At 52.3% G+C, this 70,231-nt stretch overlaps 2 protein-coding genes across 2 annotated transcripts; both read right to left on the reverse strand.

Annotated features, from left to right (window-relative positions):
• Positions 1-21,230: 21,230 nt before the first annotated feature.
• On the reverse strand, positions 21,231-36,490 carry Ift27 (intraflagellar transport 27). Its single transcript, XM_021217100.1, has 7 exons — positions 36,149-36,490; positions 30,520-30,599; positions 29,661-29,720; positions 28,578-28,637; positions 27,100-27,217; positions 26,132-26,241; positions 21,231-21,487 (listed from the first exon to the last, which is right to left on the reverse strand). The coding sequence occupies exons 1-7, from the start codon at positions 36,180-36,182 to the stop codon at positions 21,389-21,391; spliced, it is 561 nt and encodes a 186-aa protein (XP_021072759.1). The 5' UTR covers positions 36,183-36,490; the 3' UTR covers positions 21,231-21,388.
• A 17,688-nt stretch (positions 36,491-54,178) lies between these two features.
• On the reverse strand, positions 54,179-67,249 carry Pvalb (parvalbumin). Its single transcript, XM_021217202.1, has 4 exons — positions 67,100-67,249; positions 65,551-65,683; positions 64,235-64,344; positions 54,179-54,766 (listed from the first exon to the last, which is right to left on the reverse strand). Exons 1-4 carry the CDS (start codon positions 67,158-67,160, stop codon positions 54,738-54,740), a joined length of 333 nt encoding a protein of 110 aa, XP_021072861.1. The 5' UTR covers positions 67,161-67,249; the 3' UTR covers positions 54,179-54,737.
• Between the last annotated feature and the right edge of the window lie 2,982 nt (positions 67,250-70,231).

Genomic DNA, 70,231 nt, shown 5'->3' on the forward strand with positions numbered 1-70,231 from the left:
GCTTCCTCATATGGTGCTCTGAGATTAGGACTTGCCTTGGGCACTCTTGGCCTTGCCATATCTACTAAACTACTGCCTGTTACTTGTGAGCTTCCTCTCCATACAGTGTTGACCTCTGTAGTGGGCAAAGGGACTGCATCAGCACCACTATCATGTTTACCTGCTTAGTCAGACCACTGGGTTTATAAGAAGTGAGTGTCTGTCTTCCTATGACACAGGAATAACAATGGTGGCCCTCATGGTACCACTGTGGGGAGGAAGCAGTTCCTCTCTCTGCGACTTACAGGGGAGGAAACAGGGTCAGGGAATGGCTCAGCTCAGAGCCTGCTTGACAGGGGCATGGGAGATGGGTTCACCCTTGAAGTCTCAGCTTCCTGCTCTGCACAATGGGATCAGATGCTTCTCCATTGTGGGCTTGGGCTGCCCTCGGTCTGAAGCTGTGTGGACCCAGGAGCCAAGTCAAGCATGGAGCCAACGAGGCTTGCACTCAATTCATAGATCTGGGCCTGAGACTCACCAAGTGCCCCCAAGCCAGAGTGGGCAGAATCCTGGAGACATAGACCAGTCCTCTGAATCATTCTTGTCCAATGGGTCCCAGAGAAGGCCAGGGATCACCCAAGAGTTCACAGAGAGGAGGCCCTGGTACCTATTAGGTGAAGTTCTAGGTTTTCCAACTCTCCAGCCGAGAACATGCAGCTCCTGAGCCGAGTCCTTGGACATCCTGGTTGGCTTGGAAAGACTGAGCCGACTGTCAAAGTCCACACACAGATGTCAAGTCTGGATGCCCCCCTGTGTATGATGACATGAATAAGCTCTGCTTTTCAACTGCCAAGTAATTCCCTTGTCAATGAACTATTAGGTGAATGTTTTAATTAGAAGGAAAGGGGGTTGAGGTCCAGCAAGATGGCTCGGTGGCTAAAGGAGCTTGCTGCCAAGTCTAATGACCTGAGTTTGATTCCCAGAACTCATATAGTTAAAGGATAAATTCAGACTACCCACTGGCAGGAAGGACTGCAGGCATTTTTCTTAACTCACAAAGGGGTATTAGTTACAGGTATTAGTTACAAGGATGGCATTTTTCCCCTTCATTTTAATTGCCAAGTAATTACTTCTATTGGAACACACCAGGTGTCTTGACACCATATTTTTGCCTGTGGTTGAAGGTGTGAAGGACACTGGCCTCTAGCTGCAGGTGTCTGTGGGGCTCACCCTGGCTGACTCTACAGTGGAGACTTGTTGGATCCCCGAGCCTGCTCCGTGTGGCCCCATGTGGTGAGGGAGAGTGAAGAGAAGCTGAGCTCTCGGAACCTCTATGGGCTGCACCCCATGGTCCATGCTGCCCACATCCCAGCTAGAGCTCGGAAGGGTCCCTCAGAGACCGGAGATGGCATCCATGCACTCCTTAGCTGTGTGGCCTTGGGAGGGTCACCTTGGCGCCTGGGTCTCTAGTGTTCATCTGTCTAGTAGAGGAGACAATGGTGTTTTCACTGGGGAGGGTTGACTAGGAGGGGATGAGATAAAACTTCCAAGGAGCAATGGGATGGGGACTGCTAGCATCATCATTGTCCCCATTAATAGCAGCCCCTAAAATGGGGGTTTCAACAGAGCCTACTTTCATCCCTTAATGCCTGTGACTACCAACGGAGGAGGTTCACACTGTGTGTTTCTCAGCAGGGGTCCAGTGGCACAGTTCTATTCATGAGCCTTCTCTTGGTTCCAAGAAAGATGACTTAGGCTTGTCGGTCTTCACAGAAGGGCCCTTGCTGCCAGCATATGTCAGCTTACAGTGCCCTCTGTGTGCCCAGGTCATTCTGCCCTCTTATGCTGCACCCGTGTTCCAAGTTTCCTGTCACATCCCTGTTGTGGTTTAGAAACACAGACCCATGGCTTAGAGAGGTTGCACTGGGGGGGAGAGGGACCCTGTTGGGCCCAAGGCCCTGCCCATGGGTGACCATGAGGAAGGTGCTAGCCCAAAGCCACTCAGGCCCCCTGGCCCCACCCCCAGCTCCTTGCTGTCCTGCAGCAGAATGAGATTCCTGAATGGGGTTGGGAGCGTTGCCACTGCTCAATGAGCTCACAGTGAAATCGGAGACTCATGGGCAGGAGACTCGGTGAATGATGACCACAGAAAATGCTGAGAGCCGAGCCCTGGAGCTGAGCCCGGCCCTGTCGTGAGGGCAGGCTGAATGGGAAGAGCGCAGCCCTGATCATGCCATATGCGGGTGAGGGTACTCCAGCCTCAGGAAAGACCTATGCTCAGATCCCAGCAATGTTCCCTTGCTTATGGCTGCTGGGTGAAGGACAGGTTATCTCAGGGCTCCCTGGAGCAAGGTTGGCAGGGCATGAAGTAGATGCTCAGAAAATACCTGGTACTTTCTCCAAGGGGCAAAGCGAATCCTTTCCTGTCTTTCATGAAGGGACCTCAATCCTGCAGCTGTCTGCACTGTCCAAAGTGGGAAAGGGGTCCTGTTGGTAGCAGGGGATCTAGTCTGGGGAGGTCACGGGATCTCTGACAGTGTTTGCAAGAATGACGGCTCACCCGCCCCAGGACCTTTCTTATTTAGGTAGGGTTGGGGCACAGACACACAAAACTTGTTTGCTTTGGGCTTGTGGTGTTAGGGATGGAACCGGGGGTCTGGAGTGTGGATAAGTGTGCTGCCACTGAGCTACACCACCAGACCCACCTTGCTCACCTCAAAAATGTAAACAGCAACCTCACAAGAAGTTGTCCTTCTCATCGTTGGGCCCAGTTTCGGGGTACTGTTCTTTGAGGGGCCAGACCTCTGAGGCACTTGACCTAAACTCAACTTCCAAGACTATCTTGGACCTTTTGTCTAGAGCAGAAGGGATGAATCTGCTCCCTAAGAAGAGGAAACAGAAACAAGACTGTCACCCAGCCCCGATAAGGTAGCTGGCATCTCTGCCCTATGCTATACCCTAGACTCTCATCCTATGCCAGCATTGGTATCTTCCTTGAAAATCCCTTGCTCCAGCCAGCTCCTGTGGGCTTCCCTTGTCCGTGATCCAGTGCCCTGTCTGGAGAGCCATTCTCCACAGTGGGAGCCCTCTGTCCCCTGCCTACGGTGTGCTATGACAGGGATGCAGAATAGGCCTCACACAGCAGGTGGTCTTTTGTCTTCAATGTCTGTCCTCTAAAGGACAGTACTGTGGCATCCAGGAAGGATGGCCTTCGGTTGGGAGCCCCATGCTGTCAACAGGACGCCATTCTTACCTGACGGATACTCATGTTCGGGCAGAGCATGCGCAATAGCTGGCATAAGCCAGCCACAGAGCGGTGTTAGCAGGCTGGGCTGGTGGGTGACCCATGAGAGCAAGAAGCATGGCCTCCTCAGTCCAGGACCATGTTTCTTGTCCTGCAGTTCTGCATGTGGCTCTTGGCCAGGGACTGCTGGACTCATTGTCCCTCCAGCACAGCATCCACAGCAGCGTTGTCAGGAGAGACGGTGGTGGGGCTTCTGGGAAACTGCTGTGCAATCCAGTCCATGACTCTGATGGGAGTCAGAGGCATCTATTGTCACAGCCTGTTGGTCTCAGCACTCTGACGGGTGGCATGTGCCCATTCTCTGAACCAGAAAGTTGAAACAGAGGAATGTTGCTAGGAAAATACAGAAGGGGTTCAGATACCGCTTGGTACCTCTCATTCAAGGACAGCTCAGGCATTTCTCCTGGTTCATTACAGGGCAACATAGTCAGACCGGATTCCTCCAGAGCCAGCCCCATGTGACTGCCCTGGGATTGCATCTCCATGTTGACACGGGCTCAGCTACTTACACTCGTGAGAACTCCACCCGTTTCCTAGGTGATGCCACGTCCCTTGAGGACAATTGGGATAGCCACAGGATGTTGGCAACACATTAACAACTCCCTAATTCCTGGCTCTAGATGTCCCTGCCTATGTCACATAGATTACACCTCCAGCTTCCTCTCCATGTTCCAGTGACTGGAAGGGCCCAACTCTACTGCATGATCCCACACTGCTGGGCGGATGCAGAGCCTATAAGACCGCAGAGTCTGTACAATATGGGTGGACTTAGAATAACTGTACTCACCAACTCAGACTCCCATATCTCTCAGGATAGGAGCCCCAGACCCATAGTGGCTTCCTGTGGCCTCCAGGCTTGGAATTTTGCCGTGCTGGGTGTGCACTGAACCACGGACTGGGAAACTGCTTGAGGATAGAGGCAGGGCTCCTATCGGTGTGTTGAGTTGGCCCAGACAGTGTTGCTGAGTGGAACAAGTGTGACAAGATCCAGAAGAGAACAAAGACCTACCGAAGACCCTTTCAAGGTCGCCGGCTGGCAGGGAACGAGCACTGACGTGTCGTTTGATCATTTATTTATACTCTATTTTTGAGCAGAACTCGAGGCACCTGAGATGAAAGGCAGAGAAACACCAGAAACAAAAGCTCATGTCTTGAGCTCTCCCGCCTCTCGCCCAGTGCTTCCTCAATTCTTGAAAGCCTGCTCCGGTCTGTCTTCTGAGTCAAGGCTCTGGGGTCTTCCTGTGGTGACATCCCCTCCATGCAGCTGTGCCTCCCAACCTAGTCTCTGTGGTCAGAACATCCCCCCAAGTCTATGCTTCTGAATGATGTCTGTCCTTACCACAGTAGCCGGGGTCCTGGCTATGCTTGGATCATGAGGTATGATGTAGCTCCAGACCTAAGCCAGCTGAGCTTAAGGAGTCAGAACTAGACCATCGAGTGGCTCTGAGTCCTCGATATGCTCTGGTCACTCCCCAGAATACCATAACAGGAATATCACCCTGAATCTCAGAGCATCTTTCTTACCTGATCCCAGGGCACAAGGCTACAGTCTGGGCTGTGCTGCTGTGTTGAGAATTGTGCAGCCCGGTTGCCTGTGGCACAGGTGGGCATGGCACAGGTCTATTGCCTGTCATCATGTTTTGGGGTCAGGAGAAACATGCTGATTGGCTAAAGCAGGAGGTGTGATGAGACTAGAAGGAGACAGGACCAGGCCCTATCACTAGCCATGTTCCTAAGAGTCTCATTGCTGGGCACTGAGATGGTAACAATACTAGGGCCAGAACTTTCTCATCCTGAGAGATGTTCACTTTCTATCTGCTCCCACAGACCAAGCCAGAATGCAGCATGCAGCTCTCAAACCTGTCACATCTGCCAACTGTGAGACAGTGGGCAGGGTGCTGGCATGGGGAGTCCCCTTTGACCTTATTCATGCAAGTACTATGTGCTAACTGATTTCTCCCCCAAAGCTCCCTTTCTTAAAGACAAGACACTGAAGTCACCCAGCACCTGTGATGGTTAAGTTTATTGTCAATTTGACATAGCCACAATCAACTGGAATTAATGAGGGGCTGTCCACACTGGGTAGGCCTGTGAGCAAGTCTGTGGAAGACTGTCTTTAATTGATGTAGGGAGACACAGTCCACTTCGGGTAGTTCCATTCCCTAGGCTTGCACCCCGGACTGTATAAGAGTAGAGAAATCAAGCTGAGCACAAGCAAGTGAGCACGTGTGCACCCATTTCTCTGTTTTGACTTCGGATGTGAAGTGACTGAAGTCACTGCCTTGACTTCCTTTTATGGTCGACTGAAACCTGGAATTGAGAGCTAAAGCAAATCCTTTCCCTTCCAAGTGCTTTTTATCTGGGTATTTTATAACAGCAACAGGAATTAGAATGAGAACATGCCTACTATGTGCCAGAGAATCTCCTTCCTGCTTTGTAGTTACAATTCTCTAATTCATCTCACACACACAAAAAAAAAACCAGCTAATGCAGTCTTCACCAATTGAATTAAGAGGCCAGGATACAAGCTTTGGGGCACGGCTTAGTTGGTAAAGTGTTTTGGTTTGCAAGCATGAGGAGTACTGGACATGGTTCAGTCTGAAAAGGACTTGCAGTGGAAACATGAACACTGGAGGTTAAGTCCCCAGTGCCCTTGCAAAAAGCTAAATATGGCAGCATGCGCCCTTCTCCCTGGGAACTCTGGGGATGGAGACACCAGGGTCTCCAGAGCTCACTGGTCAGTTTACCCGCCAAATCAGTCAGCTCCAGGTTCACTGAGAGATCTGGTCTCAAAAAATAAGGTGGAGAGATGAAGGAGGATGCCTTAAGTGAATCAATGGCTTCTACACTCATACATGCATATATGAACACAAAGCCAGGCAAGTTATATGTGCTTTTAATTCCAATGCTTGGGAGATGGGAGCAGGAGATGGGCTCTCTGCCCAGCCAGCCTAGACTAATTAGTGATATCCAGGTCCTAATGAGAGACTGTGTCTCAGGGGGAAAAAGAGGGATGGCTCCTGAGGAAGGACACCTGAATTTGACCTCAGCTTCCCGGTGCACACCTGCACACACACAATCACATGTATGCACACACACACACTCACATGTATGCACACACTCACATGTATACACACACTCACATGTATGCATAAACACTCACATGTATGCACACACATACTCACTTACATGTATGCACACACACTCATCCACATATATGCACACACTCACATGTATGCACACACTCACATGTATGCACACACACTCACTCACATATATGCACACACTCACATGTATGCACACACTCACATGTATGCGCACACACACACACACAAACTATTCAAAGAAACCCACATCCAATAGCCATGACATGATAGCTTGTGCCTGTAATCTTAGCTCTTGGGAGATGGAAGCAGGAAGATCAGAAGTTCAAGGTCATCCTTATCTACATAGTGGGTTCTAGGCTACATGAGACATTGTATCATTAAAACAGAAACAAAAACAAAAAAACAAAACCCAGGATCCAGGAAACTTGGAGAGTTGAAAAATCCCTTAAAAGCACAAGGAGAAAACTCCAAAGACAGCCACCTCCTGCAGTCCCGTGGCTTGTGTCTGAGAGACCACTTGAGCCATGTCTTTACCTCTCCTAAGGGGACCATGATGGGCATAAGTGAATCAGGGACTTCAGACAGAGCCCAGCCCTCATGGCTTGAGTCTTGCACAATGCCTTTCTATCTCCAGAGGATGTCCTTCACTCCAGTCAAATGGATGAGGTCTCTCAGGACTGGACAATTTAAAGGGCTGTGCAAACAAAGGCCAGTGTTTTCTCTATTTTGGCTGAGACACTCCTGTCTCTGAGGTCATCTTCTGTTCACATCTGCTCTTCTGCCTCTTGACAGCTACGGAGATGTGGTGAAGCACAGATCACATCGTACCACTTCCTTAAAATCCCTTATGGTTCATGCGCTTGGTACCCTGGGTGACCTGGATCGGACCATCCCTAGCTCCTGGCCTATAACACACACACACACACACACACACACACACACACACACACACACACACACACAGCCCTCTGAATCTAGCCCCCATGTGTTTTCCTGCCCCAGGGCCTTTGCATGAGCTCTGTCTTCTACACGAAGTAAAAACACTCTCTTTGCGTACCTTTTCTGGGTGTCACCTGTCTCTTCCTCCACAGATGTCACAGAAATGTCACCCTTTCAGAAATGCATCTCCCTGCCTCCTCAGCAGGTCTGTTTCCTTCATTCTCTTCAGTTTGCCATAGTCTTTTCTCTGGTTGGTTCCATCGGACCCCATGTTCTGCAGACACCGGCACTACATCTGCTCTGTTTCTTCCTGTCCTTGCTGGCTCTGAGCCTGGCACGATGGTTGTCCTTAGTACTTCCAGTTGGATAAGCATGGTGTTTGCAGCTCTTCTCTGGGTGCTGTGTGTCCCTCCTGTTCTGAGCTAGAAAGGCACCTGGAGTCCCCCTCTCTTTCAGGCACAGTACCAAGCTATAGCTGTAGGCTCTGCTCACACCCCTGGGTTCAAATTGACCCCTCATGGCATCCAGGTCTCCATTTCCTCTGTTGTGAGATGGAATTCCTAAGATCAGGAGGTTGGAAGAGATACAAGTGGCCATTCCTTTCTTACAAATGCCTTTGACCCTTCTCTGGGCCAAAGGCCTCCTGTTTTTCAAACAAGAACCACTGAGGACCAGAAAAAAAAGCCAAGCACTTTGTCTGAGAACACAGAGACGATCTGGTTGCAAGATAAAGGCTCTTGCATTTGTAAAAGGAACAAATTCTCACCTGCCAGTCATGGTTCAACATCAGGGTCCTCCCACCCCAACACCAGAAGAGCAGCTGGCCCATTTCTTGTGCCCCGTGCCTCCTCCTAGTCTTCAGTAAGCCTCTTTCCCAAGGGCAACAGCAGCTGCCTCCACAGAGCTGAGCCCCAGGACGCAGGCTTCCCCACACCAGGACCCTTGGGGGACACCACACAGAAACTGACCTATATTAATTTCAAGTGCTATTTGCAGTCTTGGTCCCTTCCCACCCAGCTCATAACCCCGCCCCGCACAAGCTCGAAAACATGTTGATCAGCCCAAGGACATTATAAAAATTAAATGATCTAACCCTGCCCTCCTGTGCCCCTGCTCCGAACGAGTGAGGCAAGGGGACCGTGCTCACAGCCCAGTTTGAGAAAGGGCTGCCATCCCCCTGGGAGGGGACAAGAAGGAGGCAGCAGCTAAAGCAGGTGCAGGGAGCTGGTGGATGTGACAAGCTAAGGGCCGAGAGGGCAACAGAGGGAGGAGAGGAATTAATACAGGCTCCCCCGGGGGGAGGCAGGTCACACCAGGGAGTGAGGGAAAGAACAGTTGCAGCCCCACTGGAGAATGAAGAGGGAGGAAGGAAATTCCTGAGAAAAATATGCTGGAAACGGGGACAGTGACATCGGAGGACAGAGAAAGCCCCTCAAGGGGACAGACAAGAGACATGGGAGGACACAGCCCATGAGAGCAGGTGGCGGGGCCCACAGCTAATATGATTAGGGTTTCATTGGGGCAGGGAGGGGGAGAGTGTCCTGGAGAAGATGTGGGGGGGCGTACAGCTGTCAGAACAGAAAGTTGAGGCCTGGCTTTCACGTGGCTTTCTCATCAAGCAGAAGCCAGGATCTGCCACTCAAGTCTCTCCTCCATCCGACCTTCACATGTGAGCTACTGCATGTGTGTCCACACACAAATACAAAGACGATTCGGAGGGAGGTCATTGGAAGATGTTGGACGAGCATGTCATGACCTTGGTGTCACATTTACCTGATTTTGGAACCTCAGGGTGGCAGGGAAGGAATCCTCCCCACCCCGGCCCGTTCTGAAGCTTCCAGGCTGTGGAGTTTCTCATGGCTGCCCTCACTTACCACCAGTAAGTACCTAGTGTGAAATGGGCTCAGTTCCCCCCCCCCCCAGGCCTGTCGTTACCTTGTTATCTAAGTCAGGTGCAGGCATAGTTACACCACTTAGTGGAAGCTCCCGAGTAGAGAAGGCAGGCTCTATTGTATAACAGAAAGGAGTTTTGGTATATACTTGGACATTCTCTGTTTCTCTGGAAGGCTCTAGAAGGCACTGCCATGAGTCTTGGTGAGGTGAGGTCTTACCAAAAGGCATCACCGTCACACCCTTGGGTAAATCATCCTCCTGATAGTGATCCTGGCTTTGAGCTTTACCCAGCAGTCACTTCTCAGTTTGAGAACTGTTGTCCAGTGGAGTCTGGGAATGGGAAACATCCTAACTCAACCCATTTGGTTTATTTATAGTCACTCTTTACTCATTGGCTTCTCTTATTGACAGAGGCAGGATTTGAACTCAGGACTGTTAGCTCAAACCTTGTGCTCTGTCTGACACCCTGTTGCCCTGGCATTGTGGGACAAGTAGTTTTGTTCAGTCCTGAGAGAAGGATGGGATTTAAGCAAGAGAGACAGCAAGGAGCATGGCAGGCATGGGGCTGACCCTGGCTAAAGGTACAGAAATGGAGGGGAGAGCACCAGTTGACAATCTGTTCCTGCCCTTCGTTCCGCCTTGCTGTGTCACTCAACACTTAGGTCCTAGCTTCCATTTCCTGGTGACCACTTTCTTTGCCCCTTATGCAATGTAAACACCACACTCCACTCTCCTGCCAGCTGGGGCACACATTCTATCTTCCCTCAGAATGTCCTTCCTCATCTTGCCCACTTGCACAGTGATGCTTTTGTTACGGTCCAACATGAATGCCACCTTTACTGGGAAGCCTTCCATATCCGTTACAAGCCCTGCTCCGGAAGGTCTGAACACAGGGTTTTCTCATTCTGAGCACAAGCTGGCTTTAGTGAGGCTGGTGTCGCTCAAAGAAGCTGTGTGGTCCCCAGGTTCCTCCCACCCAGCTTCCAGGAGGGAGGTTTGAACCTGTGATGGGTTTCTTTTGCAAATAAAGTTTTATTGAGACACACTCATGCTGTTCAGTAACATTTTGTAGAAGACCGCTGTAGCATAGCACAGCCAAATGTCTGGCTGTGACAGAGACTGTATGCCTCAGAAAGCTTAAAGAAAGCATTTGTTGACCTTTGCTTTCTCAGTCAGGGAAAAGTGTGGAAGACTTGGGGGAGGGGCATATGGGTTGGACAGGATGTGCAGTTCCTCACTTCCTCTCATAGCCCACTGGCCACAGCTGATCACATGACACTAACAAACTGCAAGGATGTTGGGAAATGTAGTCTTTCATGGGTGGATGAGGGAGTAGGCCAATCTGATGCATAGCCTACTATCTCCACAAAGCCTTTGCCAAATTCTCTCGGCTCTGTGCTAGGGTTCCATTCCACCCACCTGCAAGGCCCAGGCTGGAGTGCTGGGGGTTCACGCTTCCTCAGTCCTCTTACCACAGACAGTCAGAGCTGGGTCACAAATTCTACAGATCCCTTTCCCCTTAGCAACCCATTCTGGGTGTTCTAGTGATGTCCTGCTGCCAGCTGTGGAGGCTTAGACTCACTGGCTCCTCATTTCACACCTCCACACTGCCATTGAGATCACCTCCCAGAACAAATTCTGCCCCTCACCATCTATTTGGGAGATGTCTCTAGAAGAAGTCAAAAATAAGACACTGCCGTGTGTATATTAACTAGACATGGAAACTGAGACGTGAAGAAATTAACACAATATATTCAAGAAAATGACAGCAAATATTCTTTGAAACTAAAACAGTGCGTATGGGCATGCATGCGTGTATGTGTGCATGTGTGTGTGTGTGTGCGCGCACGCGTGTGCGGTGGGTAGATAAACCAGAATAAGGTCAGGGTTGGGGTTTAGGCTATCAAGACAGGGGCACCTGAGGCTCTGAAAGGCTTTAAGTAGATCAGCTGTCATCTGAACTATAGGGACAGTGTCACTATGACCAGTTAGGAAGTCCTTGGTTCTTATTTAAGGGGTCATCAAAGCAGGGTCACTTAATTCAAGGTTCTCTGCACCGCTCCACCCCTAGAGACTTCCCTCTACGAGGACACACACCTGATCCTCTTAGCATCTATTTCACACCTGTTCCCCTAAGGCCTCCCTCCCTCTCCCCGAGTCTGGCCTCTGTTGGGGAGAGTCTGTGCCAGAAGCTGGCATCCTTGCAGCCTGGCCAGGGTCAGCAGCTTCAGCGGGCAGTCATCTGCCCTAGAGGCAGCCGGTGGTCTGGCCGGGTGCTGTTGTTTCTGCCTCAGTGCCCTGTGTTGCCCACGCCACCTGAGAAGATGGTCTTACAAGTGAATGGGGTCAGGAGGGTCTAACTGGATCCACCTTCTTCTCCTCTGCCTCCACTGGGCTCCACTGCCCTTGCCCGCTGTCCTGGATGAATTCAACTGGCTAGACTGGAAGGCCTGGCCAGGCATGGTGTGGTCCAGCTCTGGAGGCCGGTGTGGGGGATGCCAATTCTGGAGCTCTGCACAGCCGCAGCAGACTGCAGGCTGGGAGGATGGTCAGGTGGCTGGCCACTCTGAAGATGAAGTGACTGCTGGTCTTAAAGGCCAGAGTCCCAGCGGATGTCTGGGAAATGGGTGGAAGCCACAGGAAAGTGAAGGTATTTGCTGCAAGATGTGGGCAGGGCTACAAGGCAGCACCCTCTCCCCACCCCCAGCTGCAGCTAGAGAACCCCACTCTGCTCCAACCCCAACTCCTCAGTGGCTCCCACTGTACTTCTGCAAAAGCCTGCACTGGGGACGAGGCTTCCCCTGCCTCTTCCATTCCCTCCACCACCAGCGACGCTGGCTTTTCCTAAGACCAAGATTCTTCTCTTCCTCGAGACCTTTGAGTGCTTTATTCCCTGTCTGACCCCATCCGAACCTTCTCCTGTACCTCTCCATGGAACCTAGCTAGCTGCTTCCTCCACAATGGGGATGTCTCAGAAGAACCCAAACAAGAGATCTGGGGTCTTTTTAATCTATCCCTTTCTTTCTAAGAGTTTCTACTCCTTGGTTTTATATACTTGTTAATTGCTTATTGTCTGTAACACCAGAATCTATGTGCCACAGAGCAGGACAAGGGTCCATGTTTGTCTTGTGTGCCTGGAAGCCTATATAGACAGACTCCAGGGCTGGGCCCTTCATAGAAGTTTATCTGACTCTGCTTGCTGGCATATGTGCATGAAGAATCAAAGGCCTTTGAATTCTACGTACTCAGAGGGAGATTGGCCAACCTGGTCAATACTGGTAGGAGCTAGCTAAACTCAAGGCTCCAAGCCCCAGCTTGGTCACTCTCTGGTCTCCTGGAACTGTGGGGACCCTTCCTCCTTAGATCACTTGCAGGCCCCTGGGCCTCCTGGCTCTGAGTAAAAGGTGGGGGCATCAGAGTGAGTCTTTGTGTTATCCGGGAAGAGAATAAGAGCAACCACATTAAGTGCTGGCTGTGCCACCAGGGCTGGGCATTCTGTAGGGACCACTGTATGGTGAGGCAGGTGATCTTGGGTTCTCCAGGGCAGGAAGTAACTCCAGGTCCCTTTGGTGGAGTTTATCTGAGCAGAGGCCACTAGCAGACATGAGTAGATAGCAGAATCTGAACATGGGTCAGGATTCCAGATACCTTGGGGGAACTGGCCATTCCTCCTTATTGGAGCAAGAACGTGGTAATGAACATCAGGAAGGACCCAACCTCTTCCCGGGGAGGAAGGTTCTCCTGAAGCTTAGAGATGCTCAGCAGTGCTGTGGGCCTCTGTTACAACTGGGAGAGTCCTCTTAGCCTCCTGGAAGGTGTATGTGTGTAGTCTTAATGAAACACATTCAGAGCAGGCTAGGAAGATGCTGGGGCTTCCGGCTACTTCCCTCTCGCATCCCAGATACTGAACCAAGCAGGGTAACTGTCAGGAAAAGTCTGAGGGTAAGGGGTCTGAGTCAGAGGGAACCCAGGGGAGGCCCTGTTACCTGCCAGGCACATGTTTCGATCCTGTGAAGTTGAGTGCAAAAACATCCAAGGGGCAGATGCGAGGAGACAGGCAGGTGTCCGTCCTGTGTCTCAGCCCTGATCGCCTCTCCCTGACTTCAAAAGGTCGCTGTTTGAAACAGAGATTTGGGGTGTGAATTTCCCACCTACCTTTGTATAACTGGATCCTTGGCCTGTGCTTAACACTTTTATTGTTTGAAGCAGAGTCTCACTATGTAGCCCAAGCTAGCCTAGAACCCATAATCAGCTGGGTATGCTGGGATCATATACAGGAGACACCGCACTCGGCTTGGGATCTTCCTTTTGTACCAGCAAGAGGCTCCCATGATATGAACTCTGATGGCTTTTATTCAAGCTTCTTAGTGTGTGTTGCAGCATTAGGGGTGCAGCTCAAGTGTAAAAATGCTTGCTTAGTGGAGGGTGTGCAAGACCCAGGGCTCCACCCACTGCGGTTTTGAGCGTGTGTGGACAGAGGTGCACCCATGTGCTGCTGTGTGCCAGCTAGAAGTTCTCCAGGCTATGCTTCCTGAGGATGATGTTTTATTGAGATAGTGTCTCACTGACCTGGGACTTGCTGACTTGGCTGGGTTGGCTGCTCAGCAAGCCCCAGGGATCTGCCTGTCTCAGTCTCCCATGTGCTAGGATTACAAGGGCATGCCACCATGCTTGGCTCCAATCTCTCTCTCTCTCTCTCTCTCTCTCTCTCTCTCTCTCTCTCTCTCTCTCTCTCTCTCTCCCAATTCTGGGGATTGAACTCAGGTCATTGTGACCTGACTGCACCAGCAGGTGCTCTAGACTTGGTGCCACGTGCTCAGCGGATACTGCCACTGTGGGCGTGGCCCTGTCCACTGCAGCCATGCTTGGCTCTAACCTTACACGGGGTTTTGTCTGGGTGTTCAGACTCAACACATAAATATGCCTACACAGCCTGGAAGGATGAGACCGAGGCTACCAGACTATCTTGGCACATACTTCTCTCCCACACAAGACAGCCAGCCTAGCCCAGTCTGCAGTGACAGAAGCCACCAGCTAGCTCTCCATTTCCTCAGTGCAGAGCCAGGCCTCAAACTTACCTTCCCTCACACTTGAAATAGAGTTTAATTTTGACGGCTATAGAAAGGAGGAAGGAAGAAGGAAAAAGAGGAAGACTGGGAGGAGGGCTTGACAGAAATGTCAGGCAGGCAGGAAGAAAGGCACTGGGGAGAAGGACAGACATATCCCCTGTACCCCTCTTTCCCTGGCCTTAGCTGTGTCTCAGACAAGAGCGAGCTGCCCTGGGCTTTGAGGCCATTTGTGGTAACCTCTGTAACTCTCAGATCCATCTTCTCGGTGGTGGGGCAGTGCAAGGGAGCTGGGCAGCGTCCAGCGCCAGGCTGTGGCAGTTAGGGCTTCCGCCACAGCACCTGGGGCAGGTGGCTCTCAGTTCTTCTGGAGAAGCAGCTATTTAGAACGGATCAAGAGTCTCCTCTCAGACTGTTCTCAGTCCCTACTGAATCTCCGAATCTCTGCTTTAGGATTTAATCCGGCTAGGCGAGCTGCCTTGTGTCTGGGGCCTTCCCTAGGCTACTCAGCCCAGGCCCCTCTTCCTTCTCTCTCTTTCTTTGCACGTTCCTTCCTTCCTCTCAATTTCTTGTCATTAACAAGTGTATGCTGTCCAGGGTGCTGCTCCCTGATGTTGGGAGTGTGAATTAGTGTGTCCCCTGGAGGACAGCTATTAAAGCTGAAAGAGTACACAGGCTTTGGCCTGGAAAGTCCCCTTCGAGGAATCCGTCTTGTAGACGTCACTGGACAAGGGTCTGCTATATGCAGAGGGACATTGCCTGGATGCTTTGTAAAATCTAACCACATCACAATCATGACATCAGTGGAAGATTAAAGGAAGAGGTCAAGTAAGGAGCAGATGAGCCGGAAGGGAACCTTGAGCCTCTCAGGGAATGTGGACTTTGGACACATGCTCTCAAGGAATCGTGGCTGACTTCATTAGCGATTCTAATGACCATGGTGCAGAGAGGTGTGATGTCGGGGGGTTGGTATTCCACTGGAACCTTAGAACAATAACCCAAGAGGAACAGGGTAGGCCAGAGCTGCAGGCTGCGGGAGAGGACTGGAAGTGGCTGCTCAGCTGTGCTGTGCAGCACGAATGAACTCTGTGTCTCTGGGTCTCTTGCTCATTGATTGGCCAGTGAATCTAGGTTGGCCAATGGGCTTCAGGGACCCATCTGTCTCAGCTGCTCCATACCGCCCGAGTGCTGGGTGCACAATCGCTCCTGGCTTTTCACATGGGAGCTAGGGATCTGAATCAGGTCCTTATGCTTGTAAGCACTCTGCCAACAGAGCCATCTCTCCAGCCTCCATTTCTGATCTGAAATCATGTCTACAAGATCCTCGACAGCCAGGAAGGCTATGGCGGCACAGGCCTGCAGCGCTGGCGTTGGAGAGGATGAGGCAAGAGGACCTTGAACCCAAGGCCAGCCTGGGCTACACAGAGAAGAAAACAAACAAAAGACACTGTCAAGTAAAAGGAGCCAACTTCCCAATAGCACACATAGCAGTGACACAGGTTTTTGGTTTTGAAATCTGTATATATTTTACATACAGAAGGGCAAAGATTTGGGCCACACACCCCTGGCCAGTGTGGATGTCTGTTCCTGAGTGGTTTGAATACCTTCCACTTTCTCATCTATATTTCTAGTGGTGCCGTCTCTCTGCTTATCTCTGACAGGGTCTCTCTGTGGCCTAATCTTCACTATGTAGCTCATGTTGGCTTCAAACTTAGAGCAATCCTCCTGCCTCAGCCTCCTGAATGCTGGGATTACAGATGTATACCACCAAGCCGGCCGGCTTCTTTCTCCCTCTCCCCCTTCTTCTCCTCCCCCCTCTCTCTTTGTAGTTACATGTACATTAGTGCTGATAAACAAGCAATAATTATCACTGAAAGTGTGAGCATCAATTATAAGGCAATCATCTATAAGCATCTATATATAAGCAATCATCTATAAGATTTTTCCTTCTAGATGGAGCCTGTATACATCTGAATCACTCAAAAACACTGGTAAAGTTGGTGATAACCTCACCTGATAGATGGAGAACCTAAGGATCAGAGAGGGTGAGTACCTTGTCTAAGGACACACAGATAGGATACTAACCCCTCTAGAGGAGAAGAAAATGTTTGCTCATTTATTTGTTTGTTTGTTTTAAATCAATCCCCAGCAACTTTTACAAGGAGGACAGACCAGAGCTCTCCTGGTCTCCTGCCCTAAGTTCCACTCCAATCTCTCCCCACCCCACCCCACCCCACCCCACCCCCTGTGGCCACTTAAGTAATGGCTTTGCTGAGAACCAGTTCTGCGCTCCAATCACAGGCGAGAGGCGAAAACTGCCCGCTCAATATTTCCTCCTAATGAGCCTCCACACGGCTGTCGCCTTTTAGGATGGAAGCGAGCTCCCTGCCACCATCACCCTCATATTTATCAGCACTGTTTACCTGTAGGGTGGCAAAGGGAAGGAGCGGCGTTATACATAAATATCACGAAATCCACCGAGGGCAGCGGGCAGAGCGCTTAATCCCACCTCCATCGCTAATGACTTACAATCCGGAGAAGTCATTCTCCTCTGTTTTCTCTGTCTCTAAAGTAAATAGAGGGTAACATGCTTTAAAAAAAAAAAATCAATCGGTGTTCCAGAGGAAAAGGATGTGTGCAGACAGGGGTAGCAGCTTCTCATAGGACTGACCCGCACTCCCTCCGTTCTGATAATGCAGGAGACGAGATGGTGAGCTTTGTCCAACCCCACCTGTCAGCTCTCCTCCCAGGCCTGGGAGTACCAATTCCTCCCACCTCCCCTCTGAGCACTTCTGTCTGCTCTCCCAGGCTGCTTGGTTCCAGGTGAGCCATTTCTGCTGGGACCTTCCCTCTGGAACAAACCGACTTTTCTGTTTTGGATCAAAGGAACTCTGTACCCCTGCCCTTCCGGGACAGTCCAACCTGTGCCCTGATGCCCACAGTGGGGCCAGCAAGCACTTACTTCCTTGCAGAAGGCCACAGAACCCAGGGCTCTCACTCAAACTGCAGAACCCCAGGCCGCTTCCCCAGTCTGAGTCATACTGAGACTCCGAGTCTGGGGAGCCATGGAACAGGGCATTAGGGGATGGGCATCAAGGGTGTTTACACAGGGAAACCGTTTTATTCTTTCAAACACTGGATCCAAGACATGACCCCACTGGTGTAGCCTCCCCAGCAGTCTTCTGAGGGAGGAAAAGAAGTAGCCAAAGGCTTGGAATTTAGCACGGTTGGTTGAGTGCTCGCCTAACACTTGAGCTTGATCTCTAGCCTGATTCCGTTGGGCTTGATCCTAAAATAATTTTTAGAACCTAAAAAATTGGACACGTTAGCATCCACCTGTAATCCTAGCACACTGGAGGCTTTGGCAGAAGGATCAGAAGTTCCAGAGCCATCCTTGGCTACATAACCAGTTTGAGGCCAGCTTGGGCTACATGAGACCTGTCTCAACAATAGCAAAAGGCATCGTTGCTGGCCATCTTCACAGAGTCTCAGGCCATGAGCCATAGTGGAGGATCGTGGGCAGAGCCCTCTCCCCTGTCCCTGGGCTACTGTGTTCCTGGGGTTGTCTTGAGAGATTCTGGTTGGCTACTCCATGTATCCCTCAGAGGTTAGAAGCCCACCGTGGGCTCATTATTCTCTACAGACTGTTGACAAGGCAAATGCTGTATCCATGTGCATGGCTCTTGCTCACGGGGCTGAATCCCTGTCCTGGCTACTGCAGAGGGAGGCTCCATCTTTGAGGGTTGCAAAAGAGCTTTCTCATAGATACCACTGGCTCTGTCCACTTTCAAATCCAATTTCTATGGCATCTTCATGGTGAGGTCTTCTAATGACCTCCCCAGTTCATACAACACTCATCTCGACTCTGCATGGCCTCTGCTCTCCCTTGCTCTCTTGGCCCCCGACGCAGGCACCATTAACCTCCGTGATCCAACCCCTCTCCCATCGCACTGGAATGCAAGCTCTGAGCATGGGCATCACTCACTGGAATGGGTTGGCACGTAGTAGGTGCTCACACACATAACCAGGGCCCAAGGCCCAAGACCCAAGGCTGGGGAAACCGTCCACTCAGCAAAATGCTTACAGTTTAAGGACCTGGGTTCAAATCCACAAACCCATGTCAAGTCCAGGCACAGACGGGTATGTCTGTCACCACAGCACTGCTGAGGTGGAGGGAGGGGGTGGGGGAGACAAGCGAGACAGGCAGATATCCAGAGCTTGCTGGCCCTGCAGGCTGGCTTAATCTATGAGCTCCAGGTTCAATGAGAGACCCCATCTCAAAGGTGGGAAAAGGCAGAGGAAGATGCCTGATGTAGACCTCTGCCCCCTCCACACAACCTACATCCATAGTTACACTGTGAATGGCTGCTCAGACAACAAATCTTCAGAGGGGAGAAGCGGCTTGCCAGGTTCCTGCAGTGGTGCTTGTCGGGAGGAGGCGGGAGGAGGCTGGAAGAGACACACTGTTTCTTCTAACTGGCTTCTGTTGCTTTGGTGTTAGACTCACATTCTTCCCACCCAGACCCCTGGGAACCCAACTCCCTCTGCTCCCTCCCTCAGCATATCCTAGACTAGCCTTCATTGGTCTGGAGTTCTTCCCCAGTGGAAGACCTTCCGTCCTTGCTGCCCATGACTGTGCCCCAAGATAGTGACATGAAGACAGACCTCAGTTCTGATATTTCTTCTTAGGGTCCAATCTAACCCAGCCTCACTACCCCAATTTCCAGCTACCTCTGCTCCATTTTATCATCTGTACCATCTGAAAGGATCTTATTTACTGTAAAACCAGTTTGCCAGGGAATCTAGCCCCATGGGCTCAAAACCCAAGCCCTGTGCCTTCTCTAGCCAATAGCAATCAGCTGATCTCCATTCCCGAGCGTTCACCAAGGCTCCTCAGCGTGGTCAGGCACGTTCGCTCATTATGCCTTCGATCAGCCAATTTGAAGCTTGTGAGTCTGTTTAAATCTCTTCCTAGGAAGGGGAGGGAAGCATGCACACACTCCTCCTCTCTCTGGGATGCCATGGAAGGAGCCACGCACTCCTCCAGGGTCCCATCTCCGTCTGGTTTGGTCTGCAGTAGTCTCTGTAGATCTGGCACACCTGTGCCCCTTGATGGTAAGAGCCAACCATGACCCTCTCAGCTGTCAGTTGATGAGTGCCCCACCCAGCCCTTTTCCAGGTAGGAAGCAGTTTTTACCCAGTGCCACGTGGTTTGAACAGGGTTCCTTTCTACATGTCCCCCATCAGAGCTCTCTGCAAGGTCCCTGGTGCTATGGGAAGCAGGCATCCCCTCCTGAGTCCTCAGAGGAGCAGCCCAACTGCAGGGACACTTCCTAGGCTCCCACAAGGGCATCCGCACCCAGTCTGCAGTTGTCACCAGCTCTGCAAGCTTCCCTGGCCTTTGGCCAGGGAGCCTAGCGCCTCTTCTTGGCGGTGCCCCTAGCTGCAGGATCCTTGGGGGGACTTCCTTCACTAGCTTCTGAGGGTGAAGAGAGGTGGCCTATTTTACTTCCACGTTGGCCACTTTGATCACACAGAAGTCGGGAGAAGAGGGGTCAGAGGTGGCTGAGGGCAGTCATGGAGAAAAGTGACCTTTTCAACATGCTTTCTATAGCACAGGGCCTCTGAAGAGATTCAAGGGTCCCAGGAACCAGTTTTAGGGTGATGGCAGATGCGTTCCGTTCTCTTGGCTGTACACTGAGGACTTTCTGTGGCCTGTCATTGCTGGTGTCTAGACATGTGCCTGGCCTACAGTCAACCCTCAGCTGTGGTTTTCTGAGGTTGCCAGCCTATGGTGGCCACAGTCGGTGCATGCTATGGTGTCATGGCACAAGGGAGGGAGAAGTGAGGGCTGGGGTGCTGGCAGCTGTGCTGGGCCAGAGTGCCCTGCACACAGGACAGTCTTTCCTTCCTGTGACCTTGGCACAAAGTCTGACCTTCCCCCTCTGCGGGCAGCATGGCCTGCACAGCTCCCGCCAAGCTCAGGGGGAGGGAGGAGGGGAACCAGGAGCTGCTGGCTCTGGTGCGGAGCGTTCTGGCTCTGCTGCCCCTTGGCTGAGCTTCATTTTCTCCTTCCAGCTTGTCATTTGTAGAAGTGGGATATTAACAGACTCCATGCTGTAAAGGACAGAATCAGTGGATGCATGTAATGTGCTTAGCTCATGTAGGGACGTGGTGGGTCACCAGCAGCAACCAGAGCCATTCCATCATGGCCATTATCACAGGGGACATGCCAGGGGCTGGACCCCCTTAGCTAGTGCTGTTGGCATGACACACTCTCCCATAATAGAGAGGCCTGGGGACAGGAGGTGACAAAGTCCTGTGGGCCAGGGGGTCGTGGAGGAAGCAGGAGTCTCCAAGGAAGATTGAGATTCCCAGGAGGCCTCGGGTGCCAGCCTGTAGCCACAGCCCTGGTGTGGACAGGCCTTCACTGGGGAGCAAAAGGGTTAAATGGTGTCTCAGGGCTAACCTGGCGGCCGGGCCTTGACAGCACAAAAAGCCTTGTCTAGCTCAATGCAGAGGGAGACACAACTGCTCCTGAGAGGTGGCCCTTACAGGAAGAGGCCATCTCTCTGCTGTCTGTGAACACGGGGTTCTCAGCGGTGTAGCTGGGAGAGGCTGGCTGAACCCCAGGCTGAGCAGCAGGCACCCAGAGAAGCAGACAGGGGCCATTGTTTTCCCAGGAACAGTAGCCCCTCAAGGAAGTGTGGAACCTAGCGGTCCTCCCGACAGCGGTGCTTCCATGTACTGGGGCCGCAGAAGCTCACAATTCCAAACCAGCCTGGGGTTTGCCCTCTGTACTGAAGGCCTCCAGGGGGCTTGCAGAGCAGGCAGGCCCTGTACATAAAAGGCAGAAACAGGGGTCGGGTGTACTCCGTGATTGGCCAGGGAAGCTTCCGAAAAGGCACAGCCCCCCACCCGACTAAGAACGGAAGCCGTTGCTGCTCTTCTCGTTTTTTTATTGAAAACCGTGGCGATACTGAGAAGTCCCAGGCGATCCTGTCTTCTGTCTCCTGGGAAGACGCGATAGTCTGCTTGGCTCACAGCATGCAGCAGTGCAGGTCAGAGTGGCCAGCCCTTCGGGACAGTCCACTGCACCCTCACACCAGGGTATGGAATATGTCCACCTTTTCCCGGTACAGCTGGTAGAACTGCTTGGCCAGACAGTGGAACGGGGCCTCGTAATTATCCATCTCCTTCTGTAAGAGGTGAGAGGGGCATGAGAGTTTAGTCCAGGGAAGCAGGCACATGCTAGAGGCTTCCCTCCCTTTGGGCCCCTGATACTTGGTATCGGAGCATCTTCACACAGTTTGGGCAGCTGCTGTCAGTGTAGATTTTATAGGGAAACTGAGAGACTGAAAGAACACACTGCCAGCTACATAATGTGTGATGGGTGGAGCCAGGGTCAGGGCCGAGGTCTACCTGTGGAGCCATAATGTGGCCACTAGGGTTTTGTGTGGAGGGCGTGAAGATGAACCCCCTTAGCTCTGACAGAGGATCAAAGGCCAAAGCAAAACAGCAGACAGAAGTGTTACAGGAGAAAACAACAGACAGATGTGTTATAGGAGGAAGTCTGGCCACAGCCCAGCCAGGAGAGGTGCAGCGCACCCAGCCCCTACTCAATGTGCCGGGCTGCAGAAGAGTCCCTACTCACCCCAGAGACCAGGAAGGCCAGCTGGGTGGAGGGCCCGCCAGGGCCAAGTGGAAAGAGGCTTATTTCAAAGGAATAAGCTGAGACTTCTAGGATGGTGCCAGATCCCACCAAGAATGCATGGCTCCTCCCACGGAAGCAGGGAGTGGCAAGGGCACCTTAGGAGGTGCAGAGCTGGCTCTCTGCTGTGGCCTGACAGGAGGCTTCCTCATCCCTGACCCCCGGGGTGACACTGACTGAGCTGAAGTGGCCAAAGGTGCCCAGAGGACATTTCTATTGTCCAGAGGATGGGGGGGGGAGGATTAAGGAGCTTGCCTTAGGCTGCATCTAAGAGGAGTCAATGGTGCGCCCTCCAAGGCGAGGTCAGACGGGGCAGTGGGGACAAAGGGGGTCTGCCCATGCACAGCTCCCTCCTGACACTGTGGCCACTGCTCACCTGAAATGTGGGTGTCTGTTTTCTTGGTCTGTATTCCCATTCCCCAAGTCTTTTAAAAACCGGGCCTAATGTTGCAACACCACGTGACCTAGCACAGGAGCCCGTCTCCCAGACCGCTTTTTCGTTTGTTCTGTGAGATAAGGACTCGTGTAACTTAGGCCGGCTTGGAACTCACTATAGTCAAGGCTGACTTTGGATTTCGAATCCTCCTGCCTCTACCTCTGTAATTCTGAGATTACAGGTATGTACCATGGTGCTGGTGATCACACTCAAGAGTGCCCTGCATGTTACCAAAGCACTTTACCACCTGAGGCATGTCCCTAGCTGCTATCAGCAGCAGCATCACCATCATCATAATCACCATCACCACCATCATCACCATCATCGTCATTCTAAGATAGGTTCTTGCTATGCAGTCCAGGCTGGCCTCGAATTCTTAGTCTTCCCACCTTGGTCTCCCAAGTGGTAGGATTACAGGCACACACCACCGTGAGGCCTAGCGTTTTAATGAACAAAGTGGCAGGCAGAACCTACTACCACATGGGAGCTGCAGCTAAGAGCCTACAAGGGCCTGTCTGAAAGCTTTTCAGCGGCTGTCAAAGGCACAGCCCAGATAAGAGGCATTGAAGTGTCCCTGATGGAATGGGAGGAATATCCCAGAAGTCAGTGTGGCCACACTTTACAGAGGAGTGGATGAAACCAAGAGGGTGGAGTGGCCCAGCTGGACACTGAACCCCAATCCCAGGCAGGGGACTGTTTAATGGTGGGGCCATAAAAAGGACAGAAGTGCACCAGGCCTGCCTTGGGGAGAAAGCTGCCCGGACCCCACAGCCAGGGAGAAGGAAGTGCAGCTGGAGGAGTCGCTGAACACTTGTGGTGCTGGCAAGGTGGGTGGTCTGCTGCCCAGTGAGCACCTATGCACCCAAGCCTTCTCAGTCCCCAATGTGGGGGGGGAGAGTTGCTGAACAGGGCCCAGTGCCCAGTGTGCTGAGCAAGGAGGACGGTTTGCTGCCCAGTGAGTGCCTGTGCGAGGCCCCACACGGGCACTCGAGCATCTCTCTCTTCTGCTTGTGTGGTATCATGTCCTGGCCAGTCAGTGTCACTGAATAGCTTCCCTCCCCCTCCCAACCAAAGTGTCCTCTAGCACCGAGTGGAGGGAAGGAGGTGGTGAGACCCTGTGGGAGGGTTTTTAGACGGGAGTCGAAAGCTCTCCAAAGCACTAGCTGGGAGAACCCATCATAAGATGTAAGGAATCCAATGCCCAGGAGCCCCGACAGACACCGTGGAGAGCCTGGAAATAGATGGAAATTGAACCATTTTCCAAACGCATTAAGGGGGCCACCAGTGACAGAAGCCCTTTTATCCGATGACTAATTATCATCTTGTGCACAGTTTGGACACTGACGGAGCAGGCTGTTTGGGAGATGATGTCTGGAGGAGGCTCAGACTAGCTCTTGGCTTGACCTAGAATTCTGTCACCGAGAGTTCCCGAGCAGATCCACTGAGGGGTCAAGGGTCTGAACTCCTGGAAGACCTGACTTTCCAGGTGGACAGGGCTGCATTCTGGTCTTGGTTCTACTTCTCCTTAGCTGTGCAACGAGGGAGAGACGTGCGGCCTCTGAGTCTGTCTGCTAATTGAACAAGAGAGACAGGAGCAACTGCCTTGTTGGGTTGCTATGAAGCTGGAAACTTAAATCTTTGCAACACCAATCAAGCAGTAGGCCCTCCGCTGCCCAGGGAGGGCGCGCCTCCTCACCGAGAGGAGGACTTGGCCTTGATCTTGTACTTGATACGCCATCCCACCTCAGTGGGGAAACAGTGGATTTGGTTTGGGTTTTGAAAACCCTTTAAACTTTGTTCAAAGGAATCCTTTTTGACTTTGTTGGGGGTGGGGGTGGGGACTAGAGATGTCAAGATGTGGAGAGGTGTCTGAGAGCCAAAGGACCACAGAGGTCTCTCCCTGAGGCAGCTGCACGCTGGAAGAAGGGAGGAGGGGATGGGCATGCTTGGCAGCATCTCAAACCACGTTGGGTTATGTTCCCTTTTTAATTACGGCTTTCTTAACCGAGCCGCCAGTGGTGCCCCTGTTAGCAGCAACTCAAGGGGGACTAGTTAACTCACACAGTTAATACGGAGCGCTCAACCGGAGCCTCTTCAAGCAGAATTTATGCGCATCCTTCCCGACACCTGAGCCGGAAGCTGACCGGTAGCTTTGGGTGGCTGACTGATGATGTGTTGGGGTGGGTTTTAATTTCTAGGAAATATGAGGTGTTGGAGGAGGGCGTGTGCGATGGAAGAAGGCAGAGGAGGGGGTGACGGGGAGCTACTGCTAGAGCTGTAGGCATACGGCTTGCTGCTTGCTCAAAAGTGTGTGGCTCAGCTCGACCGGGTGCCCTGGGTAGTAGGCGCTATCTCAGTTGAACTAATCCAGCATTGTGATAATCGGACTTGAGTCAGGGGTGACATCCACCTCTGTATCAGTCACTGGCCCTGGGGTTTAGTAAGGAGTAACAGTTAAAAACCCTATAGTAAGGGATCGTTGTCTGAAACATTAGCATGGCGAGTGCTTATGCGGCACTAGACTTTGTGCTAAGTGTTTTTCATTCCTGTGCGTGTGATGAGCCCTAAAGGGCAGCTTCCTAGCCCTGTATCTACAAGTGAAGAGCGTGAGGCCCCACAGCACACATCCCAACAAGCCCAGGGTCCCAGAGGCAGTGGCTTCTTGCCCTCGGAAGGACCACTTGCCCTGGAAGCTAATGCCTTGTCTGGGGAAGTGTGCCAGTGAGAGACACTATAGATGCCCACATCCACACAGCAACAGAGCACTGGCTCAGGCTGCTCCATAGGCATGACAGAGCCTGCAGTTGGAGGAGGTGACACCCAGGGTAGGCGCTTCTCTCGCTGACGTTTTATTTGGAAAGCCATGCAGTTGGGTCTAGAGACCCTCAAGTGAGACCGCATATGACAGCCACTGCAGGTCTAACAGGAGTCTCTGGCAACGTTCCTGCGTGAGGGCCGTGGCTGCATATGAGACCAGGGGTGTCTAGGCCACCCTCATGCCTGTGGTGGTGGTGGGGGGCACAGGGCAGGGATCTGACTGGTGTGGTCAGAATCATGTGGCTGGAAGCCACAACTTCCAAGGTTCCCAGATGTCAGAAGGGCATTTTCACTGTGCTACACAGCCCTGATGGCAGCTGCACATCATTCGGAGTCTCCCACTGCAAGATGACTCATATCAAAAATGACACTAGATGCTCCTCCGGTATGAGAGAAGGTGGGGGGATCCTGGGACTGGGTGCACCCTGGTCATGTGGGCCTGGGGCTACTCATGTTTTTTTTTTGTTTGTTTGTTTTTAACTTCAATGCTGAATTTGGAACTGGGGGGCCAACTCCTGTCTCACAGAACTACACAGTAGGCTCTGCTGAAACATTCATGACCTTCTGCAGCTCTCGGAGTCCAAGGGTCAGGAAAATGGAACACCCCTCCCCCCCCCCGCATCCCCTCCCCATACTTAAAAGTCTTTCCAAGAGAGATGCACAGGGCTCTGCTCAGGGTAGGCTGTCTGCCCTGCTTCACAGTGTGCCATCCAGAAGACTCTCCTGACACACTGAGCAGAGATCTTGGGTAGAATGTGAGCATCGGTTCTAATTTAGATTTTGCATCTGGTGGTAGAACCACTTGACACATCCCAGGTCATGATCAAACCTCCAGCACAGGGACCCCATCCCAGTGGCTCAGAGGGTAGGGGGACTCACCACAGAGGTCTCAAAGAATTCCAGGCCTTGACTTAGTGCCCATACCTGGGCCTGAGCAGAATCCACTGTTTGTCGGCCAGCCAGGTCTGTCTTAGTTCCCACTAAAACACCTGCTCAAGAGAAAAAACCACGGTATTAGGTTTTGAGGTGGCAGGGTGGGAGGTCGGCGGCAGAGAGAGGGGGCGTGTGACACATCAAGTGACGGAAGCTGCCCACTTGAGGTGGTATGTGCCAGCAGGGAAGGTCCCCAAGGGTCACAGAAGACAGACTGGCTTTGCTGTGCACATGCAGCTCGGCTCAGAGCCGTCGCGCGTAGCTTCAAAATATCTCTATATTCCTCACCTCCTTAGGGTTGGAAGCGCCAGGCAGGCCTGGATCAGGTTTAGAAGAGCATTTGTGCTAATTCTCATCTCATGGAGCCAACATCGGACGTGGTCATTAATGCTAATCTCGGGCCTGGGCTTGGACTCAGGGACTCAGGTAATTGAGCTCCGTTCCCAGCTGCCTCGGCTGCGCTAATTTCTCAGTCCGTCTCTGGAGGCCGCTTTCCCTGGCCTCTAACGAGGAGAATTTGTTGATCTCACACAGGGATGAGAAAGAAACTGATTTAAAAGCGCGCAGGAGTGGCAACTGGGATGGAATGTAGCTTGTGCCCAGCGTTCTGGGGGAGATGACGGATTCTTCCCTGGAGTTAGCTTTCTGGAAACATCCATTCGGAACACAGCGCCTTCCCTTCTTATTATCTCAGCCCGCCCAGCTCTGCCTGGTGGGTGGCATCGTCTCCCCACCTCCGTGCTCGCTCGGGGAGGTTTTTGAGACTATTTGGAGGCTGAGCAAGGATGCTGAGGTCAGAGAGTCAGGGATTCAGGCTCCTGTTCTATGTCCACCGTGGCTTGCACAGTGACCCGAGACCCTTGAGTTGAAGGACGGAGGCAGAGTTGGGGAAAGGCCCATCTACCGTTTGATACCTGGGAGGGAGATGCCTGAAGTCTGAGACCGGACCTTCTCCAGCCACTTGGTACAGCTGATGAAGGACTGCTCATTGGTCACATCATAGACAAGACACAGGACGTTGGGATTCTCCCACTAAGCGAGAGACAGGAGAAGCCTGTTTCAGGGATGTGACAGGGACTCTTGGATGGGGACAGGGGTGGGGAGAGAAAATGGGCTTTTGGGGAGGTGGTTAAGGGAGGGGTGTGAGATGAGAGACTGTCCCACCCACAGATGGCCACAGGTCACCACAGATGAAGGGAGGCCAGCAGCAGTGGCATTCATGAGAGACAAGCAAGGGAAAGAGGAGCTTGAACCTGGGTTGGGGGAATTCCTACCCAGAAGATGGCAGTGGCTGGCAAGCACCTCTCGTCAGGAGCTGCCTGTGAATCACTGAGATGCCCCAGTCAGTAAGGTTGTCTGAGAGAGTCTCACTTTGTGGCCGAAGCAAACAGCTCAGAGAGGATGCTGACTGGCCCCGTGTGACAGGCTCCAGGGGCAGCCAGGCTGGGCGGGACAGGGCTGTCTGCCACCCAGAAACCCTCTCTTGTCTGTCTTGGTTCTACTAACTCATGCACCACAGTTCTTTTGGGAGCCCAATACCACAAGGCTATGGTGTTCTCCCAAACTGTAGGCTGCAAAGGGCACACTTCCTCCATTGCCTAGTCCCTGGCTCTTCTTTATAAGGGTGGGCTTTTCAAAAACCTGGGGACACTTTGGCTTATTGTATGGTGTTGCCATCAACCTAATACATACAACACTAACACCTGGAAGGGGCTCTGTCACTCAATGAAGAGCCAGGATTCCAGGCTGAGGGCTGTTGGCCTAAAGGTGAGAGGACTCTGAGTCCTTAAGATCCTGCCACCTGCCCACGATGAGACCACAGGATGCCCCTGCCTGGGCTGTGAACCCTCCCTCTGATGTGCAGGCTTTGGGTACTACTGTCCCGTACAAGTAGGACCTGTTTTGTCTTGGGTATCAGTGACCTTGTGGGGCCTGCAGAGTCCTATGTTCTAGTCACCTTAGGAGGCCAGAATAAGCCCAATGCTATGTATGATTGATTCTTCTTGGTGTGGTAGAAAGGGCAGAGCCTCATTTCTGGCTCTAGGCCTCCTTAGAGGGGAAGGGACAAGTGGTCCTGTCCTGGGAGGCTGGGGAGGATTGAAAGATGCTCAGAAAGGGATGTTAAAAACAGCAGGCCGTGGGTGGGCAGCTACAAGGACTGACCAGCTTCGTGGCTCCTGGCACATTCTGGAGCTGGGGCTGACCGTGATGGGTAATGAGGACGTCTACATCTGCCGTGTGGCTCAAAGCTCCACTGGGAGGGAAGCGCCTTGGAGGATCCTGCCTGGCCACTTCTGATGCTCCCAGGACATCCCCACCGGGAGTGCCACGGGGACAAGGGCAGAAGTGGATGGTGAAGGAAAGGAAGAAAAAAAATCAACACACTACTTGCCAACTTATCCAGCATTTCAGAGAACAGCTCCTTGCCAGCTGAGTCAAAAATGAAGAGTTCCTGGGACCAGAAGAGAGAGAGGGGAGAGTCGGGTCGAGGTGTCTCGCCCAGCTTCCAGTACACGAGGCTTGCGTGGAGACCGAGTGTGCATGCCCATGCGCGTGGCTGCCTTCACACGTGCACTACCTTCTCCGAGGCCCCAGAGAGATGGCGAGAATAGTCCAGAGTGCCCGAGGGAGGCAGAGGTATAAGCTTGCGTCCACCTGGTGTGACTTGGGTGGCAGGTGGCTCACCTTTCCCAACCCCAAACACAAAAATCATGGGGGGGGGGGTTGGGGGAGGGGAGGAGGCTGACTGCCCACCTGGCAAGCCAGAATGCTAAGCAGGCTGGCAAGTGTCCTGGTGCCCAAAAGGCCACTCTGTGCTTTGTTAACCAAATGGACTCAGATCGGCTAACAATTCTTGGTAAAGGAGGTCACTGAGGAGGCCTGGGGAAGGCGCTTAAAGTAGGACAGCCTGTCACCGCTCTGAGGCAGTGAACATGTGCTCTGTACACAGAGTTCCGAGTCTTCCCAGCCCAGGTGGAGACCCTCCCGGTGCCCACCTCCTGCCTGGCTTGAAACCCCCTCAGAGATCCCTGAGCCCCATCCTGGTGCCCACCTCCTGCCTGGCTCTAGACCCCTGGAGGACAACACTGCCTGCTCCATGGACTGGCCCTGTACAGTGTGGTTCTTAGCCTTTCCTCTGGCAACAGGGGGGCTTCTGTGCCTTTCTTTTTGCTCAGAGGTTTCCTTAAGCATCCGGACCCTGTCTCCCTGGGAGCGGCCAGACGAACATGACACGATGCTGTACCAGTCTCCCCCAAGAGCTGTGGGAGTCTTTGGAGGGATCCGATGAAGAACTCAGATAAAAGATAATAGGTTCTTTTGGGTGAGGCCTGCATCCCAATCCCTCTCTGGTACCCTGGGCCCTCCCTCGAAAGTTCCCTGTGTCCTTGTTCCATGACTCCATTACCCTTGGTGTGACCGAACCCCAACTCACAGGAGCAGCCCCAAGTGACTTCAGGGCCAGGGTAGCACTCACCACACTGTCATTTGTGTCAAGAACTGGCACTGTCTTCACCACCAAATCCACTCCGGTTGTCTGCAGGGGACACCAAGATCACAGGCCTTAGGCGGCCCCACACTGGGGCAATCAGAATGAGCCAAGTCCCCACTTCCTTGAAGGAGGTGTTCCCAGCCAAGCAGAAGTCAGAGGCCGTGAGGCCGTCCCAATCCCTTTAGTGAGAATTTTGGTTTCTTTAAAAATAGATATGTTACATTCACATATTTTGTTGTTTTAATCCCAGGTGCGGGATATGGGGCTGCCTCAGTCTGTCCTCAGCAGCTGACTGTGATTTGCCTCGTGCTCTGGTGGGGCTGCGACTTTGCCAGCTGAGGATAGTTTACCTTTGGAATTCTGGGGGCTATTCAGAGGTTAGTAAAATGTCATAGTCTGAGAGAGCGGGCTGCTGCTCCCTCTGCCCCTGCTTCCTGATGTCCTGACAAAGGTCTTTCTCCAAGGAACTCCATGTCCCTAATCACCAGGAAGTAGTCTCTAACAATAGGGATTCACCCTTTCTCTCCCAACCTTCTTCTCTCCTGTTTAGTGTTGGGGGCTTTGAAGGGATGAGGGTGGAGAAGGGCGGTTGGGAAAAGAATCCAATAAAGTAGCCAACGTTGCAGTTACAAGTCCCCGCCCTCCGCTGTTCCTGGCAACCCTGTGCTATCCTGGTTGGTCCTTACTGATGGCCAGTGGAGGTTGGATCTCTGTGTGTTTCCCCATCTCTTCTCAGGCCCCTTAGGGCATAGTCTAGGGATCTTGCCAAGTCACCCTCTCATGGTTGACCGCCACTGTTTCATTACAGTAATGGCCAGGTGGGGACTCTTCGGCCCCAGCTCACCAGGGTGTAGTTCTTCTGGAAATGGGTCCCGTCGCTGCGGAACATCTGCACCAGGGCCGTCTTGCCTACGGCTGGGTCTCCTGGGGCCAGAGCAGAAGAAAAGTCATTGCTTGGACCCCACGAGGCATGAGAACCCTCCTCCTGCTCTAGAGTGTTTGCCTTGAAACCAGAAACTGCACTGAGTTTTCAGAGCAAATGTCTGTAGCTCTCGTGGGAAGCAGAGGGGTTGCCAGCAGGGCAACTGGTCCGGGAGACCCGTCTTTAAAGTTTATCCAGGCCCGAGGACATTTCTGTAAACCCCATAGCCCTGTCAACTAGAAGAATGACCTAGAAGGTAGCGGTAACAGGGGTGAAGGAGGGCTTCCGAGCCCTGGCAACAGAAGTTCCGCTCTTCCACCAAAGCACCCCCCCCCCCCGTGGGGAAACCTGTCACTTTCAAACTCCAATTCACTCTAGAGTCTGGCCTGCAAAAGTGGTGAGCAGCAACCCGTGACCCCACCTGGCTGAACCACTGCCTGCTCTCTCATCTGCACAGGCAGTAAGGAAGTCAAGAGGCTGCGCTCACTGTGAGAAATCTCATTTTCAAGTGATGGACTCCATCTTGACCTGCCAGGTGAACAGGGAGCTGCCAGACTTCTGCGTGTGCATGCGCACCCCACACACGGGCACCCCCCCCCCCNCATCGTCAGTCTTCTCCAATGGCCTCTTTGCCCCGCTGGGCCCTTCCCTCTCTTTGTTCAATCAACAGTTCCAGGACCCTCCTCCCCCCATCAGAAACAAAGTTTCCTGTCAGTACTCAGGCCCAGCTCAGATCTGAGTCTTTTCCACAATGGGAGGGAGTGGTTTCATATAGAGTTCATCCTGGTTGTCATGGGGACAGCTCAGGGTGCCTTGCTCTCTTCCTTGTCCACCTGACCTCCGAGGAACTGGTTGCTTTACATATCCGGGCATCTTTCCCGGCCTTGAGATCAGGATGCTGATTCTCACAGCATCGCCCAGGGGTTTCAGGACACCGGCTTTCTCATGTTCCTGACCCTCAGGGATGTGACCACGACCACGACCACGACCACGACCACCACCACCACCACCACCACCACCGCTGCCGCCACCGCCCATTCCGTGTTTCTCGATTCCCAGCGTTTGGAACAATGCTGTCTTCTGTCGGCTTCCGGGTGGTTCCCTCTGCCTGACCTCTCCAGACTGCCACTCTGGACACAGACACCCTTGACTTTTCGCACTGCAGTCTTCCCATGTGAGACAATTATGGTGGCTCGATGTCTCTTCGAGGGCCCAGCGAGCCACACGGGGCTTGGTTTCCTACTGGTGCTTCTTAGAAGGGAACAGCCATGGGCTATGCTCTCCTCACAAGCCCTTCACTCTCATTCTGTCCCTCCTGTGCTGCGACCCCCGTTGAGGTCACAGGTGAAGTCAGCCAGGCTCACAGAAGCTAGGGAACTTATGTGAGATTTTAATACTGTCTTGCTTCACCAGGCTGGTCTGGTTGACTACCCCAAATACCACCTTCGGGCTCTTTTCACTATGGTCTCTCAGGGTCTGCAGGTCTCGCCTGCCCCAGGGCATATGGCCCAGCATCTTCTCCACGCTTGCCTCGATAACCCCCTCACTCCAGAATGGGAGCCAAGTCACCACCATCCTGACACCCGTTCTGTTCCTAAACCCGGGAGGAAATTGGCTTTTTCTCCCCCTGGGAGATTCCTCACAGATTGGCTTTGGTTAATTTCGTGAATCTTTCTGCTGACTGCCAGTCACCAAGGCTGGCAGCGGGACTCCTGTGTGGGCTGCGAGGAGAGATCTGAGCATGGAGAGGCGGGGAACTGATAAACACACTCTAGGAGCAACAGGATGACAAGCGGAAAGCCAAACAGCACAGCTGAGAAGCAGGGCATCCGAGGGAGCCGGGGAAACCTCGAGAGTCTGTGAGCCCATGTGGTTGCTGGGTGCAGGGGTTTCCCTGGGGCTGCGGCCGGGGCTGGGAGACTAGACTGCCTTGGGAAGGCACCGTGGGAGGCTACTCGTGACCTCGTAACTAACTGCCAAGCCTGGTGGCCACTCCTGGGCTCGCACTAGTGAACTCTCTAGATGGGGTGGTAGCCTGCAGCAATCCCCAACTGCCCCCCCTCCGCGCGCACCACCCCACACCCATCGCGTAGTTGTGGGGACCCTGCAAGGCTCTATTCTGTCGCCATTGCCTGCTCCTCTGCGCTCCCCGTCACTGCCACATGTTCATCCTCTTCAGTTTTCCGAAGGTGGGTACTGCTGGGGTCTGTCCTCCGAGCTCTGATCTTGGCTCTTCTGCCTCAGCTAGCCCCTCCCCCATCTTAGTTTGGGGCTTGCGCATGTGAGGAGAGGGCTCTGCCAAGGCTACAGCCACAGCCCTGGCTTCTCTCATTCCTTGACTCTTGCTCCCCTAGGCAGGCTCCTTCCCACACGGGCTGCGTTTTCAGCCCTTGTGGGGCTTCCACTGTCTTCTGTAGTTTGATTGGCCATGGTTACCGCCATGTCTCACCACAGACCTGAGTGATTTCTCCATCTGTCTCCTTCTGCTCATCATGCAGCCGTGGACCCGATATCCTCGCTGTCTGAGGATGCTGGGGATCTGGTCACCACCCCATCCTGCTGTCTTCTCTCCAGTCCTTCTGGTTCTGGGCTATCTCTCAAGCCTATGCTTTGGGCATTTGCCCCACTACCCAAGGCTGCCCCAGGAGCTCACACATTATCTGCAGAGCTGGGAGCCCCCCCCCCTTTGGGCTTCTCTCTGCCCAGCCCTGGAGGTGGTGATTCCCCCCACCTGACTACTCCAGTACCCCTATGTAACAGTCACTGATGTAGAGCGTAGTTGTCGGGGACTCACATCTGTCCTGAACACAAAAATGGACTGGGTTGCACCTGGCTCTGGAGCTGAGCTGAGTCCCCTACCAGAAGAAACAGGTTCTGGTGGCAGTGTGGCACATGGTAACACTGCCCTAGTGTGACTGAGCTGAGTGCTGTCCCCGCCAGGCATCGCCCCTCCCCAGAGGCCTGCAGGTAGCTCAGTGGCTTCCTTCTGGTCTGCACCCCTGCTGTGTGTCTCTGCTCCTGCGGGCTGACTCTGGTCTCTCACTGTCAGGAGCTGATTCTGTCTTTAACTGTCCGTGACTCCCACGCCCAGCTCAGCCTCACCAGAGAGGCAGTCATACAACAGAACTGGCCGGTGAGCCCTCTCATTCACCCACAGCATGCATCCGTAGCTCTTCTATCTACTCCTAGGTGACCAGACCACTCCAACCGTCCCCAGCTGTCCCTTATAGAAAATCTGGCTCTTTTTTCCCTGGACCTCCCCCACCCTCCAGCCCCCGCAACACACACACACACACACACACACACACACACACACACACACGCTCCTCTTTCTAATCCAGCTCCAAATGCCGTCCTTTCTCTCCGTGCCACTTAAGGCCTCTGTGCTCTGTGACCACTTGGCTACATCTGTAAGATAGGCCAACAGCTCCTGCGAAGGACCCACTTCAGAGTTTCCAGATTTAAGGAACCAGTGTATCCCGTGGCTGGTGCATCTTGCTGTTGGTTCAATAAATGAAACACAGTTGCCTGTCAGCAGTGCTCCCTCTCTCTCCCTCTCAAGCCAAAGAAGCCACAGCTGTGTCTGAGGCACTCTGCAAAGTCTGATACAGGAAGGGGCCCACAAGTCACACTTGCACATCTGGGTTCTTCCTGGGGGGGGGGGGGCGGCGCAGGGCCGACGGCAGCTTGCCTGGTGACTCAATGTAGTAGATGCTCAATAAACATCGGTGGAGTGACTATATGTGTGGACCGGTGATTATGTGAGCCTACAAGGGGTGAGAAGGAAAAGCTAGGGGAAGGGGAAGGGTGCACTTAAAGGAGGTGTGGAGATTAAGAATCTGAATGTGGTTCCATTGAGGTCTGGTGGTCCCTGGATGCTCTGCAGGGATGTTTTCTAGTTAACCAGAAGCTGTGGACTGAGGATGAGGGTCTTTATTGCTCTGGGCCTCGCTTGCCTTATCTTACATGAGGACTGGCTGGTGGCTGTGAGCGTTTGGCCAGGAGACTGTGAGGGAGTGATATGGGCCAGCACACTGCAAGTCTAAGGAGAGGGGCTCACCACAAGAGCTCCTCGAGAGCTAACCAGCTAAGGGGGAGCTAGCTGAGAACAGCAGGCAGAACCGCCCACTTAAAACGAAATTTAACTTTTTTAAAAAAAATGTCCCCAACTTACCCATGCAGAAGCTGAACACTGTCCAAAGCAACCGAGCCGGGCAAGAACTGGCTGCTTTTGTTACACCACACTGCCTCCCCTGGCGCCCCGAGAACTACAGACTCTCTGCAGAACCTGGCTTCCTTCTGCTGTACTAGGGTCTGAGTGACAACCTGTCAGTCATCTCTATGCACGACGCTTTCGTTTTCAAATTAGAAAAGTCATCCCAGGTACTGTTCCCCTCCTCCCCATTCTTACTCAGTAGAATAAAGATCAAAAGGCACCCCTGTTGCTAATCTTTTGATTACAAAGAAGAATCGCGGAAGAGACAAGCCTCCGGACATGCCCGGTAAGAAGTGTTCTAGCTTAGGTTAAGGTGGGAAGGCCCGCCCCCAAAGGTGAGTGTCACCGCTCTAAAGGCTGGAGCCCCTGACTGAGTAAAAGGCAGAAAGAGAGCTGAGGGCCAGGGCTCACGCTCCATTTCCTGAGTGTTGATGCAAAGTGGTCAGCCTGCCTCCCAGTCTTGACACCATGCCTTTCCCACCAAGATGGACAGTTCTCTGGACCCGTGAGCACAATAAACTTCCTACTTCCGGTCCAGTAAGGTGTCACAACAAGAAGTAGCCAACGGCTTCTGACACACAGGCAGAAGTCAGGCGGATCTGGGAATGGGGTGTACAACCTCCACTGGGAGTTCACCCATGGCAACACCACTCAGGGCCTCGGTCACATCAGGGTCACACAGAAGCTACGGGGGGGGGGGCGCTGTGGCAAGAGGGTTAAATGAAATACCTCCAAATGACACTGGCATGCGGTGTCGCCTCGGTAGACACACGTGCTCAGCTGTCAGCCAGACTACAAGCTAAGCATATAGTTCCCGAATGTTCAGACTGGCTCAAGGCAAGCCCACGGGTGTGAGCAGCACCAGCTCACTCTGTATATATCTATATAACACGTATCCACACTCTGGGCACTGTGCAGGCTATCTGCATGTCAGTCAACAATAATAAGCTCCTTACTTCCAGGGAATCTTGAAGTCCATGCTCACAGCTGTGCCACACGGTAATCCACCCCACCCCATCTTCCAGCATCAGAGGGAGTGGGACCAGCAACGCTGACCCCTGACTCTGGGGGTACAGTCTACGCTTGTACTGAAATATTCGCTCAAGTTTGTTAAGTCTACCTGGTGAAGGTAGTCTCAAAATGTGGGAGGGAGACCGGGACACAGCTGCATCTACAAATGTGCCCTAGGGGAGGGGGGAGTGTCCTGTGGTGCCCCTCCCGACCCCCCACGCGCCTTCTAGAATCTGCTCTGTTGGTCACTACAGCCATTCTTAAGGGAGACAGACAGTGGACGCAATCGTGGGAACCACGCGTTCAAGCACATTTAGCACTCACCTGCCAGGATGCATTTGGCAGCTAGCTTCACCATAGTAACCAGGTACTAGCAGAGACGTGGGAGTGGGGGGGGGGCGCTGAAAGGGGGTTAGGATTCGGGGACAGCTGGCCCCAGGGCCTCAGGCCGTGATGGAGGGATGGATGGTGGCCCGGGTGCTAGGGTTGGGTGGACAGAGGGCTCCTAGCCCCAGGCAGCCTGCAAAGTTGCCGGTGGGGCGGAGCAGAACCCGTTCCAAGCCCAGCCTTGGACCCGGCCCGAAGAAGAGTTGAGACACAACCACTAGTCCTCTGAGCCCAAGAGTCGCGCCAAACAGGCTCCTGGCAACCATCATCAACCCGCCTCCTTCCTCCATATTGTCTCCTGATTGGTTGCTCTCTAAAGCTCCGCAACTCCAGGCACCCAATAGAAGGAGGAGGCGGGGAAAACCATCTCCCTTCGGGAGACAAAGCCGAGCGGTTTCTGCTCTTTAACTGCTCTCAGCTTAGCCAGTGGCTTTAGACGCTGTCAATCACCGCTGGGCACCGCCTAGCGTCTCTGGAGACGCAGCCCAACCAGGATGCAGCCGGAGGCGGTGATTAAGGGGACTTTCTGATTGGCCAGAGCATGGCTTGAACCATCGGGAAGAGTTTGGGATTTGCTGCACCTCACCCCGTCTTCTTGGGAATGGGTTCGCCCACACTGAGCTGGGCGACGCCGCTGGAATGGCGCCTGCGCAGTTAAGGAAGCTGCAGTCGCGGGTTTCGATATTCTTGGTACCTTTCCCAGACCCCAGGTGCAACGAACGTTCGCAGACCTAACCTTTGCTTCACGTCCAGAACCGAAATGCCATCTTTAAAGCCCCAGCATGTTATGAACCTTAAACACTGAAATAGCGGAGAGGGAAAACTGTGCCAAGTTGAGCAGTGAGGAAGAAGTTAACTGTGTAGATGAAACAGGAAGGCCCTGCATGCTTGCACGGCAAGCTACTGCGCCGTGCTCTGCACCTTCCGGAAGCGGGAAAGGGCGAGGAATACTCACAAAGAAACGATAAATATTTGGATAGAGACCTTAGTCCTGATGGAAACTCATACTGGATATCCATATGTAAATATATATATATTATATATATATATATATATATATATATATATATATATATATATATATCTTTATGTTTTATATCAGTTAAACTGAACTAAAATCTAAAATAGGCCTAATTTGACGTGATACCTTAATGGATGAGAGAACACGCCTACTTCGTTGAGTGGACTGGTGCTTTCCTCTCAGTCGGCTTCCTCTCTTATGGGTGAATGGATGCCATCCTGGTGTTGCCCCTCATGAGGGGAGGGTGGGTAAATGCCACCTAACTTTTCTGGGATCCCCTCTTGCTTTGCCACTAAGTGGGATATAGCTGAGCAAGGCATACACATAACCTCTAGACCTCTGAAATAGATAGAAACCAGCTCACGGGCACAGGAAGTAGCCAGTGTCCATGCATTGGGACTTTGTTACTGTAACAAATCGCTGGAGAGAAACTTTTTAAAGGAGGAAAGGTTTAGTTTGGCCATTTGGTTGAACATCATAACAGTAGCAGCATATAAGCACATAGCCACCTCATGTTGGGAGAGGAAGAAAGTCCTCAGGATATGCCCCCAAAGTCACATTCTCCTTCAACTAGGTTCCATTTCCCAGGACCCTGTCACCTCCCCATAGCCCATCACATTAGGTACCTGTGATGGTTTGTATATGCTCTGCCCAGGGAGGGGCACTATTAGAAGGTATGGCCCTATTGGAGTAGGAATGTCACTGTGGGTGTGGGCTTTAAGACCCTCATCCTAGCTGCCTGGAAGTCAGTCTTCCACTAGCAGCCTTCAGATGAAGATGTAAAATTCTCAGCTCTTGCACCATACCTGCCTAGATGCTGCCTGCTCCCACCTTGATGATAATGGACTGAACCTCGGAACCTGTAAGCCAGCCCCGATTAAATATTGTCCTTATACTACTTGCCTTGGTCATGGTGTCTGTGCACAGCAGGAAAAAAACCCTAATTAAGACAGTACCCATCAATGGATCAGTAGTCCACTGATGAAGTCAGAGATCCATCACTTCCCCTAAAAGCCTTAGTTTCGATCACCCCTGCTCTGGGCTCCAGGCTCTCCACACACAACACGTCTTTGGGGTGCGGTGGAGTGTGTGTCCACCATGCTGGCTGAGCACTGCTGCTGTAGGTTGGCCAGGGGACGTTCTCCACCCTACTGCTGCTTTCACACCCTTACTGGGTCCCAGGATTCGGGTCTCGAACATTTAGAGAGGCACCGTCTCTCCGCGAAGATGCCTCTATCAGGAGAAACTGGTGGAGCTAGTGCTGCCTCAGAGTTACCCAGGATCCCCTAGGAACCCCGTCTATGCTTCTGTAACAAACCCCTGTAATCTGATTGGTTTGCCACACTGGACATGGGCAGGGTTTCTCTGGTCTGTCCGTCCCGTCTGTCCTGTCTGGATGAAGAGGTGTTTCTCTGGAAAAGTCAGGCAGTGCCTTCTTTGAGAAAAGAATCCCACAGATATTCAGAGAATACTAAGTGCAGTGTGGAGAGTGGGGGGCGGGGCCAACAAGCCCAGCTGGGAGGCAGGTGACAGAGAATACTGTCCATAGATATTTGGAATCAATGTTAGTACGGGAAGATTTAGGGCAGGACCACAGTTGCCCTCATGCTATGAGCCTTGAGCCCCCTGGGCACCCTGAGCAATTCCATTGTACCCTAACATACAAGTAGCCATTCTTAGGTGGTCCCAGGGCTGCTGTAGTTTTCCTTGAGAACTTTCCTACCCCAGGGCCTTTACATGTAACATTCTGAGCATGACTGCAGGGCTCTGTTCTCCATGACCTTCAGTTCGAAGCCCCAGTGGCATGTCCCTAGCGGTCCATCCCTAGCCATTCAGTGGAAAGACTTTCTTTCCATTTGGCAGCTTGTGACCTTGCTTTACTATGCTGTCTTCTTGGCATTGGTCACCAGTGGAAAGGATGTGCCAGGGTGCTTTGCAGAATTCTCCACTTGAAGGTCAGCTTCATGAGAAGAGACACTTAATAGCTTTTTGGTTATTGGCCTCTAGGACAGTCCCCAGCACGGTGAGACACTCGGGGGGGGGTATTTTTTAAGGGACTAATCTCCTGGTGATAGGACAAACACCAATTGTTTATTTTATTTATTCTTTATTGTTTGTGGTACTGGGACTTGAATCCGGGGCCCTGTGGCTACTTGGGAAGGGCTCCACGACTGAGCCATGTCCCCAGCCAACAAGCACCCATTCTCACGCCAGTTCTCAGGCAGGTAACATTGCCAGTGGGAGGGAGCAGCTGTCATTCGGATGTGGGGGCAGTTTGTTCCTGGCTCCTCTCTCTCCCCTGACTGCACTCTGAGTGAGAGCTGAATTCTCTACAGAAGAGGAAGGGTTAACAGTGCTGCTTCCAATGTTGGAGGCGGGGTTGTGGGTGCTAACAGTGAAGTGGGGGGGGGGGNGTTTCTTAGCACAGAGGGCTTTGCTTGAGGGTGGGTCATAGAGGCAGAGGCAACTGCTGACACGTTGTTCCCAGGGACCTTTGGATCATTCTGGGGTCATGGGACTCCTGACAGCGTGGACAGCGGTATGCATGAGCTGCAGAACATAGCCAGGCAGTGACAGCTGCCACACTCTGTACAGAAGGCATGGGCTGCTGGGGACCACTGCATAGCCTAGGTTCCCCCATCATCACACTGTGAACGGCTCCAGGTCCTTCCTTCCTCTGTCTGGATGACATTAGGGTCCATTCACCCACACAGTGTAGTAGCAAGATGGTTGGGTACAAAAGAGATGGCTGAGGGAGGCGTGCCTTGTACAGTTTAGTCTGGGTCTCAGGAAGAATGAGTTCTGGGAACTAAGGCTCAATCACTGGTGCATGCAGGTCCGAGCCAGTGCTGAGCAGAGAAGGCAGGGACCTTGAGGGTCTTGTGTGTGGGGATTGGTAAAGCAGAGCTCAGCTGCAGCTTCATGCAGCCCCACAAGGAGACCCTGTGCCAGGCTGAGCCAGGCTGCTCCTGGGCACAGCTGATACTTTAATATGGGGGGAGGTGTTTGGGGGTGTGGAGTTACTGCGAACTTGTATCTCTGACCCACTAGCTACTCAAATCATCACACCTCTGTAGACAGCAATGAAATGTCTCCAGTCATTGCCAAATGTCCCCTTGGGGTCAAACTCTTTCATGGACAGAAACTGTTCACTTAGAAAAGGCTACTGATTTAAAATGGAAATCCTGAGGTCTTTGGACCACACTGCTTAGGTCTGAATCAATAAATCTCTCTCTCTCTCTCTCTCTCTCTCTCTCTCTCTCTCTCTCTCTCTCTCTCTCTACCCCATATGTCCCTTGTGTGTAAGTGGCTCAGTTGTTGGCCTACCTGTTCCCATGACAGAACATAGATGTGTAGCAGGAAAACTCATAAACACTGGCTCTGATGCACAGCCTGGGATGTGATGGGTCCCCTGGGAGCTGCCTGAGGCTGCAGCCATGCTCTGCCTTACAATTGGCTGTAAGGCAAGGCACCACATCTGGTGCAATGCTTCCTGTGGCAGTGACCTGCCTGGCACCCGTGCGGGCCCACTTGATTGTGTCTCTGCTGGTGCAGTGCTTGGCAGTGGACATCTCAACAAAGAGCAGAAGCTGTGGGACTGACTCACATCCCCTGTGTTCTGAATGCAAAGTGGGAGAGCCCATAGCTGTGTGTCCTGCTTACTAGGCAGGCTGCCATATGCTGATTTGGTCAGCAGGGGGCAGCAGTTGCCAGGGGGAAAATGCCAGCCAGAGGCAGGTGCCAAGGGCTCTTGGCTTCTTCTGGTCTTTGGGGTTTCTTTTACTTACAGTTGAGCATATCAGCTCTCCAGTCACGCGAGACTTTTTTTTTTAACAGCCCTTTAACAGTTCATCTGTGAAAGCCCAGATATGCTCTTGCAGAACGTTTTATGTTCAGTGTGTCTTGTCCTTTCCTGCGCGTATGAGGGTCTAGGAGACTGGTGGTAGACAGATAACTCAGTTGGCTCTCCCTGGAGGCTCACAGTTTGGATGTACACCATGGATCCCGATCCTTCCTGTGCTGTGTGAGTAAAGTTTGCGTTGCTATGTTCAGAGGGCTCAAGTAGCACAATCGGTTTTGTTTGTCGGAGGCCAGACTTCACTACAACAAAGTAAATTCCTCCGAAGTGTGTTTCTTTCTTCTTCCTTTTGCGATTCCCTCACATTCCATAGTGCCCCGAATCTAGGACACACCACCCTGCCCAGACTGACCGTTGCCTGTTGCCTGAAACTACTTGGACCCTATCTTAGCTTGTCCCTCAGTTTCCTAAAAACAGCACAAGCCGTTTTCTCTGGCTCTCTTAAAATCCACTGTTGACTTCCGCTGTCTCATTTCCACTCAGCAGCCAGTGTCATCCTTAAACATTTTTAGGGCCATGTGAGATAGCCATGGGAGAGCATGTGCAGGGTGGGTGGGGTGGGGTAAAGGCTTGCTGCCAAGCCTGGTGAGGTTGAGTTTGATCTCTGGGACCTGTAAACTGTCCTCTGACCTCTCTACACATGCCTCGTGGTACACGTCTCGGTGCTTTGCGCTCTGTCTGGGACGGTTAGCTTCCTGGGACCAGCAGACTGGACCCTGCCTGTGCTGCCTCGGGGATTTTGTGCAGTCTACCTCGAAGTTTCATTCCCCATTGACAGCTGGTCAGGTGTAGCTGGCACAGTCACTGATGTTTCCCTAATGTGTGACAGCCCTCTAGGCTCTGTCCCCATCTTTCTTTCCCAAGTGTCCCCCCCCCTCCCCCCGCTGAACACAATCTTTCTGTGTTTGTCACACAGGAGGCCACTTCTCGGCTAGACAGGGGAACACACGCACAAAAGTCTCCTGCTTTCTCCAATAGCTACTATGAAGGTGCACCCTGATACCTCCCGCCACCTAAGACACGCATTGCAAACTATAAAGTGCTGGGCAAAAGCCCGAGCTCGCCCTGCCACCAGGATGGACTCCATTCAGAGGCCAGTTCCCCAGCACCTCCTCCTGGTAACTTTGAGTGTATAGCACCAACACCACAAAGGAGCCTTTGCGGCCGGCACACAGCAGCTTAAAAAGACGCCTGCTGGTGACCCATAGGACAGAGCTGAGGGCCCTTCAAGGATGGACGGGACTGGCCAAGCATACTTACTGGGGTTGGGTGAGGTAGGGTGTGGCTGGAGCCTCCAGAACTATCCGGAGTCCTTTCACCTCTGAGCTCTTCTGTGAGTTCCCACAATAGCATCTGTCACGTTCTGTAAAGGGATCTAGTAAGAGAGAAGGTCCTTCAAACCTCCCAGTTTATACCTTCTGAGGCCAAGTATCCCAAAGGGACATTCTTGAATCTCTCAGGCGGCAGAGTGACAGGCAGGTGGACCTTTAAATCAGGAGCTTCCATTTGGAGTTTGACTATAAACAAATTATATATCAGGGAGCCAGAGCCTGCCTCAGAAACACAAGGGCTGGGGGCGTAGCTCTGTTGGTAAACTCCAGTTTGGAAACTGAGTTTCATCTTCAGAGCCCACATAAAGAATCTGGGTGTGAGGGCAAGGGTTTGTAAACCCAGTGCTGGGGACAGGGAGACAGGATGATTCCCAGCACTCAACATTTAGCCAGCCTAGCTTATCTGGCCAGCTCCAGGTCAGAAAGAGACTTTGTTTCATAAAATAAGGTGAAAGGGGCCCAAGGAACACCACCAGAGGTGACCTTCGGACTCCACATGTAGTTACGCACATGTGTATGTACCCAACACATACACAAACACACACACACACACACACACACACACACACACACACACACACACNACACACACACACACACACACACACACACACACACACACACACACACACACACTCATTATGAAGTCATGGGCAATGGTGTGTACCGAGGTCACAGTTATTTAGAGACCCAATGCAAGAGGATGTCTCAAGTCTAAGAGTTCAAGCCCAGCCTGAGTACCATAGATGCTGTCTCAAAACAAACAAAACCAAACACACACACACACACACACACAAAACCAAAACAAAAAACCAAAGCAAACCAATAGAAGTGCATATGTCAGGGTTGCAGCATGTCCCCACCTAGAAGAATTTTAGAATTCACCAGATCTGAGCTGGTGGGAACAAACATTTGGAATCTTGCAAAGCTAAAATGCAGATGCCAAGTTGTCCAAGGTCTTGGCCTTGCTGGAACTTCTGCCTTCAGCGCAGCCACTTGCCGGAGGAGGACACGGAGGTTCTGAGACACTCGTCAGACTGGTGGACAAACTGTAGGCCTGAGGTTAGTCTTCCCATCTACCCCGAGCCTCACTCTCCCAGCTGCAGGCTGGGCGGCCCTGTGGGTGGGGAGCTCATAAACCTAGCTGAGCCTCCATCTCCTGCTGTATAAGATGGAATTGATCACTGGACCCACCCTGAGGAGATGCACGGCCTAAATATGCACAGAGAGCACTTTGCATGGTGACACAGTAAACTCCAGACAGGTGCCACCTGTGACTACGACTCTAGAGCACCCTGTTTTAAAACTAATGAATAATCAAGTGGGTAAATTCATAATCTGAAGACTCTCTTCTCTCCAAAGACAGGAAACTTCCTTTGCAAGGAATGTAAGACCCAGAGGCAATGCCTTTTAGGTAGAAATAAAATACCACAGGGAATCACTTAGCAGAACTGGGTGTCTCTGTAAGTCTACGTTCTGAAAGGGCCTTTCTAAGGCTGGCCCGGCACAGTGGCAATGGTCTCTCTGACCTTGTTGACAAAGCGTGGAGGCTTGTGACAACTGGGGAACAGCCCTTCTGCCGCTGACCCCTGCTCCAGCGTGGGATTTTTGCAAGGCAGCAGCGACACTGCCATTTCTCATCCTTAGGCAGCTCTCTCCAGAGCAATCTGCGGAACTGATCGTTCTCCATTCCTTTCTTGAGAGTTCACAGATGTGAGTCTTACACAGAGAGAGAGAGAGAGAGGGAGAGTGACAAGTGGCTTGAGACCTGGAGAAGCTGGAGCAATAAGAGAGGGGAGCTGGGTTCTTGCTGGAGAGCAGCCAAGTCGGCACAGCGGGTGTTGCGGTGAATACAGAATGCGATAGAACATCCTCTGCTTCCCAGCATGACTGTCGGTCGGTCGGATCTACTGCCCTGCTGGTCTGTCAGCTGCTGAGTCCCTACAATCTCATAGCATCTGCGGAGAGGTCCTGGATCTAGGTGACACACATCTGGGCGGAGACCCACCTAGCCTCTTGGGCCCTTTATCTTGGGCTCTGGGGTGAGCCCAGAGGTCAACACCATCTTGATCTGGGGCCTCTCCAAGGGCATCCTCAGCAAGAAAGGGGTTCCCATAGCACCCCTAGGGAGTGGGTCACTAAGCTGGGGAAGGAGTTAGGGCAGGGCTCCCATCCCATGCTGGGAGCATTTGAACAAGGGATGGGAGCTGGGAACTGGAGAGAGCTGGGAAGTCGGGGTGGGGATAGCCCAGCTGCAAGGAGGGAGCTGCTGCCTTTAGATCCAGCTCTCTGCCCAGAGTCCACTGCAGACTTTCCACAGGGGCAGCCCCTGGCTGCCTGCTGGGCTGTGAGGGCTTCGGAGCTAGTGATGGAGAGCCTTGGGACAGTAGGCTTGGTTCTTCAGGATGGGAAGTGAGGGAGGGAACATTTCTGCATCTGCTATGTCACCTCTCTACCTCCCTGAGATGGTGGCAGCGGGGGACAGAGAGTCCTCCTCCAAGGAGCACTGGGGATGTGGCCATCACTGCCACCCAGCTTTCTGGAAGACTCCTCTCTGTAGCCAAAGAACTCCTCCTCGTCCTTCAGTGAAGACGCTGCAGCCTGCATGGCGTCCTTCCCCTCACAGGCTAGTTTCTCAGGGCTCCTCTGACAAACGGCCACAAATGCGCCTCCTTACGTGACAGAAATTGAGGCTCTGGGCTCTGGAATTTAGATGTCTGAGATCAAGGTACTGGGTGGGGTCACCTCCCTCTGCCAGCTTCTGGTGACTCCTGGCCATCCTGGGTGGTGGCTTTGACCCTTTTGCTCTCCCACTCCGGATCCACATAGCCCTCTTACCTCTGGGTCCCGAAGCTGCATGGGGGTCGGGGTGGGGAGGCCAAGCCCAAAACCTTCTGCACTCTACCTAGAAATGTCTCATGGATAAAACTGTTGTCAGCTCAGAGTGTAGCCCCCCCGCCCCCCAAACTCCCAGGGCACATCACTGCTCCGTATCCAAGCAGAACTCTCCTGGAAAGATGGGGGGGGGGAGCAGGGTATGGTGGTGGGACCCAGGTGTGGGGCTCACGGCTGTGATCCAGCAGTTGGGAGCAGAGGTAGGATGCTCTCGAGTTCCAGGTCAGCTTAGACTATGGAGCTAGACTTGGTCCTAAACACAACAACAACAACAACATTTAAAAATCATCACTGAGCCAGCAGCCGTACTAAGTAGCAGGCAATAAGATAATATTGCCACCTACACATGTCTTTGATTTTCCTAACTGCCCGGGGAGAAAAGATTAAAATCACCAGTGCATGCTTCCACCGATGTACCTATGACCTTCTGAAGGTCACTGTCGCCAAATATAATGCAATGAGGGGAGTACCTGTCAGGCCCCTGCCAAGATGTGCCCCCTGATCGCACCTTGCCCAAAAAAGGCCTAACACAACGTCCTTGTTGGTCCGAGAGTGGTATCTTTGTTTTAAGAGTTAATTTGCTCGAAAAAGACCAACTAAATACTCCCTTGTCACTGGTAACTGTGTTTGGTGCTTGGGGGTCCAGTGCCGAATGACTCTCATTACCTCAGAACCGAACAACCAAACAGAGAAGGTAGAAGCTGATGGCAGAGAGGCATCATGGGACAGTCAGCTCACTGTGTGAGAACAGCAACTAGCCTGTCCGCGTTTACTCAAGCTTTTCTCTAGACTCAAAACTTGTTGTGCCCCCCAGAACACTCTGCGCCTACAAAGTAGCCGCAGCCCAATTCACTCCTCCATCTACACTCTGCCAGTCGTAACTGACATTTCAGAGAAAAGGAATCGGTTTGAATATAAAACCTCTTCAAAGGCTCCCGTGTCAAGAGCTTGGGTTCCCAGCTGGTGGCACTATTGAGACGCGGTTGCCCTGTGAGGGGACACACTTCCTCATGAGTTCCCAGCCGGACAGACGTTTAGGAGGTGGGGCCTAGTTGGAGGAAGCATGCTATTGGCCTCCTTGATCTCAGCATCCACAGCTGTCTTGGGTAAGCATTCTCCTCACACATACCAACCTCGCCAAGATACTACATTCTGCCTCAACTCAGGCCCAAGGCAATGAAGTCAAGGACACACCACTGAATCCTCTAAATCACGAACCAAAACCTGTCTTTTATATATGTATGCTAGGAACCTGAATCAGGTCTCTAAGATTCTACATCAGGTGCAACCATTGCCCAGCCTGGCCCATCTGAGCCTATTCATAAGGCAGAGTGCCCAGGGCCCAGCTCTTAATCTACTGGACCTGGCAATTAGAGTTCAAAAAGAACTCTGGAGGGATGAGGCATTCAGCTGATTTCTCTAGCGTATTCTGTTAAGCAATGCAAAGCCAACAGACACCGTGTATATATACACTTTTTTTTCTTTTTTCTTTTTATTTTCTTTATTTACATTTCAAATGCTATCCCGGAAGTTTCCTATACCCCTCCCCCCACCTCTGCTCCCCTACCCACCCACTCCCACTACTTGGCCCAGGCCTTGCCTTGTGCTGCGTTATATAAAGTTTGCAAGACCAAGGGGCCTCTATTCCCAATGATGGCCGATTAGGCCATCTTCTGCTACATATGCAGCTAGAGACACAAACTCAGGGGGTACTGGTTAGTTCATATTGTTGTTCCACCTACAGGGTTGCAGCCCCCTTCAGTTCCTTGGCTACTTTCTCTAGCTCTTCCATTGGGGACCCTGTGTTCCATCCAATAGCTGGCTGTGAGCATCCACTTCTGTGTTTGCCAGGCACTGGCATAGCCTCACAAGAGTCCGCAATATCAGGGTCCCTTCAGCAGAATCTTGCTGGCATGAGCATTAGTATCTAGGTTTGGTGGCTGATGATGGGATGGACTCCTGAATGGGGTAGTCTCTGGATAGTCCATTCTTTCATCTTAGCTCTAAATTTTGACTCTGTACCTATATCCTTTCATGAGTATTTTGTTCCTTATTCTAAGGAGGAATGAAGTATCCACCCAGTGGTCATCCTTCTTGGTTTTCTTCTGTTTTGCATAATGTATCTTGGGTATTCTAAGTTCCTGGGCTAATATCCACTTATCAGTGAGTGCATATCTAGTGACTTCTTTTGTGATTGGGTTACCTCACTAAGGATGATATCCTCCAGATACATCCATTTGCCCAAGAATTTCATAAATTCATTGTTTTTAATAGCTGAGTAGTACTCCATTGTGTAAATGTACCACATTTTCTGCATCCATTCCTCTATTGAGGGACATCTGGGTTCTTTCCAGCTTCTGGCTATTATAAATAAGGCTGCTATGAACATAGTGGAGCATGTGTCCTTATTACCAGTTGGAAGATCTTCTGGGTATATGCCCAGAAGAGGTATTGCTGGGTCCTCCGGTAGTACTATGTCCAATTTTCTGAGGAACCGCCAGACTGATTTCCAGAGTGGTTGTACAAGCTTGCAATCCCACCAGCAATGAAGGAGTGTTCCTATTTCTCCACAACCTTGCCAGCATCTGCTGTCACCTGAATTTTTAATCTTAGCCATTCTGACTGGTGTGAGATGGAATCTCAGAGTTGTTTTGATTTGCATTTCCCTGATGGCTAAGGATGTTGAACATTTTTTCAGGTGATTCTCAACCATTTGATATTCTTCAGTTGAGAATTCTTTATTTAGCTCTGTACCCCATTTTTAATGGGGTTTTTTGAGTTTCTGGAGTCCAGTTTCTTGAGCTCTTTGTATATATTGGATATTAGTCCTCTGTCAGATTTAGGATTGGTAAAAATCCTTTCCCAATCTGTTGGTGGCCTTTTTGTCTTGTTGACAGTGTCTTTTGCCTTACAGAAGCTTTGCAATTTTATGAGGTCCCATTTGTCAATTCTTGATTTTACAGCACAAGCCATTGGTGTTCTGTTGAGGAATTTTTTTCCCTGTGCCCATATCTTCGAGGTTTTTCCCCACTTTCTCCTCTATCAATTTCAGTGTCTCTGGTTTTATGTGGAGGTCTTTGATCCACTTAGACTTGAGCTTTGTACAAGGAGATAAGAATGGATCTATTCTCATTCTTCTACATGATAGCCGCCAGTTGTGCCAGCACCATTTGTTGAAAATGCTGTCTTTTTTTTACTGGATGGTTTTAGCTCCCTTGTCAAAAATCAAGTGACCATAGGATATATACACTTTTTATATTATACTTTATGATACAGTTTGGGGTCCAGCTGGCTCCCCAGGCTGGCCTATGCTGGGCAGTATGTGAGCATGCACCAGGTTTTTCTCCAAAGAGCTGCTAAGCCACAGCCCTGCCCAGAGACTACCCCAGCGCTTCACAAGCAACATGTCCAACAGCTGGTGAGATGGCTCAGCACCATAGGCGTTTGCCGCTCCAGCCTGATGACCTAACTTTTGCTTTTTTCCCAGAAGCCACATGGTGGAAGGAGAGAACTTAGAGGTCCTCTGACCTTTCAAAGGACATCTGCCTACAGGGTGTCTTAACCTGACATTGGGCCTGTCTGCAATCACAGTGGCCGAGGGCTGCCATTTCAGAAGATGGGGTGATCCTCCTCACCTTTGTCTTTCGAGGTGTCCCCTTGCCTTGTAAGAACGAACCAAACCGAAGCCATTTTGAGTAAAACTTCCATTTGGAATAGGGGTCAAATAAAATTTAGGTTCCCAAGACCTCCTTGGATAACTGATAACCTGCTTGGCAGAGAGAGACAAGTGCGTGGGTTTCTGACATCCTGATTGGCAAGTTGAGACATGGATGCTACAGCTGAATAAACTAAACAGTGAGGACAGGGTGAATGTATCACACAGGGAAATGGCCCTAGGGGAGTGCCCTATCCCTGAGTTCTGTCTGGTGGGAAAACATAACTGTAAATTCGCACAAACGTTTATGGTTTTCATGATTAAATGCTCTGTAACATTCTGGCTTTGGGGTTGGTGGTGGGGTAGGTTCGCGGTTGAGCGTCCAGGTTCTCTCTGTGTCCCTGACCGATCAGTAGAGGCCCGATTACAAAACATTCTTACTTTCCGTATTGACTTAGTGTCTGAGTTGTGCTGGATCTCGGAGGACCCTATAACAGCTTCACACCATGAGTCCACACTTCCCATGCTGCGGCTGTGCAGCTTTTAGGGCAGCGCCGTCCTCAAGCATAATTTAATCTCTGCCTGGATTCTTCTCTACTGTATTTTTTTTTTTTCTGCTCAGTGGTTGAACGAGCTAAAAAAGCCTTGCTATTTTCAGTTGTATTAGCTGTGTGGTTTGGGGAACTCACCCAATTTCCCAGAATCTTCCTTTTCTCGTGTGTAAAATAGACTTGTCCTTGGGCGCCGGTGGCATGGGCTAAGAGGGGATGTCTTGGTCCACCCCAGCTGCTCTAGGAAACACTTAACATTTGGCAGCTTGTGTGTGGGCTTCTCACTGTCCTGAAGGCTGGAAATTCAAGGTCAGGAATCTGGCAGACTGGGAGTCAGCTGTAATAGTATTTGGGAGGAGGGGTTTCTATGCCTTGTTTGCTCCCAAATAACTGCAGGGCGTTTCCATGCATTCTCAAGCTCGGTTTAGCTTCCAAATAATTAACACAGACACCTAGTAGATTTATTAACAAGCCGGCAGCAGGAAGCTAGACATGTTCTGAGCTATTCTAATCCTCTAAGGCTGCCTCTTTCCCAGCAACGTGGCCCTTGACCTGCATCTGAGTCTCGCCCTGGCTCTCTCTGGTCTGTGTGTGTCCTCGTGGCTGCTCTCTCATTGTGACCTCATGGTGACTCCTCCTGGTCCCTCCACGTGTCCACACCTTCTTCTCCTCTCCCACTTGTATTTCTCTTTGGTCTCTTTGGGACTCCGTCACTGGGTTTGGCTAGCCTCCCTCCTCCCCTGTCCTTTCCTGATCAGCCATAGGCTGGTCACTTTATTAACCAATCAGAAATGATGGAAAACATTTTTTTTTTTTCCGTAGCATTGAGACCAGGGATGTTTGACCATGCCAATGTCTGGGTTGCAAACAGACGCCTGGACATAGACATCACCATCTGAACACGCGTAGTGCACAAGACCCTCCCTCAGCATTCAGCTGAGGTCTCTGCTTCATGAGTGGGGCATCTTCCGTGTGGGGAAGAAAAAAACAGGCACTTCAATATTTTAAATATTATTTATGTGTTTGTTTATTTGTTTATTGTGTGTGTGAGTGTACTCACATGTACTAGGGTCCATGTATGGAGGTCAGAGAATAGCTTTCAGGAGTCAGTTGTCTCCTCTTACCACATGGATCCTGTGGATCAAATTCAGGTGGTCAGACTTGGCAGCATGCACCATTACCCAGTGAGCCGTCTTGCCAACCTTGTTGTGTTGCTTTGTGTTGTGTATATATAGTGTGCATATTTATGTATAGGTACATGTATATATGTGTGTGTGTGAAGGCCAGAAGTCTACTCTGTGTGTCTTTTTATTGGTTTCTACTTTATTATTATTTTATGTGTATGGATATTTTGCCTACATGCATGTCCGTGTACCATGTACATGCCTGGTGCCCACAGTAGTCAGAAGAAGGCATCAGATCCTCTGGAACTGGAGTCACAGGTGATTGTGAGCCACCATGTGTGTGCTGGAAATCCAACCCAGGTCCTCTGGAAGGACAGCCAGCGCTCTTTACCTCAGAAGCGTCTCTCCAGCCCTTTGCTTTCTTACTTTTTGAGGTAGGAATCCTCACTGAACCTGGAGCTCACCTAGCTTCTGCATAGCTAGTAAGCCAGCCCCAGAGGACCTCCCGTGTCAGCCTTGCCAGGGCTGGGATTACAGGTGTGCGACACCATGCCAGACATTTATATCTATATATCTACACCTACACCTACACCTACACCTACACCTACACCTACACCTACACCTACACCTACATCTACTTCTATGTGCTAGGAATCAAACTCATGTCTCCGGTTTCCACATTAAATGTTTTTATCAGCAACCATCTTCCCAGGATCTGTCCTTTGAGCCTATTTAGCAAGCATGCCTCCCGGGACTGCCAGCCCTATCTCTTAATTTACTGAACTGCTGATTAGACTCCACCAGGAGCTCTGGAGGGATGGGACATTTGGATCATAATGGATAGCAGCACAAAGCCTCCTGAGACCTGGTGGGTGTGCAGAAGAAGAGGCAGCTTTGGAAACCAGTCTGTCCATCTCCAGCGAGGCAGCGGTGGTTGAGTCTCCAAGCCCGGGATTCCGGGGATCCCCAGCCAGCCATGTCCACCTCTGCTCTCCTTCCTGATCACTCTGGCTCCCTCCGGTGTCCCCACCAACTGCCTCCTGTCCTGAGACACTGTGGGCCTGGGTGCTTAGGTCACTCCCCACTGTTAATGTTTAGGGAGACACTACAAAAGCCACTTGGCTTGGCAGCTTTTCCCAGTTGAGTACCCTCCTTCCAACTCCCAACTCAGTCTTGATGGGAGCAGGTGGAGGGGACCAGGAAGCTCCCATGAGCTTAGGAAAGGGAAATTGGGTCCTGTTCATCTGGGGGGAGGGAATACAAACAGGGTGCAAAGGGTGATGATAGAAGCATTCTGGCTGGGTCACCGGGGGGCCTCAGAGCCCAGTGATAGGGTCTACTGAGGAGGGTGTTAAGGAGGGAGGGTCCCTCTCCAGTCCTCCTTCCTTGGTGAGCTACTAGATCTCTGTAGACGAGGCCCCATGGGAAGGAGAGTCACAAAGAGGCTTAAAGTCATTCCCCTGGTCGTCTCTGCCCATCTGTCTTTGCTTTTCAAAGCATGCGATGTGTGCATGCAATGCTGGATATGCACGCCAGGCAAAGCCCTCAGCCTCTTCTGTGCTTACTGAGTCAGAGCTCGATGAGCTCCCGTGGTGCCTATGTGTCCCAATGGATGGCTCCCTGCACTTCCGTAGGATTAGTCCTGGCCTCTAGTGGGGAGCCCACAAGAATCCCCTGCCTCCAGGGATCCCGTGGCCTCTGAGAGAAAGGAATGGGACTCTGTTTCCTATGTCCGTTTCACTAGCAGGAGAGGCCTGGGTTCTGATGCCTGCTGGAGCAAAAGTCAGGGCGGTTGTTTTTGAGCCAGGACAGGTGGTTTGGGGGAGGATCCAAGTGGGATGCCACCTAGACTAACTGAAGAGCCAGGTGGAGCCCCCGCTGAGGAGGCAGGAACAGGGAAGGCCGGGCTACCCTGAAGTTGTATCCAGAGCTGCGGTTTCTTTCAACAGACTGAGCAATCCCTCACTTTCTAGCTAACACGGTGACCTGACCTGTGTTGTAGAAAGCACCCTCTACTCCAAGTGTGCAGCTGTAGCAGAGAGAAAAGGGCAGGAGACAAGCTAGACCACCACGGTGGTTCAGAGACCGCCAGGGTCCCATCAGTGTCTCTCAGAGCCGGGCACGAGACAGCCCACCTCCACATGGCCAGCATATGTACCAGCATATAAATATGTCAGTGGCCGGGGAGGAACAGCTTTGGGAGACAAAGTCCGTATTGGAGGTCCCCTGTGTTTCTTGTGGTTCCACACAGGGGCGCTCCCCGCTTTTATCTCAGGGTCTGAGCGGAAAACTCTGAGGACTTCATGGATAAACCTGGGTAAACTCTGAGGACCTCAGGGAAACCCGGGTCCGCTCAGCCCTGGCCCTGACCACTGCCCCAGCTGTCTCCACATGTGCCTGTGCGCTCACACGCACTGGTGCCCTCTGCCTCTGGCCACTGAGACATGCCTGGGCACATCGGCACAGGGCTGTTCTGGGTCTCCCCCAAGGCCTTGCCCTGCTTATTCTACCTGGGTGCTACTCTACAGCCTGCGCATCCATCCAGAGCATAGGGAAGGAAGCTCCAGTCCCTCCTCCCACATGCAGCACGGAAGGGGACCTTCTCTCGGGGCCGACTCCCACTGTTTAGGGCTGCCATGTTGCCATGTTGCCATCTGCTCACTCACCACCTGCCCTAGCTTCAGATCTCCAAAAAGGATCTTTCCTCCTTTCCCACAGGATCAAGCTGGGTGGCTGACCCTCGTTTCTGAGGATGCATGACCCAAAGTGGCCAGCCCAGGGCCCTTCATCAGGATGTAGTTGTCAAGGGGCACAAGAATCTGAGAGTGATTTGGGGGGTCGTGGTTTTATTGTTTCTGTCTGTGTGACCCTAGAGAAACACTTCACTTCCCCCAGTCCCATGTTCTTCGACCACCAGGGCGTGTTGTGACAGTGCATTCCTTGCAGGGCTGCTGCAAATGACATTCTGCAAAGGTCTCCGCAAACATGCTCCTGATACCTTAGCAAGGCTAATGGTGCAGCTGAGTTTGGGCCCTTGGTGGGGGTGGGGGAGAGAGTGATGGGGCAGGAGGAGCCTGCATCCGCTGGTCTTGCTGTATGCATGCCTTGAATTTCCCGGGAGTCCTGCTAGCTCTGGGAGGAATGCCTGACCCGGCCACTGTTTTAGCAGGAAGGGAGGCAGTGCTCAGAGACAAGCAAGGAAGGGCTCGCTTTTGTGTGTATTTGTGTAACGGTTCATCTTGCCAACTTGATGGGAACCTAGAATCATCTAGGAAATAAATTTATGGGCATGCTGCTGTGGGAGTTTGTAGATGAGCCTGAGGTAGGAAGACCCACTTTAAATGTGGCCAGCGCCACCCAATGGTCTGGAGTCCCAGGCTGAAGAAAGAGAAGAGAGTCACTGAGTTTCTTCTGGTCTCTTTCCTTCCTGACTGGTGGATACAGTGTGATACAATGTAGCCTGCCTCCTGGGGCTTCCCTACCGGTGAAAGGCCGCACCCTCTTAGAGAGCCAAAAGAAGCCGTTCTTTCCTTAAGTTTCTCTTTTCAGGTATTTTATCACAGCAAAGTCAAAAGCAATTGATAGAGTGTCATTGAGTCCTTCGATCTAGCTAGTCCTGAAGGACTCAGCCCCTTCCCTTCCGCTCTTTAAAAGGCAGTTTCTGTATCTTTAAGACGGACGATCCATCACCCCCATCTCCTTGTGGGAAAGGTGCAGAGATTGAAGGAGGTGGCCCACATGCGCACTCAGTACCGAACAGGCAGGAGATATCAGGGCGTTGTCCTTCGACCTATCTCACTTTTTCTACTATACCCCCACTGCCCTCAAAACAAAAAACAAAAAAACAAAAAACTTGCCAAACCAACACCCTGCCAGGCCTGGGTCCTCCCTACAGGTGGTGTCCGATTGGTACAGCCTTTATTGTTTCTCCAGCATTTTCCAGAAGAATGGCGTCATCCGAGGGCCATAGAGGATGGGGGGAGTAAAAAATAACACAAACAAACTGAACAGAAATTCAGGAGGGCCTCAAGAAGGGCTGAGATGGGGCGTTGGGAGTGGAGAGGTGGGGGACCCAAGCAGTCAGCGCCACTTAGCTTTCAGCCACCAGAGTGGAGAATTCTGCAAAAGAAAAAAACGACACACTGTTATACCATCGGCAATCATCTGCCCGTGTGCTGTGCACCTTTTGAGTACAATATCTCCTTGGCTTCAGCTGCCACCGTCTTGTTAGTCACCAAGCCTGCTCTGTGGATGAGGGAACGGAGGTTCTGAGCCCGGCGGTTTCTTTGAACAGCAGCTGTTTGACCCAAGAGGTCAGGGTAGACTTAGAATTCGCCATTTGTTGTCTCTGAGAACCCCCTGAGGTTCTGGCCCTCCAGTTCCCATTGCCTCTAGAAATGCACCATTGTGGCATGAGACCAGTTTAGGCACTTCCAGGAGCAGTTTCTAGGATGCTTTGGTCCCTTCCACATCCACGGACGGAGGCAGAGCCAATTCCCCGAGTGGAACCAGAGATGAGTGAAAGACCAGTGTGAAGCAGTTTTGAAAGGCCACCAGAGGATCCTGGGAGAGCCCCCTGAGGTCAGCTCTGGCTGCCCAGTCTGTGTACAGGACATCAGTGTATGCCACTCCTCATGGGTCACCCTGTACTGCGGTTACATAAATGTTAACCCCAGGGAGGCTGGGAGAAGGGCAAAGGGACTCTTCCTCCTACTGTCACATTGTGCAAATATAAATAACACTTCAAATATTCAAATTGACCTCAGCAAGATCAGCCATACCACACAGCTCTCCTGGTCCTGGCTCTGTGAGGGGACAAAGCCTGGGACCTGGGAGACGGACATCACACCTCCTGTCCCTAAGGCAGTGTCCCTGGATATGGAAGTCTAGGCTGGGACTCAAGGTGGAGACACTGAGGGTCCATGCAGGTGAAGAAGTTCCTGAAATCTCAAAAGGCCCTGGGACTTAATGGTGAGAAGCACTGATGGGGACTCAGACATCCACAGAATCTCCCCCAGGCCACGGGTCAACGGGCCTGCCTTCTCAGCCACGGGTCTCCAGAGCTTGCAGGACTGGAGGGAGGGGTCTCGATCTGTCTTTATCCCATTGTTAGAGTTCTCATTAACACTGTCTGTGTTGTCCATGGTGACAATCTGGGAGGCATTCAGCAAACGTCTCTGTGGGAAAAATCCTGGGAGTGTTGCCTCATGGGATTCTCACGACTGCCACGGATAGACACACTCTTGACTGCATTTTTCTGATGGGGAAACTGAGACCCTAGAGTTTAGTTTTTACACGGTCACACTCACTCACTCTCATAGTCCTTCTTTCCCGGGGAGATTTGTGACCTCCCTTAACCTAGGTATAGAGTGACAGACATCCTGGCTCGAATATCGCCACTGCTGGCTCTGTCTCATTAGCCCATTTTTATGACTTCATTAGCCTCAGTGCATTACATTACGACATGATCTTATTTATCTTCTTGCTTATTTTTGTTGGCCCCCGCCCCCGCCCCATCTCCCTGGTTCATCCCTTTCCGAGTGGCCTAACACCCTTCAGGTGACAATCATTGGATGTTGAATGGATGGAAGGAGAGCGGGGTGAAGGGTGGTACCCAGTTGATTCCCATTTTACAGAAAGGAAAACAGAGGCTGAAGCAGTCAGGGTCAGATAAAAAGTAAACCACAGGGCTGTGATTTGTCCTCTGACCTCATAAAGTTCCTATGTGAGACATCTGGTCCAGGGAACCAAGAGAACGGCAGAGCACAGATCCCACCTCCACCATCCTACACCCAGTTTGCTTCTGGGACCAATGACCAGGCCAGCAGCCCAGATTCTGGGAAGAAACAAAATTCCCCAGTGTTGCTCACAGGATCTCAGAGGGGAGCAAGGCTTTACAGTCACACTAGGGATTATGGGCTCCGGACTGTTCCTCAGCAAGAATCTTCTCATCTCCTGCCCGTGAGCTGGCATCAGAAGAGAGCTATGTAGGACTGGGTGAGGTCTAGACAAGATGGGGTACAGCCAGTGGTGGAGGACCAGGGATATTGATGAGGGCTCACCAGAGTGGGAATTTGGGCTTTTGGGAGCCTGCTAGTATGTTTTGGATTTGCGAGGTTTCCAAAAGCCCAATACATCAGACCCCAGGAACTTCTGTGAGTTAGCTAGGACGTCCTTAAGGCCACAGAGCCTGGCTTTTAGCAGGGATTCTAATTTTATCCCCTCCTAGAACCCTGGTCAGGGCGCTGTAGACAAATTGAAAGCAGGGTCAGGCGATGCTCTTAGGACCTGCCAATCAACTATCAGCTTTCCGGGCAAAGGTCTCCTCTAAAACACACCCTCTCACCCCACAGAAAAGCAAATGACCGACAGAGACCTTGGAAGTCTAAGTCAACAGATTTGTCAGTTGGGTCCCAGAAGCAAACTGGGTGTAGGATGGTGGAGGTGGGATCTGTGCTCTGCCGTCCTCTTGGTTCCCTGGACCAGATGTCTCGTCCCTCCCATCCCAGCTGGAAAGGGTCTAACTTCCTGGTCTAACTTGGCATTTGGAGCAAGCAGAGGGTGGCGGGCACAGGAGAATGGGGACCAATAGCTCCTCTCCTTGTGAGTTTGGCTAGATGCTCCTGCCTCCGTTTCCTCATCTTCAAAGTAGAGCCCAGGAGACTAGCTGCTTCTTGGGGCTGTCCATCCTGTTAGCACCATGACTCCTAGTCACAGACCTGGTGCAGAGAAAGCTCTCAGCTCCTGGAATCTGCTGTCATCAAACCACTTCTATACCTCAAGTTGCTCGACCAACCCACGGATGCCCGACAGTAAAAGGGGTCTATCATCTTCATCTGTCAATGTCACTCCCATTGCTAGTGTGGGTCATCATCTGTTCCCACCGAGGCATCTTCCCATGACCTCACGGCCACCCTGGCCTGTGGCTTGTTCCATGATTACTGGCTAGGTAGCCATGGGCCACCGTGCTGCCTCTCTTTGTGAAGTGGGGTAATGCCAGCTCACTCAGCTTTCCTGGAGAGCAGCTGAGGAAGCACACAACGGTGCTTGGCACAGAGGAGGAGGCATTTTTTTTGGTAGCATTTGGTAGCGCCATCTCCCTTGAACCTCCACAGCACAACTGGCAGGGAACCTCCTACAGCAATCTCCCAAATCAAGGCCAAGCAGGATGGAGTCAGGTTAGGAAACCCAAACACCAACAGCCAACCTGGTGTAAACACCTGACACAATCCGAGTTAGAACCCCACCTCAGTCTCCTCATCTGTAAAATGGGGACAGCAATAAGGTCATGAGAAAGACTTCCACGGGATGCAGATGAGAGGCACCTGGCATGCAGAATGAGTACAACCAAGTCAGTTACTGATGAGGTACGAAGGACATGCTTCCTTTAGGAAAATCTAGAACGTTCTTTCTCCTGCAAAACATATAGGGACAGCACAACCCCAAGCCACCCTCCTGAGGACACTTTCTGATGTCTTCTTTATCCAATCAGAAAGAGAGGGAGACACAAGGGAGCACGGCAGGAGGGAGGCAGCGGAGGCTGAGCCACTCTCCTCCTTCCCTTAGGAAACTGAAATTAGCCTAATTAGGGCTGTCCCAGTCCTGGGTGCTGTGGGGATGGACAAATTTAGAAGCTCTTGACAGGTGAGGCCAGCGAAGGCTGATAGCCCCGAGTGAAATTGAGACTCAGGGAGTCAGCGTCTGGAAGGCCTGCCTTCCCTCCGTTCTGATGACCATAGCAAGGGCCGGCTCCTGGTTTATCACCTCACCTCGCCTCAAAATAGCTCCAGGGCTCGGCTTCTTATAGATGGGTGCCGCAAACAGGATCACTTTCTCCTGCTGCAGGATGAGGAGGCAGGGTCACTTGGGGTCAAGCCAGGCAGCCACAGGGAGGTGGCATCAACAGTCCTGAGGACTCGCTCTCTGCCAGACGGTCTCAGCTACCTTATCCCATTTCGTCCTCACAGGCTCTGATCCTCGTGATGTAAGTGGGGAAACTGAGGCCGGTTCTCGGCCGTGAGGAGGCTGATGGAGGCTGGAGGCTGGCTGTGATGTGCTGATCAAAGACAGATTGGAACAGCCCTGCCTCTGACTCCAGCTGCAGCCTTAGCAGGGGAAGGAGAGGGATGAGTGGAGCGAGGACGTCTTGTTCCTCCCTGACCGCTGCTCCATTTTTCAAGAGGCCGGTTACATAAGTAGCGCTGTGTCCTCTCCCTGCTCCATCTTATCTTAGTGCAAGCATAAGGCCGGAGCTAGCGGAAGTCCGCCCCGGGAATAGAGGAGCAGATTGCTAAGTACGGAAACATTTAAAACTCCAAATGCTCAGCTCGGCTTCAGGGAGGAAGCTCGAGCGAAGGAGACCCAGGTCACATCCCACCAAGGGTATGCCCTAGCCCTCAACATTCACTGGGCCTCAGTTTACACATCTCTCAGTGAGGACTGAGGCTCCTGTCTCCTGGCCTCTGGGGGCTGCTGGGAGGGTACAGTGAGACAGGACCGGACACTGTCCACCTAAGGGCGGTGGGCTGGCCCTCGTGGGTACCCTCATATCAAGTCCCACAGAGCAGACAGGTGGGGATCACAGTGGGACAGGGTCCCCTGTCCTTCCTGCCCCCTCTCCCCCTATCTCACAGTTCCGTTTCTGTGTGGATGAGGGTTTAATTCCTTTTCAGTGGAAGAGCAGGGTGGCTTATAAAGCCATAGCAAGAAGGCCAAGAGGCGTGGATAGGGGAATGGATACCCAGAAGGTGGAAAGGCCAGGATGTTTTCAGGGTTGGTTTTGATTCTCACTGCCTGTGACACTTGATCACCACTCCCCCGACCCCCCAAGTAGGCCGCTAAGGACTTCGTCAGAAGGAAGCAGAAAGGCCCCATCCCTACAACCACAGTCACTCCGTGTTCAATCAAAGGAGCAAAACCCAGGGCGCAGGTGCTGGAGCTGTAGTTGGCACAAAGCACAAAGCAAGCAAAGCCATCATCACTGGGCCTGGGTGACAAGTGCAAGGGTGCCCGGCTGTGTGGCATGTGGTGTGCAGGTTCAGCTAAGACTCAGTGGGCAAAGAAGCAAGCGCCTACGCTTCCCAAGGCTCCGTCTCCCTGTCTGCACAGAGAACGAAGCTGTGCGGCAGGCGGAGCTCTGTGCAGGTCGGAGATGGATTGGGGAGACGTGGCTGAAGCAGGCTGGATGCTACCCTCATCCCTATCTGCTGTGTGTGTTCCTTGCGTATCGAGTGTGGAAAGCCAGGCTGGGGACACATTCTGTAGAGAGGTAAATAGCACAGGGTCCTGGTGGGACCTCCAAGCTCAGCTCTAGAAGCCCCAGTTCTGTGTGGTTCCCTGGTCCATCGGCACTGCCATGTAACTTGTTAAAACTGCAGGTACTTGGACCCCACTTGGGAAGCAAACATTTCTAGATGGGAACCAGAGGGACCAGCCCAGCCTGAGAGCCACGGCTGAGAAGTGAAGGAGACCATGACACTGGTGTCTCTGTCTGACCTTCATGGCCACAGCTGGGCTGTTCTCTCTCTCTCTCTCTCTCTCTCTCTCTCTCTCTCTCTCTCTCTCTCTCTCTCTCTCTCTCCTTTTCTGCTTCCCCTCCCCCTCCCTGCTGGGTCCCAGCCTTTTAGGGTGCCCATTAGCAATTGATCACATCTATAAATGTCTTTAAACCTCCTGGAAGTAGCTGCCCCAGATACCAGAGTCTGAAGGAGCATTGCTATAACGGTGTCTTCCTTCTCCCTTCCTGCAATTGGGCTCTTAAAGAACCATGCAAACATCTTTCTCCTTGGAGAGACAAGAAGAGCAGGGGAGAGCGGCCATTGCTGGCTCTGCACTCCCAGAGCACTTGTGGCCACAAGCTCCTATCCCCTGTGCATGCAGAGCACCTCTTTACAAGTTGGAGGTGGGCCTGCTCCTTCCTGCAATCTTGCAGGATACATATTCATCTGTTTTCGTCTTTCCCTCACTAACGGATTGATTGGATGACTGATTGAGTCATTCGTTCCCTAGTTTATCCCTGCGTTCATTCCTTTCTCCCTTCTCCCATCCATTCACTAAACAAATTTCTCTTTTCTCCCACTGTGCACCAGGCCTTCTTCTTAGTGCTGGGCTGAGAACAGAAGAAGGGAAAAAGGAAGATGCTTTAGGGACACCCAAGCGTGACGGAGAGAAGCAAGCCACAAGGTAAGTATCTAATGCCATTTTAGGCTAGGCGTTGACTAAACTCCAACCACATCCCAGGTATGGAACAGGCAGCAGGAGCCATTGCTGCAACCAAGCAGACCCCAACACTCATCTTGACCGTCTCCCTCTTCCTCGCCTCTGAGCCCCACTCTCCCTGCCTCTACGGTGGGAGCCCTAATGGTATCCACCTCACAGGTAGCCAAGAAGACAGCAGAGGGCAGTGTCTGTCACACAGGAAAGGCTACCTGTGAGCTGAGTCCAAGTCCCGATTCAAGGTCTTTCGTGCAGAAGAACCTTCGGGACAGGATGGTGGGCTAGTCTTGGTTCTAAAGACCAGGGCGGGCGCTTTGAGTTGCCTGGATCCAACATAGCTTGAAGCATCCTTGGGCTAGAGGGGGAGCTCACGATTCTCTGGCCCCAGGACATTCTTGGCCCCAGAGAAGGACTCTGTCTCCTCCCATGGCATTCCTGCTCGGCATCAATCCTTTTCAAGCTGGGTTACAGAAGTGGGCATGTGCATCTTCACTAGGGATGCACAGGCCCCTTGGGTCCTCATGACACAATGCCACCTCATCCCCTCTCTTGTCCCTGCTGTTCTGTTCCTCCAGGACCCTGAAGTCCATAGCTTGGTCCAGGTCTCCACTGTGCTGTCAGATAGACTGACTAGTTGAAGCCTAGATCTCGAACCTAGTGTGACCTTAGCCTCCCTGAGCTGCCTTTTCTGAATGGGTGTCCTCAGTCATCCCGGGAGAAAAGGAGATGACACCATACAGCCCAGCTCCAGCCCGAGACACACTACACCTAGGGAGTAGCTTGTGATGGCTCCTGGAAAAACCAGTCTCAAAAACTTCCCTAACCATCCCTGCCTCAGTGGGTTCACGGGTGCTAGGGTGTGCCTGGACTTACCTCTGCCTGCTGGACCCTGACCTGTACCACTCTAGCCTCTGGCTTCCACGTCTCAGCTGCCCGAACCTCTCTACTTGTCTGGCATGGAAATCTGGAACCCTTCCAGGATCATGACCACACTATGTGAATACTCTAAAATCCAAACGTGTCTGGAATCCAATACATCCTTTGGTCCTGAGCTTTTTAATTATGACAAACTCAGACTGAAGGACCAGTTGTGTGTGTGCGTTTATGTGTGTGTGTGTGTGTGTGTGTGTGTGTGTACACAAGGCCATACTCAGAATGTAGCTAATATGAACAGTACATAGCTACCATTCATTGGGTACTTACTAAATAAGCGCTGGGCACTGCCTTCAGTGCTCCCCTGTTTTCATGGGTGTTTTCACCATGAAGCTGCGGCTCAGGACTATAGGCCTGCTGCTCAAGGATTCCTTACCAGAACACGGTGCTATGCCTTTGTCTTCCCTCATTATTTTTAAATTTTATATTTGTGGGTATTTTGCCTGTAGGTACAGATATGTGCACCACGTGAATGCCCGGTGCAATGGATCCCTAGAACTGGAGTTACAGACAGGTGTGAACTGCCATGTGGGTGCTGGGAATTGAACCTGGGTCCTCTAGAGAAGAAGCCAGCACTCAGCCACTGAGTCGTCTCGCCAGTCCCTGTCCTCGTTATCTTTCTCTCACCTGGTGCTAGACATTGCATTGCTTCTTGGAAACTGCCTATGAGTCTTTTGAAAGAGTTTAGCTGGTTCTGTAAGGCCCACTATGGCAGAGAGCCGGGGAGGCAGGAGGGATCCAGGTCTGCCTGCCCTGGTTTTCTTCCTCACTTAGGTTGGCCGGGAGCAGCCAGCTTGAAGACCCTGCCTCTAGCTCTGAGCCACATCTCAGAAAGGGGAGTAGGGGCAAACGGAGCTGCAGGGGACGCCAGGCTTGGCGTGGAACTGAGGAGAAAGGAGGTCTGAGTGCAGCTGCCGGCAGAGTCACTGAGAGCTGTCAAGGCACTAAGAGTCTCTCCTGCACCGTCTGCTCAGGTCCCTCACAAGGTCTCTCCTTCCTGCCACCCCAAAGAAGAACAGCTCTGTCCGGTGGCCAAGGCACCCCTGCACCTGAACTGCATTCTCACTTTCATTAAAAACCCCTCGATAAGTTTCTGGGTACCTTTGGAACTTTGTACTTTTCCCCCAAAGCAATCTGTGTCCACACCACTTACAGGTCCCAACGTGAGCTCCTGCAACAACCCACGTGCCAGGCAAGAGAACCTAGGTATGGACTGGCAGGGGATGTGGCCAAGGTCACTTGTGGTGAGGAGCAAAAGGGAAGTGGAGTGTGGGAGTCAGGCCTTTCTCCTCACTAATACCTGCTTCAATTCGCCAATAGACCCCGGGGGAGTTGAAGAGCAAGTGTTCTCTAGGCCCCTCCCCTCTTTTTTTCAGTTAACAGGCACTCAGAAGGCACTTGCTATATACTCTGCCTGGTCCTGTCCTAAGCACTTTACACATTAGCACATGGATTCCTCATAAGAGGAGAACCATCGTTTCCCCAGAGACGAAAGTGCTGCGTCCTGCCAAAGTTACTTGACTAGAGAGACCCTAGAAAAGGCTGGGGTCTGAGCCCCAGAGCATGCTGAGCTTTGTCACACCCCGTGTCCTAGCTCTCTGAACCAGGCCGAGGCCATGATCACCCTCATGGCCCCTCTGCAAAGTGTCACGAAGCTAAGGAAGCCGACAGTTCTGGAATGTGCCCCACACGCCGCCGCCAGACAGGCTGACCAGATAAGGACGTGGGGTAGTGGGCCAGCAGACCCGTGCCTGGGCTCAGAGCAAAGCTGCAGAAGTCTTTAGTGCACATCCTAACTCCCAGCTGGGAGTTGGGTGCTGGGGTGGGGGTGGGGAGGCTGGTTCTTTCCTGACTCTCCTACGAAGGTGGATGGTGGAAGGAATTAGAATGAAGCCAAAAAAAAAACCTATCTGAGGTTACAGAACACCAGGGTGAGACGCCAGGGAGGGCAGTAGATAAGGAATTTCCATCCTTGGAATCTGACACTACAAGGGCCTGAGGGTCCTGGGGGCGGGGGGGGGGGATCGATCAGTGAGTGGGCCTATCTCCTCTGGTTACAGACATGAGCCTTGGGTTCAGAGAAGGACAGACACTGCCCAAGGTCACACAGTCAATGTAGGCAGATCTTGGATCAGAAACTAAGCAAAACCAGGGAAAATCTCCAATTCTCCCTCCCACATTCCCCTACCCAGCGTGAAAGGTGTGTGTGTGGGGGGGGGGAGCATTCCTTATGGGTTGTTCACATTTTGGAAAACATATATAGCTGTTTCTCTGCCTAGCAGACTTAGACTTGGCAGAATTCTCTGACCTATGGGTTGTCTTTTTTTTTCCCCTTTTTTCTTTTCTTATCATCTCCTGTTCCTTTCAACAGACCAAAGCTTCAACAGCCACACACGCCAGAGTCCCAGCCTTCCCAGAGTTAGGGTCACGGCTACTCACCTTCGACCCCGATCTTGCCGTCCCCATCCTTGTCGCCAGCAGCCAGAAGCGTCTTTGTTTCTTTAGCAGACAAGTCTCTGGCATCCGAGGAGAAGCCCTTCAGAATGGACCTGGGGGGAGAATAAGGGGAGGAAGGGCGGTCAGGTCAAGGTCACCGGCAGAACCTCGCTGGACGGTGGGCTGGCATCCTCGCCGGGCCAGGGAGGCGGGGACAGGCGGCAGGTGGTGGGAGACCTGTGTACAGCTGGGTTGGCCTGGTGGTGTGCCTTGGCTTGCCTTGGTGGGTGTGAAGTGGGGGGATGGCCATCTATGCAGGGTTGACCCCAGTTTAGGGCACGCTTGCCTTTGCTTATCCAATAACTGCGTATAAATACTGGGGCCACCGTAGTGATTGCAATGAGCTTTCTGCGTAAAGGAAAAGAGGGCAAGTTCTCATAGACAGACCTCATGTTCATGTACGATGGACTGATGGACACCCAGACGGAGGAGGCAGAGGGGAGCCATGGAGAAGGAGGAGTTAAGAGGCTCTCTAGAGATGGTGATATGTGGAGGATGAGGAGCACTTAGGATGCATGTGTACACGCGTGTACATGTACTTGCTGGGCACGCATAAGTAGGTAGAAGAAGGTTCTAGAAGAAGGTGTCCTTGGGGTAGAGTTTGGAGGAGAGACAGGATAGGTTGAGGGAAGTTCCTACTTAAAATGCATCTTGAAGCACCTTCTGCCTCCTGTTTCTAACAAAATTCAAAGCCGTTTTGGCTGGAAAGTAACAGAAGGCACAGCTGGGTCATCAGATACAGGGCAGGTGGCTGAGGCGGGCTAGGGCAGAGGGCTCTCTGCTGATGCAGGCTTACGGTCTCCGCTGAGCTTTGCCCCAAGGACCCTAAAGACCCAGAGCTGTCTCTGGCTCCCTGGCTTGCCCAGAAGTTGCTTAGCTGCAGTTCTGGTCCAGAGGCGTGGGGTCCACAGACCAGAACAGTGAAGGTGCCTTTCAGACCCACAGAAATCGATGACACGCTGAGGAGAACACCTCCTGCCTTGCTTGTGGCGGGAAGCAGTCAGAACACGTGCTCCTTCACTGGTATTAAATTATTAAGTAACCCCATTCCATTAGCGATATTAAGTGGCTATAATTTAACCTAGTTAGCCGTACTCGGGGCTGAGGGTTTGACCCTCCCGGAAGCAGGAAGTATCTTTCCCTGGTGCCCGGGACAAAACAAAGCCTGCTTGCTAGGAGGGGTGGCTGGGAACTTTGGGAGCCATCACCAGGTTCTTCCCCCGCCCCGCATCCCCCCCCCCGTCCCATCCTCAATTTACCCCAGCTCATCCTCTTCAATGAAGCCACTTTTGTCTTTGTCCAGAATGTGGAACACCTTCTTCACCTCATCCGGGTTCTTTTTCTTCAGGCCCACCATCTGGAAGAACTTTTTGTGGTCGAAGGAGTCTGCAGCTGTTGAGGGGGGAAGAGGAGGTTAAAGAAGGACAGGGGAAGGGGCACCGGGAAAGTCAGGGAAAGAGATGTTGTATCATTTATTAAAGGGTACCTGCATGGTTGTGGGGAACAGGGGGGGCAGAGGGAGCCCAGCTAGGAAAAGATGCTTTGCCCAAGGTCATACCTTCTTGGTCCCCCCCCACACACACACACACTGATGACCCACGCGAAGACTGTCGGCCTCCTGAAAACTCTATTTCTATGAAGCCTTTTGGTTGAGGGCTGGGTGGGCTATGCATGGGCATGCGATGGATGCTAGCTAGGGTGGGTGGAAAGGCAGCTTTCTCTCATTGGCTACATACTGTGGTCAGAAAGACCAACTCTTCCAGGACACGTTTCTGTCAAGGTCACATCATGGGAGGGGGAGGGGAGGACTCAGAAGTCCTGCATAGATTCTGAGACCCATCCCAGCGGCTGGGGGTGGGATGAAGGACTTCCAAAAAAAAAAAAAAAAAACTCAGCTGAATTTCACACTCAAGGTGACAAGGTGGCTCAAGGCACTGTGAATGGGTTATCATAGTGCTGGGAGGTGGTAGGGGGCTTCTTGGAGCTTCCTGTATGTGTCTGGAGGAAAAGGAAGCTATATAAAAAGCAGATGAGTACCCCTCTCAGTTCAGAAACTCTTAAGAACTATGGTCTCCCCTCAGCCCAGAGTTGGAGGGGGGGGAAAAGTTGCTTTGTCTTCTTACACACCAAGGAGGGGCACTGAGACCTGCGGCCACCTCAGATCTCATTCTTCCTGGGCTGGACTGGGTGACCTTGTACAGCTTTAATCTTATCCCAGCCTCAGTTTCCCTCCCTGGGTGACAGGAACAGCATCTGAGTTAGAGGAAAGAGATCACACAGCTGAGTGGGTACCCCTCTCTTGGACTACCTAAAAGGATTAGATGCTGGGGGTACAGAAGGGGAGCTGCAGTGGGCTGGGCAGGGCTGGGTGCCTGATGCAGAAAGGTCACTCCACGAATGGGCTACCTTCGGGGAAAAGTCTTGTCGGGGATGGGGGCCGAGGAAAGGGGTCTCTTGAAGAGAAAGCCCAGGCTTGCAGACCCTTCTACACTTCTCAGACGGGAAGTCTGCGTCCTTGCTTCTCCCCCCACGCCCCCCACCCCTGGTCTTCGCGCTTGGTCCTGGACCTTCATGAGTCCTCCCGGAGAGGCCACTCTTCTGCGCCCTCAACTTTGTGTGACTCAGCCAGGGAGCACAGTCCGTGCAGCTCTTGGAAAGCAAAGGACCAAGGAGCCAACCCCCTAGGATGGAGACCTAGGCGTGAGGGAAGAAACTGGGGAGGCTTCGCAGAGGGATGAGGGGTGCCCCAGACGCGGGAAGAGGGCAAGGGGACAGGGCCAGGCAGGGGGGGGGGTGTGCACTGCTCACCAGTAAAGGCTCCTATCGCCTTCTTGATGTCCTCAGCGCTGAGCACGTCTGTCATCGACATCCTGCAACTGTTTGAGCGGGCAGAGCAAGTGCGAAAAGATTAAAAAGTGTTCTCATCCTTTCTGCTCATATGACCAGCGCTGCAGTGTCGCGCGCCAGGCGCACGCCCGCTCGGCCTGGCTCCGCGCCAGGGGGCGCCCGGCTCCGCGCACAGCTCAGCAGCTCAGTCCGGACCGCACCGCCAAGCTGAGCGGGCCACATGCCCATGGGGTCCGGGCATTCCAGAGGCTCGCCTAGGACCCCGCCGCCGGAGGGGGGGGGCATCTCCTGATCTAAAGGGCCACCAGCAGAGACTGGAGAGTTCTGCTGCTGTCAAGGCCATACGGGAGGCAGCGAGGCTCCGATCTGGACAACTCAACTCGGACAATGTCCTCTTGCGGGGGCGGGAGAAAAATGATGCTGACCAGCCTCCACCCCAATGTGGCCCCTTGGCTTTGCACTCATTGTCTTTCCACGCCTCCAGTACCCTCCTGCCCTCTGTTCTGGATGCAAATTTATGCCTCGAAAAATCTGAATGTTAAGAACTTGAAACCTGAGCCACAGGACCCAGGGAGGAGGTTGCGGGACTATCAGACCTCCTCCTCCTCCGTGCAGAGGCTCTCTGTCTGGGCTCCATCCCTCCCCTGACCACATTCTGAAACTTGATTTGGTTTCTGCAAGGAGGAAGGCATCAGTTTATCTGTGAGAAGACCCTTTCCTCACACTTTCTGGTCTCCAGGGCCACTACAGCTGGGTTGTGTTTCATCTAACTCCTGTTAGGAAGGCTAAGGTGAGAGAGGCCCCCATGGCATAACTATCTACCTTTCAAGTTGGTCATATTTGGGGGATAAGGGGCAGTACAGTCAGATCACACTTTTTGATTACCATGTTTTGTGATCGGAGATCAGAGTACCACCTCTGGGAAACAGGACATTTTCCATCTCATAGGACCAGAGTACAACGCTGCCATCTTCCCTCAGGTCTCCCAAAGATTCAGACTGTGGCTAGCAGCCTTTAAAGTGTATGAACACTAGACATACACATAGAGTTCTGGATGTGAGTCACGCTGAATCCCCCATGACCACCCCCAATGACCTTGAGCTGTAACCTTTCTCTCTGGGCATGTGTTGGTTAAAGATGGGAGAATCACTATGTGGGACCTGAGGCAGGTGGGCAGCGTCTGGGGTGATGATGATACTGGGGACCAAGGGACAGCTTCCCAGCTGCCCAGTAGCTCAAGTTGCCTGACAACTTGCTGTCAACACTGTCTCCCCTGGCTGAGCCCTGGAAGGCTGCCCTTCCTGGAAACCTTAGGAGTGCCTGGCTCCAGCTGCCCCCTCCTGGTGAGTCAGCGTCTTTAGGCCAGAGCCTGCCAGCTGGCTTCCAAGGCTCTTAGGCTACAGCCCCTGACTTCATAGCTCTGGGCATGAGGCCCACTCCGGACCCCCCAGCTGTCCCGCACCCTTCAGCTGTCTTAGCTCCTATGTCTCCTGCCTCAGTTGACTTCGTGGCCTCAGCCTCTACCCCTTGTTCCCAGCTGGACTGCCAGCTCCAGTGTGCCAGGCTTCTGTGCTGACAGTTCAATGTCCAGGCTCTCTTTATCCTGTGGCCCAGTTACAGCATCTGTTTCTCCAACTGGAGACCCTTGTGCTATAGTGAGCCTGGAGTCTCTAAATGCCCGAAGACCCACCCGTGTCGAGGCAGAGGCAGAGCAGGGTCAGCTTATTGGTGTCACTTGGTGTGCTGTAAACCTCTTAGATAGCCCTTCCTCATGCCCCAACTTCTGTCCTACAGTGCATCTGAGCCATATACTGGCTCTTATGGTAAAGGTTCTCACTGCCCCCCCCCCCTGCTCTTGTCCAACCCCCCTGCTCCTCCCTCTGTTGCCGAGTCCCCTCGCTGAGCCTGGGACATCATCAGCGAAGCATGCATATCGTCGGCTTAGCCAATCAACTCCTCACCCGAGTGCTAGACTCCCACCCTCTGCCCTCTGCTCCCTTGATAGAACCAGTAGACCTCTGCAGACATATGGCTCTACCTCTCAGGTTCATCCGAGGGACAGCTGAGGTCCAACCTTGGGACAACTATTTACTCAGGCCACCCAAGAAGCTGGGAGAGAACCCAGGGGTCCCATACTCCACAACCTCCATTTTGATTCTAGAGAAATGGCAGCCTGGATGTCCCTTCCAATTGGCCTGATTCCGCCATCTCCATCCTCCAACCTCTGAGGCTACTGCTTACCTTGGATGAGCAGAGGCCGGAGCCTATACAGAAAAGCTGGGCTGGTGGGAGATCCTGTTGGGAAATGAGACTCGTGGTGGGACAGCCACTTAAATAGTCTACAGCCCCGGCTATTTTGGGAGGTGGCGCTCCCCCAGCCCCTGGCCCCCTCCCCTTCCGGTGTCAGGTACTCCCCAGCCACGGTGCTGGGTGTCTGTATCACATTCACCCCCATCCAGGCCTATTGAGCCAGGCCTATTAATAACCCTTGGCCTCTACCTCCCTACAGCACCCTGCACTAAGGTCCAAGCAGGGCACACCTCTTGCATGAAGCCTTCCATGATCACCTTGGGTGGCAGCCACACTCAGTTCCAAGCTTGCAAGGAAAGGAAGAGGGAAAGATGGAAACAGGGGTTGCTAGAGGTGAAGGGACTGGGCTCAGTCCCTTACACATACTGTGTCCTTACTACACCCTGAGGCATTGTGGGGGTACCTCCTGTGGCAGTGGTGTCAGTGTAATGGGTCTGCAGCACACAGCTCTGGCACTGCAGCCAGGACCAGGCTGGCGCTTCCAGGCAGTAAGTCAGTGTCTGGCGGGAGGAGAGGCATTGCCCACCTTTGGACAAGCCTCATCTTCAGTCCTCAGTTTCCTATCTGTGTAGCCCTGCTATAAGGGGTAAACTTGAACTTGAGGGATCTAGGAGCCCTTGATGGCGTATGCCAAATGTCACTGGTAAGAGTGCTTTGGAGGGAGAAAGAAGCATCACTTTTCTGGTTCCCAAGGGTCGGGTTGCAGATGCTGGATGAGATCTGAGTTTGGAGACATGGGAATGAATGGATAAGTTTCACAAGAATGTGCAGTGTCTGAGATAA

The sequence above is a fragment of the Mus pahari genome, chromosome 17 (assembly GCF_900095145.1).
Source record: "Mus pahari chromosome 17, PAHARI_EIJ_v1.1, whole genome shotgun sequence".
Taxonomy (NCBI): domain Eukaryota; kingdom Metazoa; phylum Chordata; class Mammalia; order Rodentia; family Muridae; genus Mus; species Mus pahari.

What these genes read in the sequence shown, in the direction of transcription:
- Pvalb (XM_021217202.1), bottom strand. Translation starts at nt 67,160, where the DNA reads ATGTCGATGACAGACGTGCTCAGCGCTGAGGACATCAAGAAGGCGATA. An exon ending in GGCGATAGGAGCCTTTACTG is followed by an intron (nt 65,684 to 67,099) that starts GTGAGCAGTGCA and finishes CCCCCTCAACAG; the next exon opens with CTGCAGACTCCTTCGACCAC. An exon ending in CGGCAAGATCGGGGTCGAAG is followed by an intron (nt 54,767 to 64,234) that starts GTGAGTAGCCGT and finishes TTTCTTTTGCAG; the next exon opens with AATTCTCCACTCTGGTGGCT.
- Ift27 (XM_021217100.1), bottom strand. Translation starts at nt 36,182, where the DNA reads ATGGTGAAGCTAGCTGCCAAATGCATCCTGGCAG. An exon ending in TGCCAAATGCATCCTGGCAG is followed by an intron (nt 30,600 to 36,148) that starts GTGAGTGCTAAA and finishes CTCTGGCCCCAG; the next exon opens with GAGACCCAGCCGTAGGCAAG. An exon ending in TCCAGAAGAACTACACCCTG is followed by an intron (nt 29,721 to 30,519) that starts GTGAGCTGGGGC and finishes TGTCCCCTGCAG; the next exon opens with ACAACCGGAGTGGATTTGGT.